The sequence below is a fragment of the Salmo trutta genome, chromosome 33 (genome assembly GCF_901001165.1).
Source record: "Salmo trutta chromosome 33, fSalTru1.1, whole genome shotgun sequence".
Lineage (NCBI taxonomy): Eukaryota > Metazoa > Chordata > Actinopteri > Salmoniformes > Salmonidae > Salmo > Salmo trutta.
The window spans coordinates 22,212,174-22,284,262 of record NC_042989.1 but is presented as its reverse complement, the minus strand read 5'-3'; the positions used below and the strand labels follow the sequence as shown (position 1 = coordinate 22,284,262).

At 42.9% G+C, this 72,089-nt stretch overlaps 1 protein-coding gene across 3 annotated transcripts; it reads left to right on the top strand.

Moving 5' to 3' along the window:
- Nucleotides 1-27,259: 27,259 nt before the first annotated feature.
- LOC115172657 (bcl-2-modifying factor-like) lies at nucleotides 27,260-50,492 on the top strand. 3 transcript variants are annotated; one of them, XM_029730318.1, is made up of 5 exons: nucleotides 27,260-27,376; nucleotides 28,335-28,400; nucleotides 36,479-36,675; nucleotides 37,061-37,260; nucleotides 49,623-50,492. In XM_029730318.1, the coding sequence occupies exons 3-5, from the start codon at nucleotides 36,504-36,506 to the stop codon at nucleotides 49,737-49,739; spliced, it is 489 nt and encodes a 162-aa protein (XP_029586178.1). In that variant the 5' UTR covers nucleotides 27,260-27,376; nucleotides 28,335-28,400; nucleotides 36,479-36,503; the 3' UTR covers nucleotides 49,740-50,492. The 3 variants fall into 3 exon arrangements, with proteins under 3 accessions (XP_029586178.1, XP_029586179.1, XP_029586176.1); XM_029730319.1 differs by lacking the exon at nucleotides 28,335-28,400 and having other exon boundaries at nucleotides 36,483-36,675; XM_029730316.1 differs by lacking the exon at nucleotides 28,335-28,400.
- Nucleotides 50,493-72,089: the final 21,597 nt, after the last annotated feature.

Below are 72,089 nucleotides of genomic sequence, written 5' to 3'. Positions count from 1 at the left end.
CACTCTTTTCTGCTTGATTATAGCATACATTGATATTAATAAGTTATGTTTTGAGAAGATAAATCGAAATACATAGATTTCAAAACTGAGCAGCACTACAGAAATCAAAACTATTAAACATAACTTTGTTGGCCACCTGACACAATGCAATCCAAGCATCAAAGGCAAAGCTGGTTGTCTATGGGGAAAGGTCTACAGTTCAGGTACACAGTGGGGGATCCATATCTACATCCACAGCTGTATGTGACAGATGTGGGGAGCATCCAGGGGTGCGCTTCACAGGTTCAACCCCAAGGCTACCATGAACGTAGGTTGTATGACGGTTATGTATATTGGCCTTTCCACAGAATTGGCCTAACACCCGAATATTCAAGGCACTTGTGGATGGATTTGTTCTCAAAGGATGTTACAGATCCTACAGTGCTTATTACATCTGCTGCTTACTGTATTAGGTTTGTCTGTAAAGTAATATAGAGCATATCACTACAATTTATGTGCACAAAAGATAAAATGTGCAACTGTGTCTATAGGAGATTAATTGTGTTGGTTCAATGTTCTCAACTAAATGTTGTCCTACTTTCTCTGAGAGGAGCGACTGTCCCTCTCTATTAATAATAGACATGTACTACTGATTCAACTCATCAGGCAGCACTATCATGCTTTGATGTTTTTTTTAACAACCTACCGGCACTATTGATCGTAGAGCACATAGAACTGTCATCAAAGGGATTCCTCTCAGGGCGGTCGACACCAGGTCACTTCATACACCAGGAATGTGGTAAAGCACTGGTCAAATATTCTCTTTCTATCTTATTTATCAATCTAGCTCTTCTGTCTTTGGTCCATCCTGTTTTACAATGCTGCTGGTATGGGTGAAAAGTTCAGAAGGATAAACAAAGAACCCACAGGCATGGAAATGGCATCACCTGACCTCCAGGCATAGGATGAGTTCAACAGCAAGGCATGCTGCTGAAGGGGATTCCGCTTTTCTAAAGTAAACATGGCATTTTCCCTGTTATGTGCATGATCACATACCCTAACTACACATGGCACTGGATGATGACTTCATTAAAACGCTCATTATGGCTCGCCTAGTTAAATAAAGGTTAAATAAAAATATGGTTCACTTTTTTTCCCGCAAACAAACAAAATATATCCATTGAGTAATGTTTTTCCTTCCTGGTAGTTGTTCATTTTATGTATGGCCTTGATCCATGTGTCAAACAATTATGGACATATATACAGTATACAGTATTAGTGCAGTAATGTACTTTGTCATCAAAGGATTATGCACAATACATACCATAACATCACAAACCTTCAATGATGCCCAGAGGTTATTGTATAGCCTTATAGCAGAGATCAACTAGATTTAGCTGCGGGCCGATTTTATCAAGAGCAGTGAATTTGTAGACTGCAAATTGGCCGCAAGAAGCCCGAACAGATATAATATTTGACTAAAACATAATTTCTAATCTTGATTACATTTGTATACAATCACGTGTCTCTATATTATGCGTGGGAATAGTTTGGAACAGATTTCCAAAAATAAAAAAACTTGGGGGGCCAAATAAAACTGCCAACGGGCCGCCAGTTGGGGAACCATGCTATACAGGTTACCATACACATGAGGAGTGGGAAATAGTTAAGGCTATTTCTATAATCCATATTGATATTGAAGACGTCACACACGTTCCATAACCAACGTGGAATAGACGTTGAATTGACTTCTGTGCACAGTGGGTCCATATATTAGTACATTCATCTCATGAAAATGTCATAAGTAGTTCTTGATTTGATTTTCAGGATTTTTCTTTAATTGTGATTCAGCAAAACTTCCAATTGATGAAAGCACTTGCAGTGTGTTGACAAGAATTACGATGTGCATATCCAATTATCTGAAGACATAATGGTATCTAAGTACCTGTGTAAAAACACACATGGCAATATACAGTGCATTTTCCTTCGACAACACTTAAAGTCACAATCATTACTGTAAAAGCCATGCATTTTTCCATTATCAATATCACATAAGTGCAGACTTGGGGCCATGTGCTCAGAGCCTGCCTGGCCAAGTGGAATTCTCCTGTGTTGCTGTTGCTGATGTCCAGTCCAGAATGATTGACAGCACTTTTGTTTTCCGTCTATTAGTGAATCTGACTTCATCATTATCCACGAGGGGGTTCACGTAACCCAGGTTAGAGGTTACTACACCCTCCCTCCCATCTACCATGCCAACAGTCTGCTGGGCGGGCCTCGAAACCCAGTGGACGGAGTGACCCCACCCCTGCAACCACACACACATACATACACACACACAGGCACGCGCAGAAACACACACACACACACACACACACACACACACACACACACACACACACACACACACACACACACACACACACACACACACACACACACACACACACACACACACACACACACACACACACACACACACACACAGCAGACCTAGTGTATGAGGTCAATGCACCCAGAGAACTGTACATCTCGGGGCTGTCTGGGGACCTAGGGGTGGTGGGGAGCTCTTCTTGGCATTGGTGTACATTTTTAATGGAATATACATTAAAAGCATTCATGGACTAATATATGATGTTGTCCACCAGCTAATATTTCAGTTGGCAGTGTATCAGATCAGGCTTGATTTTCTATCTCTGGTGCTCCTCTTCAATGAATAATTCAGCTTTAAACCTTGTGACACCTCAAGCGTATTCCATTACAGTATCTCACCATGTTTTCATCCCCGGCTCATTTAGATTTTGGCCACGATAATGATAACCATTATTTGAAACTGATAGAGATTAATAATGAAGAGGCTAAGATCACTTTGAAGATGACAAGGTATTTTCTATCATTGTGTGTATGTGCCTGCATGTGTGTCTGTGTGTGTGTTTATGAGATCTTGGTGAAGACTTTCTCTGTTGGTGTGACTGTTGCCTGTTTGTGGCGATGAGGAGAAATGGGAGCTGGCTGTGTCTGAGGTCACTCTCTGATTACCTGTCCCTACTCAGGGTCAAATTACTCTTAAATGTGTTGTTTACACTTCTACTGCTATGTTTGGGCTGATACCAACTTCAGATGACAGATCTTAATTTGACCAGTTTCTCACAGCAGGAAAATAATCCTGCAGCAACAGTAAATGTGAATTATAAATAATGGACATGTTTTTTTACATTTTTTACTTTTACCCCTTTTTCATGGTATCCAATTGGTAGTTACAGTCTTGTCTCATCGCTGAAACACCCGTACGGACTGGGGAGAGGCGAAGGTCGAGAGCCGTGCGTCCACACCGCACTGACATTTCCTGCAACAACAGGGTGATCAAATTAAGATCCTACACTTGTATGCTGAGCCTAAAAGATGACATAAAGCAGTGGACAACGACTACACAGATTTCATTATGTTTTATAATAGATGCACCAATGTGACCGGGACAACATTCAATGACTGGAAAAACTGGTAAAATTGGTAAAAGTGAAAACTGTATTAGGGCATTACCTCAAACAATATATATATATATTGTCTATGTGTTTTTCTATTAAACTATTTCAATTGACACACAGGAAATGATTGAAATATCCATGTCATATCCATGACATCATCCTTGTGCATTACAGGGGCTGAGTATGCCAGCCGTTTGGGTGATTGAAAATATAAGCCATTCTATGAATAGCTCAACAAGCATATTAAGATAATCCACTCTTATTCAATCAATTATTTCTCCTGCGCGAACTGATTTACCTCATAAACAGAGAAATCAGCCTAATAAGATCAGGTCTAATTGTTGAGTCACAGCTTGAAGAAAGGAGATATTGGAGTTTTTTGTTAATACTGTATCTCCTGCATCTTTCAGAAGTGGCTAAAGTTACTGCTGGCTGGAGTCCTAGAGCTGGAATGACAAGCGGAGGATAATTATCCAGGCCGGTGTAAGTACAAATTGCTGGGACCGGGGCTTGAAAGGGCCTGCTGAAGCATGTCACTGAGGTTTTGGCAGAGTACTGGAGCTCTCCAGGTGGCCCTCAGCTAACTCTCACTGATCACCCTGTATGTGTGCAACAACACTCACACACATTTATACAAAAGCCCACAAGAGTGCAGACGTGCACACACACATGCAGATGCTCTTATACACAAACAAGACCCATTTAATCATCCTATTGTTTTGTGATGGTAAAATAAGTCTCGCCAGCTTGTAGTCCTAAAAAACTGAAGATTAAATGGGATTTAAATCCTTTGCACTGGCATATTTTGCCAGATACTCTACTTATAATAGGGCCCATCAAGCCCAAGGTGGCCTGACCAAAATCATATTTTATGTCCAATATTAGACTACTTACCCTGAGAGTGAATGACATCATGCTGACTCTAACCTGTTAACCAACCAACAACAAAACCTGCCGCTGTTGTTGTGTGGATAAAAGATTAAGCAAGCTTATATTCTTCTGCTCTTTGAACCAGAAACTCTGAGGCCAGGGTATCTGGGATAAAACAACTAATTTGCTGAGAAAGCAAAAACTTTGTGGACTTCTACACATCAAAGGCTTGAGTCACTTTTGGCTGTACTTTTGAGTTTTCTGTCTGGTGGAATAGTAAAAAAGTGTGTATGTCTGTGTGTGTGTGTGTGTGTGTGTGTGTGTGTGTGTGTGTGTGTGTGTGTGTGTGTGTGTGTGTGTGTGTGTGTGTGTGTGTGTGTGTGTGTGTGTGTGTGTCTTTGTGCTATTTCTGTTGGCAGGGATGGTGTGATTTTCTTTTTCAGTGTGGGTGTTGACCATGTCTGGTGTCAGGTAAGGGTCTGTCTGCTTCCTACATTGTGTGAGATAATAAAGTGTGATTAAATATGAATCCTAGGTGTTTAGTAGCAGAAACTGGATCCACACAGCCCAGGCGGTAGAATTAGGAACTGATGACAGATGCCATCAACGATCCTTTTCCATACAGAGGCTCTTTACTTTACCTGGACCTCCACATGGGCCCACTTTCAGACAGACACAGGTAATTAACCTCCTATAAACAAACACTGATCTACTTACAGGACCATGGTGCTGGTCTGTCTCTGTCTCTACTGTAAATTCAAATGGACATATTTTGTATATAGTAGGTCTGTACTGCCCATTGACTGTCAAATCATATTTGAGATGTTTTGTTTGATCATTAACAGATTTTAGTAACTGCCTCTGGCAACTGATGTTATGAGTGAGATTTGTAAAAAAATAAAAATAAAAATAAAAAAAAGTTATAATAACAAAATAAAAAAAAAACTGGAGAGAAATATCAGCATATCTAAAGGTTCCTAAGAGCAGTATGATGCCTTATTATTGGTGGAGATGTGTGAGAGAACAGCCCTTTGTGTAAAAGTCTGTGGCTCAGTTTCTGTGGCTCAGTTGGTAGAGCATGGTGTTTGCAATGGTGTTTGCAACGCCAGGGTTGTGGGTTCGATTCCCACGGGGGGCCAGTATGGAATATGAAATGAATTGAAATGTATGCATTTGCTACTGTAAGTCGCTCTGGATAAGAGCATCTGCTAAATGACTAAAATGTAAAAATAAGTGCTTTGTTGGTTTGAGGGCTCTTTGTATTGTCATAAGCCTAGTGTCAGATTGACTCATTCACAGGGAGTGGTCTCCATGCTGTTCATCCTCTGTTCCATCCTCACAGCCACCACTGGGCTGTCTTCCCTCTACTCCCTCACTTCAGAGAGACAGTCATGTCCACAGCTGTTTGGACATGCCCGCCTTGTGGGGGAATTACTTTAATGTGTGCCTCACATCGGACAGGGTGTCTTTGTTAAGGCAGGGTGACAGGTCAACTCTCCCACAGTCATCCTCTATATGTGTGTGTGTGTGTGTGTGTGTGTGTGTGTGTGTGTGTGTGTGTGTGTGTGTGTGTGTGTGTGTGTGTGTGTGTGTGTGTGTGTGTGTGCGCGCGTGTGTGTGTGCAGACGCCAGATGACTATGTCTCAGATCTTCACAGGACTAAGCAGATCACAACAGCTCCCTACATCACTCAGGGTCTCACTAAGCCATTATTCAATCACTCTCCACACACTGGGTAACCAATGGCCCCAATATCCGAAATCTCTAGCAACTGTTTGGGAGATAGAGAAGGCATTCCAATTGATTCTGGCATCACCCGAGTTAGGAGAATCTTTGGATTTGACGTGGGTGGAACAGGGTCTAGCATTGACCCTTTAGGGGACAAGACTCAAACTGGGAAAGAATGACCTCCAAAACAGAACAAGGCCCTTTGTATAAAACAACTGCTGTGAAGAGCTAGGGATGGATGTATGTTTACCAGACAGAGTGAAAAGCTGTCCTATTTGTGTCTGGCCTCTCAGTTACCAGGCCAGATCATGTGTCATTGCTTCATAACCAGGCAGTCCGTCCTCCTCACCTTCATGATTTCTCTTTCGCTCTGTCTGAAGAGGCTGGGGTCAGACACACATTACCCCCTACCCCCCACTGCCTGTTACATTATTCAACCTGTCTTCACCTGAGAACACCTGCAAAGGGTTGCAGTGCAGACAGACAAGCACCTTGTCATTTCTGTCTCCAGCTAAAGAAAACCAACCTGGAAATAAATACCATGACTATAGGCTAACAATAGTTTTGCTGGGCTGTAACATTTGATATCCGGTTTCTGATACAGTATGTCTGATATGATGCCATGGGCCTAACTAAAAGCAGCAGTGAGTTGGAATAATAATAGTGGTGCATTACAAAGCAATATGATCTTTGAAAATCCTTATCACAGGTTTTTATTAAACCTTTGGCATGTGAAATCACAGTAACTGCAGTAAAGCTTTAGATGTTGCATTTAAATGTCTCCCTGTCATTCAACTCTCAACAAAAACAACAGATCACTTTGATGGTATGACCACAGAGTGATCCAGCAGAAGGCTTATTCAGAGCAGTGTGTGTGTGTGTGTGTGTGTGTGTGTGTGTGTGTGTGTGTGTGTGTGTGTGTGTGTGTGTGTGTGTGTGTGTGTGTGTGTGTGTGTGTGTGTGTGTGTTTGCTTGTGCATGTGCATGTGCTTTTGCACCATACTGCTCTATCTTGTTGTGTTATCCCTGATTCTGCTCCAGGTCCTTCAAGCTTGAGCCTCCGGTCCTTCACACCTGATCTTAAATTGTCGACATTGAGTGTTCTTGACCCTGTCACGCAGTCGCGAGACACCCCTCAGCACAAACCCTACCTGTTTTGATGAATTCTGGAGGAATCCTGAAATAAGGGGGATGTCAGAGTAAAAACGTGTGGTGTACACTTAGAGAAAGGACAGAGTGCTCTGGGTGTTTCCTAGAGCCAATGACACAAGGGCAAGTCACTGGGGGAACAGCCTCTGAGGACAAGTTTAAAGCCCCCTCGGTTACCGGGGCTTCTTGAATGTGATCTCTGCCATTGGGTCAGTTTACCTTACTTGCCTCTTCTAACTGGCTGGCCATGCAGATGCAGTTGCTATGGAACATGTCCAGTTTCTGGGCAGGATGCACATGCTGGAGATGTTTTGGTGAGCAACGGAGATAGATAGATAGATAGATAGATAGATAGATAGATAGATAGATAGATAGATAGATAGATAGATAGATAGATAGATAGATAGATAGATAGATAGATAGATAGATAGATAGATAGATAGATAGATAGATAGATAGATAGATAGATAGATAGATAGATAGATAGATAGATAGATAGATGATAGATAGATAGATAGGGGACGATGGGTTTTTGAAGTTGCTGAGGAAGTGGAGCATTTGATTGTGCAGCACACACAGTGTGTGTGTGTCTGCCTTTATGCAACATAGCTTGTATCAATAAACAGACAAAATATAGATTGTGAAGGAAATATGCCCATAAACAGGTGCCACTAGTGATTTAAAATGTTTTGTTGAACGCAATATTTATGCTCCTAGATAGCGTAGCCGGAGAGATGCAGCTCTATTAAAGCAAAATGCCTATATTTATGCCTGTTGGGAGTAGCTTGGTGACAAAATGAATCTCTGATGGCTCTTCATGTCTGATACATCACACTGAATGGCATACAACCCCTATTATCATTCATTACTACTTGTTTAATCATTCAACTTTTTATTTTATTTTTCTCCATTGAACTGGTTAACAGGGGACTTAAACCATGAGATTAACCATTAATGTGAAGGCAGATATTTATCCATCACCTCAGTGAGGAGATACGTATTGGTGGCTGCCTCGTGAGCCTGGTGATAGCTTGATGAATTGGCAGAGGGCCAGCAAACTCAGCATTAACTCTGGATGGAGTTGTCCCTGCCTCTGGGGTTCAAGACAGAGAGCACGACTTTGGGTTCAGCTCAGGCCTTCTGTGGACCATCATAATCATACATCAGCTTTAGAAAATAAATCAAATTAATCCCAGGCAAAAATATAAACACTTCATCTGGCAACAAAAGTATAAACACAGGCTATAAAATGTAATGGCAGACTAAGCCACACTGCTTCCTAAAATTACATGGTGTTGTAGACAAAAACAAGAGGCTATTTAAGGATCTAACAAAATACAGTACTGTTGTCAAAGCTGTCAAATAGTGTGCTGTTTGGTTTCCAGAGAACAAGACATTCAAAGAAATGAAATTAACCGTTTGTAAGGCATGACTCATTTCCCTCAAAGAGAGTTTGCTGACTCAATTAGAAAGGTGCCGGTATAAACACCTCTCATGACAGCTGCACTGTCAAAAGGTTACTTCTCAAATGACAACGGGCAGGCAAGAATAAAAAGACAGATTTAAACCCCTGTGTGTTTATGTTTTCTTATGGCACAATATTCTACTTCCACTGGTTTTGTCACGACTTCCACCAAAGTCGGTCCCTCTCCTTGTTCGGGCTGCGTTCGGCGGTCAACGTCACCGGTCTTCTAGCCATCGCCGATCCACCTTTCATTTTCCATTTGTTTTGTCTTGTCTTCCCACACACCTGGTTTCAATTCCATCATTACATGTTGTGTATTTAACCCTCTGTTCCCCCCATGTCCTTGTCCAGAATTGTTTATTGTAGTGCTTGTGCACGTTATGCTGGTGTGTGACGGGTTTTGTTACCCATTGATTTATTGTACTGTTAACAGTGGGTTTTTTTATTAAACTGCGCCATTGTTAATCAGTTTTTGATCTCCTGCGCCTGACTTCTCTGTCAGTACGCACCCCTTACAGGTTTGGCAGGGGCCAATGATGACCTATTATGTCATAATTACTACGTGTATGTACTAGATTTTTTTCTTTATGCTCTCCAACAAACTTGAAAGTGATTAATTGAAAGCTCCTGTTTTGTTTTGTTGATGCACAAAGCATGTTGCCATCATCAAAGCTTCATCGCCTCTCAGCTTTGTTAGTTTCAGTGGTCGCTCATGCAAGAGTGATCAAATTTTCCTTATAAACTGGGTGGTTTGAGCCCTGAATGCTGATTGGATGAAAGCCGTGGTGTATCAGACCGTATACCATGGGTATGACAAAACATTTATTTTTACTGCTCTAATTGCGTTGGTAACCAGTTTATAATAGCAATAAGGCACCTCAGGGGTTTGTGATATATGGCCAATATACCACAGCTAAGGGCTGTATCCAGGCACTCCACGTTGCGTTGTGTTTAAGAACAGTCCTTAGCCGTGGTGTATTGGCCATATACCACACCCTCCCAAGCCTTATTGCTTGAATATCACACTGGGAAAAAAGCCAACTTCTTTTCCACGGAACATCTCCACCTCCCTGAATACACTGCAGGTGGGACAAAGACCAGGCAGAAAGTCCAACTCATTCGAAGTGGACAGAGCGAACCGCAACTTCTCACACAGCCCCCTTCCTGGGACATCACAGTTGATAGAGTTGGGAGCTAGAGGAGTTGGGGGCAGGGTGATTGTCTTGTTCTGTGAGAGAATTCTGGGTCACGCTCTGCCCCAGCTGTCCAAGTGTTTATTGATCAGTGATACCCCTGAGGGGAGGAGGGGAAGCAGATCATAACAACCAGCACCTGCCCTGGTCAGCTCTGCCCTGGTCAGCTCTGCCCTGGTCAGCTCTGCCCTGGTCAGCTCTGCCCTGGTCAGCTCCTGGTCAGCTCTGCACTGGTCAGCTCTGCCCTGGTCAGCCCTGCCCTGGTCAGCCCTGCAAACTGAGCTGAGCCCAGGACTCAATGCTCACTGCATCCAAATTGGCCATAATAGTGGATGTCAAATAAAGGTAACATGACAGGCTGGGCTGATATGTTTTGTCAGGATCCCAGTCCCAGCGAGTTCTGTTAGAGAGATGAGGACTCTAAAATCATTGCCAAATTCAATGGCAGGCTTTTGGGTAAAATGATAATAGCAAACAACCATAGTTTATGTGTGAAACAAATTAAAGAAGACATTATTATCTCTATGCTGGTTTCATAAGGGATGGAGGCAGTGCCATCTCTGCCTATACGCAGAATGGTGCTGCATGTAGGGCCCTGGCCACTAAAGGCGTCCGCATGCTTCCCAGACGAAAACAATACGGAAGAGTTTCTGTATATAATATGACAGCATTTCTTTATGTTTTTGTTCGTTTTGGACTGTCCGGGCACACAATATTTTTTATGGAGGCAAGCCCGAAGTTGGTAGCTGAAGTCTACACCACTTCGCCAGTGATTGGTCAACAGTAGGGAGACTTCAATAAAGTCTTTGTTGTCATTCAACAAGAGACAACAAATTTTCATGCACATTTTTTCATTGAGAAATACTGCACCAAACATCTTAGCTAGATGTAAAATTGCTCAACTAAGATGTGCTCTGCAAAAACGTCAAAATTAATTATAGATTTTGTAATATTATTATATTTTTTACCCCTTTGTCATGATATCCAATTGGTAGTTACAGTCTTGTCCCATCACTGCGACTCCCGTACGGACTCAGGAAAGGTGAGGGTCGAGAGCCATGCATCCTCCGAAACATGACCCTGCCAAGCCACACTGCTTCTTGACACACTGCTCGCTTAACCCAGAAGCCAATGTGTCAGAGGAAACACCGTACAACTGGCGACCGAAGTCAGCGTGCATGTGCCCAGCCAGCCACAAGGAGTTGCTAGAGCGCGATGGAACAAGGACATCCCGGCCGGCCAAACTCTCCCCTAACCCGGACGACGCTGGGCCAGTTGTGTGCCGCCTCATTTTTCAAGCGATCTGCCAACTCTCACGCATTGGATGTGAGACATACGCATTTGACCCTCTTCTGACACTCTCACAGCACATCTCTTATATCTCACGCATTGAAAAGTACTGCTTTATTTTTCTAATTAGTCCATTGTATAGTCAGCACATTGACCTTTCAACTGTGCTCCAAATGATATTGAAATCGGAGCATCTGTGCCTTCAATTTAACATCATCACGAGCAGAACTTCTATCATTGTCCTGTCTTGACACAGCACTGTGAACTGCGCCGCATTGAAGAATATGATTGGTTTAGTTATATAAGGCATCAAGGGGACTAGACGCATGTTTTATAGAAACTCCCCTCAAGATTAGAGTAAAAAGAGCAGCATGGTAGCGCTGTTTTATGTACAATCTGGTCAACAAAATTAGGTTGCTGTTACTCCCGTCCCTATTGCAGAATGCAGCCTTTAGACAGCATGTACTGAAGTCGATTTGATCCACACTTGCATTAGTTCCCTCATTTGGTGATCGGAAATTAGGCTAAAAGCCAATTTATGCTTGATTCAAAATGTGTTCGGAGGCTCCGTATGGAGTGTGTGACACAATTGCGGAGCCTCCAAATTGAGCTCCATACAGCATTGCAATGCTCTTTCCAAATTTTGTAACACTGCAGATGGCTCCTTATACAGTGGCAAGAAAAAGTATGTGAACCCTTTGGAATTACCAGGATTTCTGCTTAAATTGATCAAGAAATGTGATCTGATCTTCCTCTAAGTCACAACAATATACAAACAGTGTGCTTAAACTAACAGCCCACATATTATTGTATTTTTCTTGTCTATATTGAATACATCATTTAAACATTCACAGTGCAGGTTGGAAAAAGTATGTGAACCCCTAGGCTAATGACTTCTCCAAAAGCTAATTGGAGTCAGGAGTCAGCTAACCTGGAGTCCAGTCAATGAGACGAGATTGGAGATGTTGTTTAGAGCTGCCCTGCAATATAATAAACACTCACAAAATTTGAGCTTGCTATTCACATGAAGCATTGCCAGATGTGAACCATGCCTCGAACAAAAGAGATCTTAGAAGACCCAAGATTAAGAATTGTTGACTTTCATAAAACTGGAAAGGGATACAAAAGTATCTCTAAAAGCCTTGACGTTCATCAGTCCATGGTAAGACAAATTGTCTATAAATGGAGAAAGTTCAGCACTGTTGCTACTCTCCCTAGGAGTGGCCGTCCTGCAAAGATGATTGCAAGAGCACAGTGCAGGAAGGCTCAATGAGGTTAAGAAGAATCCTAGAGTGTCAGCTAAAGGCTTACAGAAATCTCTGGAACATGCTAACATCTCTGTTGACAAGTCTAGGATACGTAAAACACTAAACAAGAATGGTGTTCATGGGAGGAAACCACGTAAGAAGTCACTGCTGTCCAACAAGAACTTGCACGTCTGAAGTTCGCAAAAGAGCACCTGGATGTTCCACAGCGCTACTGGCAAAATATTCTGTGGACAGATGAAACTAAAGTTGAGTTGTTTGGAAGGAACACACAACACTGTGTGGAGAAAAAAAGGCATAGCACACCAACATCAAAACCTCATCCCAACTGTAAAGTATGGTGGAGGAAGCATCATGGTTTAGGCTGCTTTCCTGCCTCAAGGCCTGGACAACTTGCTATCATCGACGAAAAAATGAATTCCCATGTTTATCAAGACATTTTGCTGGAGAATGTAAGGCTATCTGTCTGCCAATTGAAGCTCAACAGAAGTTGGGTGATGCAACAGGATAACAACCCAAAACACAGAAGTAAATCAACAACAGAATGGCTTCAACAGAAGAAAATACGCCTTCTGGAGTGGCTCAGTCAGAGTCCTGAGCTCAACCCGATTGAGATGCTGTGGCATGTCCTCGAGAGCGGTCACACCAGACATCCCAAGAATATTGTGGAACTGAAACAGTTTTGTAAAGAAGAATGGTCCAAAATTCCTCCTGACCATTGTGCAGGCCTGATCCGCAACTACAGAAAACGTTTGGCTGAGGTTATTGCTGCCAAAGGAGGGTCAACCAATTATTAAATACAAGGGTTCACATACTTTTCGCACCCTGCACTGTGAATGTTTACACGGTGTGTTCAATAAAGACAAAAACGTATACTTGTTTGTGTGTTATTAGATTAAGCAGACTGTGTTTGTCTATTGTTGTGACTTGAAGATCAGATCAAATTTGATGACCAATTTATGCAGAAATCCAGGTAATTCCAAAGGGTTCACATACTTTTTCTTGCCACCGTAGCTCAGTATAGCACCACATTAACATGATTGGTTGAAGGTAGGTGGGGGCCGGAGGTCCTGTATAAACACAAACTCACTTCCTTGACAACTTCCTTCACAAGAGCTCTGCTCAACAGCTCTGTATGAATGCCCTGATTTCTGCAGAGGCCGTATCACCATAAATGATGAACACAACCAATACAGACGGCAGATTGCCCATTCAGCACCTTTTAGGATGTGACAACGAAAAGGGAGCAGACAGACCTAAACAGTATGTTTTAGTAGGGAAGTTTTGTAGGGTGACCTCATTTGGAACTACGAAAATAATTTTCTCAAACAGACAAATCAGAATCTGATAGGACAATTTCTGTCTTTTGAAAATTAATTATATGAGGCTATGTATTATTGCAACCAATCATGTACAGTTTTTAATAAATCATACAAATTAGAGTATTGTGCACATGATGGTGGGGTTTAGGCAGAGATGGACTCACAACTCAAACGCATCATATTTTGTCTATGTAGAGTAAAATGATGGCAACGATCTTCAACTAGTAGTCACAAACCACCTGAATATTGATATTCATTATACAGTGCCTTCGGAAAGTATTCAGACCCCTTGACTTTTTCCACATTTTGTTACGTTACAGCCTTATTCTAAAATTGATTAAATGCATAAAAATCCTCAGCAATCTACACACAATACCCCATAATGACAAAGCGAAAACAGGTTTTTAGACATTTTTGCAAATGTATTACAAATAAAAAACAGAAATACCTTATTTACATAAGTATTCAGACCCTTTGCTATGAGACTTGATATTGAGCTCAGGTGCATCCGGTTTTCATTGATCATCCTTGAGATGTTTCTACAACTAGATTTAAGTCCACCTGTGACAAATTCAATTGTCAGAGCAAAAACCAAGCCATGAGGTCGAAGGAATTGTCTGTAGAACTCCGAGACAAGATTGTGTCGAGGCACAGATCTGGGGAGGGATAGCAAAAAATGTCTGCAGCATTGAAGGACCCCAAGAACATAGTGCCTCCATCACTCTTAAATGGAAGACTCTTCCTAGAGCTGACCGCCTGGCCAAACTGAGCAATCGGGGGAGAAGGGCCTTTGTCAGGGAGGACAACCATCTCTGCAGCACTCCACCAATCAGGCCATTAAGGTAGAGCGGCCAGATGGGAGCCACTCCTCAGTAAAAGGCACATGACATCCCGTTTGGAGTTTGCCAAAAGGCACCTAAAAGTCTCTCAGACCATAAGAAGCAAGATTCTTTGGTCTGATGAAACCAAGATTAAACTCTTTGGCCTGAATGCCAAGCGTCATGTCTGGAGGAAACCTAGCACCATCCCTACGGTGAAGCATGGTGGTGGTAGCATCATGTTGTGGGGATGTTTTTCAGTGGCAAGGACTGAGAGACTAGTCATGATCGAGGGAAAGATGAACGGAGCAAAGTACTGAGACATCCTTGATGAAAACCTGCTCCAGAGCACTCAGGACCTCAGACTGGGGCGAAGGTTCACCTTCCAATAGGACAACGACCCTAAGCATACACCCAAGACAAAGCAGGAGTGGCTTCGGGACAAGTCTCTGAATGTCATTTAATGGCCCAGCCAGAGCCCGGACTTGAACCCAATCCAACATCTCTGGAGAGACCTGAAAATAGCTGTGTAGCAACACTCCCCAGCCAACCTGACAGAGCTCGAGAGGATGTGCAGAGAAGAATGGGAGAAACTCCCCAAATACAGGTGTGCCAAGCTTGTAGCGTCATCCCATCGAAGACTCAAGGCTGTAATTGCTGCCAAAGGTTCTGAATACATATTTAAATGTGATATTTCTGTTTTTTATTTGTAATAATTTTGCTACATTTTCTAAAAACTTGTTTTTGCTTTGTCATGATGGTGTATTGTGTGTAGATTGATGAGGAAAATTTTAGAATAAGGCTGTAACCTAACGAAATGTGGAGAAATTCAAGGGGTCTGTGTACTTTCTAAAGGCACTTTATGTTTCTCGAAGGTTGGGTGATTGAGAAATTAATTGTTATAACAACATTTTCAAACACCCAGCACTTGGGAAACATAGACTATGGGTGGCCAACCCTCCTGGAGAGCATGCAGGATTTTCTTCTAGCCCTATTTTAAATGGAGTTCACCCAAATGACAAAATACAAAATGTTTGTGTCCTTACCTTGAAAGCAATCTACGGACAAGGAGACAGCATTCTATGATTTGGTTACCCACTGCAATCAACCATTAATATTAACATTACCTGTGCAGAGTCTTGGTGTAGTGGTAACACTTCAACGTTCCACCTGAGAACGGGTGTCATGGCTGTCTAGGACCAGTGGAGATGTGGAATCAGGAGCAGGAGACAGAGGGCCGGAGCAACAGTGTTTTAATAATAATAATTGCAAACGCAATAGCCGTAGGGCACAGGGCGCGTGGCGAAGTCCGCCAGGGGAAAAACACATTCCCAAAAAAAGCGCACTGGAAAAAAAGCGCACAGGGCGCAGCCCGGCAATATAATGGACAATGACAGCGAAAGAACAGCTTACACTCGCAACTGTCCTGAGTGGACAATAAACAATCCCGCACGAGAACCCCAACTGAAAATACACACTAAATAACCCCCCACTAATGACAAACACAAAACAGGTGCGGAACAGACAGACAAAACCAAAAGACACAGAAACAACGATCGGTGGCAGCTAATAGGCCGGCGACAACGACCACCGAGTGCCGCCCGACCGAGGAGGGGCGCCACCTTCGTTAGATACTGTGACAACGGGAGAGCAATCCCTTCTTCCAACCTTCCCACTATTTATCCCTAAGTAATTTTATTACTGTCTGAATAAAGTGTCAAACCACCTAAAAAATATGTTTCAAAAATAATATATTTATTTATTTATTATTTATTAAAAAAAACACAAGGAAGGGGTAACATTAAAGTATTAGAACATGAAGGACAAGCAATACAGCATCAAGACACTATCAAACATGTATCAGTCTTTCCACAACATAGCCATCCTTATGTGTGGGGGTGCGTGTGCGTGTGCATGATAGTGATATAAAATATATGTCATAGTTTCCTTTTTCATGATCACAATCTTGTGAAGCCCGAACCCTCCAAGATCCCCCCCCCACAGTTCCCCAATAGCTGTCCCTCAACCAGTCCCCCCCAACCCAGAAGAAAAAGAAAATACAATTAATTCCATTCCCCATCCTCAAGAACCCCCCAATGCACCAACAACCAAGAGAATGAACTAAAGAGAAAAAAAGAAGACAGAAGAAAACAGCAAACAAATATGCAAAATTTTTTTTTAAACATAATACATTTAAAACAAAGGACATCAAGGACAACTGAAATCATAACAGCAATGCCTACTTTATATGTTTGTGTGCATCACATTTTTTTTTACATTTTAGTCATTTAGCAGACGCTCTTATCCAGAGCGACTTACTGTAGTGAATGCATACATTTCATTTCATTTCATGCATTTTTTTTTGTACTGCATGTCTGGCACTATTACATGTGTTCTCGTATGTGTTTATTTGAATGAGAGTGTGTGTATATGCATGTCTACAAACACCTGCACGGTATCGGCATTAGTTGTAAAAACACTGCCACTTAGTGTCATTCAAATGTACTTTTATTATGTTTTATTTTTACTTTTTTTCCCTTTACCTTTTGACCATCATTCTCTCTCACACACAGCAACTCCACTCCCACTTGTCTCCAATTCCACATACCAACCCTCAGCTTCCATCAGCCTATCTCTATTGGCCACCCACTTCGTGTTTCTACGCAACACATATCTTTCAACTATGCTATGATGTTTAACGTACAATTTCAATCTATCTAATTGAATTGAATCTACAGATTGCGTGTTGAAGATAAATACTTTTACTAAGAGTGTTAATATATTAGTAATTGACTGACCCGGTCTCTCCAGATCTCCTAACAGTACTATTTCTAGGGTCCATTTTAGATCAATGCTATGCATTTTCAGCCATTCCTGAACCTGAGACCAGAAACAGGCTACCTGAGGGCAATACCAAAATAAATGGTCTATTGATTCTGTATCCTCACAACAAAATCTGCAGAGATTCGATGATTTTATGCCCCAAATATTCAACATTTTGTTGGTGGCAAGAATTCTATATAATAATTTTAGCTGAAAAGCACAAAGTCTTGAATCTTGCGTTGTTTTATATATCAACTCATACACCCTGTACCATGGAATCGGTACATCAAAAATCTCTTCCCAACTATTTTGCGATCTGTATGGCACAGTTGTCAACATCCTGGTCCTCAAAGGAAACTGGTATACTTTCCTATTTATGCTATTTTTATTCCTCCGCCAGTTTGATCCTTTATATTGGGCAGACAGACCAGTTCCCTACCTCCTCCTGTTGCCACCCGCCTCCTCCATTTTTGGGTAAATGCTGTAATCAATTGGTTGTACTCTTGGATTGAGCAGACCTTCCTGTACAATTCTGATAACTCCATGAAGGACATAATTCTACCATTACAATTTACAATATCATTTAAGAACCCCAAGAAAATACCCCTTTCAAACATCTTTCCCATGAATACAGGTATTTTATCAACCAGCACATTTGAGTTCAGCCATAATATTTGTTGTAATATTTGTTCTATCTTTTCAGGGGGATGAAATTGAAATTGTAGCCAGCTCTGCAATGCTTGTTTGAAAAAGGCAGATACATTGAAAAAAGTATAATTTTCAATTAATCGAAAATGAGACATGGCAATCTGCACAAAGGCAAAAAGGCAATTTTTAAACAATGGATGAGCTTTTCTTATTGATCTACTTGAGAACCATTTAGGGTTCAAATAAAACTTTTGAATGAGTGAAGCTTTTAGAGAGAGGTTTAGTGCTTTTATATTTAATAATCTCAACCCACTCAATACATATTCATTATATAGATAGGCTTGTTTTATTTTGTCTGGTTTCCCAAATAAAGCGAAATATTTTTTGCTCATATGATTTGAAAAAACGAATCATCAGGAGTCGGCAGCGCCATAAGTAAGTGACTAAACTGAGATATGACTAAGGAGCTAATCAGGGCAATTTTTCCATAAATAGACAGGTATTTACCTCTCCATGGTTGGAGGATCTTGTCTATTTTTACAGGTTTTCTATTGAAATTCAATGTGGAGAGCATATTTATATCTTTTGAGATATGAATACTGAGTATGTCTACTTCACCATCAGCCCATTTTATAGGTAAGCTGCAAGGTAATGTAAAAGATGTATTTTTTAAGGATCCAATACGTAATATTGTACACTTATCATAATTAGGTTTTAGTCCAGAGAGAATAGAAAAATTATCTAGATCTTTAATGAGACATTGCAGGGATCTAGCTTGCGGACTTAACATAAAACTTGAGTCATCGGCATACTTGGACATCTTTGTTTTTAAGCCTTGGATTTCTAATCCTCTAATGTTGTTATTGGATCTGATTTTAATCACTAGCATTTCGATGGACATAACGAATAGATATGGTGACAGCGGACACCCTTGTTTTACTCCTCTTGACAATTCAAAACTCTTTGAGAAGTAGCTGTTATTTACTATTTTACACCTGGGGTTGCTATACATTATTTTTACCCATTTTATAAGAGAATTACCGAAATTGAAAAAATCCAGGCATTTATATATAAAATCCTGTCTTACTTTATCAAATGCCTTTTCAAAATCCGCTATAAATACCATTCCTGGCTTCTTATATGTTTCATGATGTTCTATTATTTCTAGTAGTTGTCGTATATTATCTCCAATGTATTGTCCATGTAAAAAACTTGTCTGATCAGGATGAACAATACCTGGTAAAACCCTTTTAATTCTGAGCGCTATGCATTTTGCATCATAACATTGAAGTGTAAGGGGCCTCCAGTTTTTTAGATAGACCGGGTCTTTATATTTGCCATCTGGTTCTTGTTTTAATAATAGAGAAATCAGACCTTCCTGCTGAGTACCTGACAGACTACCATTTCTATAGGAGTAGTTAAAACAATCTAACAATGGAGCTTTTAGTATATCAAAAAATACTTGATATACCTCTACCGGTATGCCATCAAGCCCTGGGGTTTTTCCAGACTGAAAGGATTTAATAGCCTCAAAAAGTTCTTCCTCTGTAATTTCTCCTTCACACTGATCTTTCTGTACATTTGTTAATTTTCCATTTCTTATATTATTTGGAAAGAATTCCTTACCGTAATCGTCATTCAGTGGGAGAGGATGAGACAGAAAAGAGAACATCTGCCTAAAATAATTAGCTTCCTCTTTTAAAATATCATTCAGAGAATCATAGATGACTCCGTCTTCAGTAACGAGTTTCTGCAAATTCTTTTTATTAGCATTGGAGATTCAGGAAGAATATTGTGCATTTTTGTCCATATTCATCAAGTTTGCTTTATTTTTGTAATAGATTACATTAGATCGTTCTTGAATAAGTTCCTCAAGTTCTTTTTGTTTTTCCTCTAACTTATTTTGTATCTCTGTAGTATCGTTTTTATTGCTATCTACCTGTACTATTAGTTCATGGATTTCTTTTGTTAGTCTTGTTTCTTTAGCCAGAAACTGCTTTTTTATTATTGATGAAAATTGAATTGAATGACCCCTGAAGGTAAATTTAAAGGTATCCCAAACAATAGGGGGATTTGCTGAAACTATATTATACTGGAAAAATTCAGTTATAAATAATTTTGTCTTAGTTAAAAATAAGTTGTCCTCCACTAAACTTTGATAAAATTTCCAATATCCCCGTCCACGTGGAAAATATATAAGAGTTATGTGAATGCCAATTAGATGATGATCCGATTGCATTCTGTCTCCTATTAAAACTTTTTGGACCTTTGATGCATGAGAGAAAGAGACAAGAAAGTAGTCAAGATGACTAGCTTGATTAAGTCTCCTCCATGTATATCTCACTAGGTAGGGGTTTTTTAGTCTCCAAATATCCACTATTTCTAATGTGTCCATAATATTTGTGATTTCCTTAAGGGCACGGTGATGATAGTTTGTAGAGTGATTACCTTTACGGTCCATTGAGGTACTTAACACTGTGTTATAGTCTCCTACCATAATGATTAGATCATTTGTTGCCTGTAAGTTCAATAAATTGGTATAAATGTTTTCAAAGAAGTGTTGATCATCCTGATTTGGACCATATAGATTAATGAGCCAAATCTCTTTTTCGTCCACTTTCATATTCAAAAGGATCCAGCTTCCTTGCGAATCATTCCTGATTATTTGCGCCTTCAGATCGAAATTTTTGTTAATTAATATCATCACACCCTTTGAGTTCCTTTGTCCATGACAGAAAATAATTTCACCACCCCATTCCTTTTTCCACGCAACTTCATCTAAGGATGTAGAGTGAGTTTCCTGTAAACAGTATATGTTATATTCCTTTTCTTTTAGCCATGTAAAGACTGATCTTTTTTTATAATCTGCCAAACCGTTACAATTATAACTAGCTATACTTATTTCACCTCTTACCATAACTAGATACTATTCTCAGGCTAAATTGACCCTAATTAGTGCTTGTAAAGTTACTGCCATCAGAGGTATTATGAAGGTCAAAACTAGAGCTTTAAAATGTCTGATATTTAGAATTCGAGAAATAGGTTCTAGCAATATTTTTTTACTCCCTTGCCTGTTTGCCTGTTAGCCAATGCCACAGATGTAAGAAAATTGAGACAATGATGTGTGTAACAAATCTGAGTAAGTTGATGTGTATGATATTGGATATGATATAATGAGAGTGTGTATGATGTCTGTATAAGAGTAAGACTATAATGTGTGATGTCCAAATAAATAATAACTCTGCCAATTTGCATGTTTGAGTGTCTATGTGTGTAACATGTAGTGCGTATAGCCTTAATAGTCATAATTGTAATCCATATTGTATCACTATCATAGTTGCATCAAAATTACCTTTAACATAATTGAAAAACACATCCCAGCATTTCCATAGCAATTGACGTTTCACATGATCATGAAAGAGACCTTGCATTACTCTAGAGACGGCTTCACTACAGTACAGATGTATTCCGTACAATATGTTATTATTCCCCTATTTTGATATCTTCCCCTTGCTTGTTGTAAACATATAAAAACTTGTAGACAAATACATAAAAAAGATAGACAAACAATAAACACATTAAATTATAAAACAGTTCTCGACAATAGAGAGAGGGAGAGAAGAGAAAAGAGAGAGTGAGAGAAGAGAGCGAGATCGGGTGTGTGTGCGTATGTATAAGTCCGTATGTGTAAGCAAGCATGTAGTTGAGTACGTGTGTGTTCATATCCACTTCATAATGTTCAGATATTTTAAACAGTTCCCATACCTTCTTTTTTTCGTAACCTGAAGTCCCTGTAGAATTTAGTACAGCCACGGTGTTATGGAGCTGTCTCGGAATAGCTGTCCATCTATAAAGAGTTTGTCCATAATGATAAAGGCACGCCTACCATCCATCCTTTGTTGTCTTTGTACCGGATACAGTCTCTTACGACGTTCGTTTATCTCCTTTGGAAATTGGTCATTGAGACCGAATTTGGTCCCTTTAAGCTCCCTTCCTCTGCTTTTGATCAGCTACTTTTGTTGGTAGTGTTCAAATTTTGCGATGATCGGTCGGGGACCATTGGTCTTGTCGCTCCGAGGTCCAAGTCTGTGTACTCGGTGGAAAGCCACCTTGTTTACAGTCTCTATAGGAAGTTTTAATGCGGATTTCATGAATTCTCTGATGGCGCCCTCTGGATTATTGGATGCGTCCTCAGGAATACCAGAAAAAAAATTATTTTCACGCATACTACGACTTTGTATGTCTAGTAGCGTCTATCACCCTGTTTTCCCTGAGTAGACAATACATGTTGGAATCGTGTATTTTTACCTTGGCTGTGAGTGTCTTGTTTTCTCTTTGGAGCTTGAGAATTTCACTCTGGCTGAACTCCAAACTCCCCCTCAGCCCTGCTACCTCCTCACACAACTTTTCCATTGTTGCATGGATTCCAGCCAGAGCACTAGCCTCTACCTCAATGGTAAGTGAATCATCCGTGTCTGTAGATTAATCTGTTTTTCTTTTTTTTGTCAGGTTAAAGTTATTTTGTGAGGTGGTCGGATCTTTCCACGAAGGAGTATGTTGTTCCTCTATAGCGTAAAGCTGTTGGTACTCGTCGATTTCCCTCAGGATCTGCTTGGTATCCTGATTGGCTCTATACTGCAACCAGTTGTTTTACGAAAAGATAACAATGAGTCTTTCCCACGACGACGACAGGTGTCTGTAGTACAGCCAGCTAGCACTCACGGAATCCACGCAAAAAAAAGGAATAGAAACTTGCAGTCCCAGCCGTAAAGGCTAACCGCGTTGTGGAATCCTTAGGAACAAAACTTTAGTTCGGATTAAAATCGATTTAACCTCTCTGGGATTTCAGCCAGGGGCGGCAGGGTAACCAAGTGGTTAGAGCGTTGGCCTAGTAACCGAAAGGTTGCAAGTTCGAATCCCCGAGCTGACAAGGTACAAATCTGTCGTTCTACCCCTGAACAAGGAAATTAACCCACTGTTCCTAGGCCGTCATTGAAAATAAGAATTTGTTCTTAACTTCTCTGGGCTAGGTGGGAGGCTACCGTCCCACCTGCGGGACACTATTCAACAGCCAGTGAAATAGCATGGCACGAAATAAAAAACAGCAAAAATCTCATAATTTCATTTTCTCAAACAATCAACTATTTTACAGCATTTTAAAGATAAGACTCTCATTAATCTAACCACATTGTCCGATTTCAAAAAGGCTTTACGGCGAAAGCATAAAATTAGATTATTTTAGGACATAAACTTCACAAGAAAAACCACACAGCCATTTTCCAAGCAAGGACATGCATCACAAAAACCAAAAGTATAGCCAAAATATTCACTAACCTTTGATGATCTTCATCAGATGGCACTCATAGGACTTCATGTTATACAATACATGTATGTTTTGCTCGATAAAGTTCATATTTATATCCAAAAATAGCATTTTACATTAGCGCATGATGTTCAGAAAATGTATTCCCACCAAAACGTCCGGTGAATGTGCACATCAATTTACAAAAATACTCATCATAAACGTTGATAAAATTTACAACAGTTATTGAAAGAATTATAGATACACTACTCCTTGACGCAACCGCTTTGTCAGATTTCAAAATAACTTTACGGAGAAAGCACATTGTTCAATATTCTGAGTACATACAGTGGGGGGAAAAAGTATTTGATCCCCTGCTGAGTTTGTACGTTTGCCCACTTACAAAGAAATGATCAGTCTATCATTTTAATGGTAGGTTTATTTGAACAGTGAGAGACAGAATAACAACAACAAAAATCCAGAAAAACGCCTGTCAAAAATGTTATAAAATGATTAGCATTTTAATGAGGGAAATAAGTATTTGACCCCTCTGCAAAACATGACTTAGTACTTGGTGGCAAAACCCTTGCTGGCAATCACAGAGGTCAGACGTTTCTTGTAGTTGGCCACCAGGTTTGCACACAACTCAGGAGGGATTTTGTCCAACTCCTCTTTGCAGATCTTCTCCAAGTCATTAAGGTTTCGAGGCTGACGTTTGGCAACTCGAACCTTCAGCCCTCTCCACAGATTTTCTATGCGATTAAGGTCTGGAGACTGGCTAGGCCACTCCAGGACCTTAATGTGCTTCTTCTTGAGCCACTCCTTTGTTGCCTTGGCCGTGTGTTTTGGGTCATTGTCATGATGCGGTGACGTTGTCCTGTCCCCTTAGCAGAAAAACCCCCCCAAAGCATAACGTTTCCACCTCCATGTTTGACTGTGGAGATGGTGTTCTTGGGGTCATAGGCAGCATTCCTTCTCCTCCAAACACGGCGAGTTGAGTTGATGTCAAAGAGCTCCATTTTGGTCTCATCTGACCACAACACTTTCACCAGTTGTCCTCTGAATCATTCAGATGTTCATTGGCAAACTTTAGATGGGCATGTATATGTATTCTTGAGCAGGGGACCTTGCAGGCGCTGCAGGATATCAGTCCTTCACAGCGTAGTGTGTTACCAATTGTTTTCTTGGTGACTATGGTCCCAGCTGCCTTGAGATCATTGACAAGATCCTCCCGTGTAGTTCTGGGCTGATTCCTCACCATTCTCATGATCATTGCAACTCCACGAGGTGAGATCTTGCATGGAGCCCCAGGCCGAGGGATATTGACAGTTCTTTTGTGTTTCTTCCATTTGCGAATAATCGCACCAAATGTTGTCACCTTCTCACCAAGCTGCTTGGCGATGGTCTTGTAGCCCATTCCAGCCTTGTGTAGGTCTACAATCTTGTCCCTGACATCCTTGGTGAGCTCTTTGGTCTTGGCCATGGTGGAGAGTTTGGAATCTGATTGATTGATTGCTTCTGTGGACAGGTGTCTTTTTTACAGGTAACAAGCTGCGGTTAGGAGCACTCCCTATAAGAGTGTGCTCCTAATCTCAGCTCGTTACCTGTATAAAAGACACCTGGGAGCCAGAAATCTTTCTGATTGAGAGGGGGTCAAATACTTATTTCCCTCATTAAAATGCAAATCAATTCATAACATTTTTGACATGCGTTTTTCTGGATATTTTTGTTGTTATTCTGTCTCTCACTGTTCTGAGTCTGTAATACCTACATGTTTCAAGCAGACCACCATAGTCCCTGTGCCCAAGGAAGCGAAGGTAACCTGCCTAAATGATTACCACCCGTAGCGCTCATGTCTGTAGCCATGAAATGCTTTGAAAGGCTGGTTATGGCTAACATCAACAGCATCCTCCCGGATACCCTAGACCCACTCCAATTCGCATACTGCCCAACAGATCCACAGATGACACAATCTCAATCACACTCCACACTTCCCTTTCCCACCTAGACAACAGGAACACCTATGTGAGAATGCTGTTCATTGACTACAGCTCAGCGTTCAACACCATAGTGCCCACAAAGCTCACAAAGCTAAGGACCCTGGGACTAAACAGCTCCCTCTGCAACTGGATCCTGGACTTCCTGACGGGCCGCCCCCAGGTGGTAAGGGTAGGCAACAACACGTCTGCTGTGCTGATCCTCAACACTGGGGCCCCTCAGGGGTGTTTGCGTAGTCCCCTCTTGTACTCCCTGTTCACCCACGACTGCGTGACCAAACACGACTCCAACACCACCATTAAGTTTGCTGATGACACAACAGTGGTAAGCCTGTTCACCGACAACAATGAGACAGCCTATAGGGAGGAGGTCAGAGACCTGCTAGTGTGGTGTGAGGACAACAACTTTTCCCTCAATGTGAGCAAGATAAAGGAGCTGATCGAGGACTATAGGAAAAGGTAGGCCGAACAGGCCCCCATTAACATCGACAGGGCTGTAGTGGAGTGGGTCGAGAGTTTCTAGTTTTTTGGTGTCCACATCACCAACGAACTATCATGGTCCAAACACACCAAGACAGTCGTGAAGAGGGCACGACAACACCTTTTCCCCCTCAGGAGACGGAAAAGATTTGGCATGGGTCCCCAGATCCTCAAAAGGTTCTACAACTGCACCATCGAGAGCATCCTGACTGGTTGCATCACTGCCTGGTACGGTAACTGCTTGGCATCTGACTGTAAGGCGCTACTGAGGGTAGTGCGTACGGCCCAGTACATCACTGGGGCCAAGCTTCCTGCCATCCAGGACCTATATACTAGGCGGTGTCAGAGGAAAGCCCCAAAAATTGTCAGAGACTCCAATCCAATCTCTGCTATCGTTCAGCAAGCGGTACCGGAGCGCCACGTCTAGGACCAAAAGGCTCCTTAACAGCTTCTACCCCCAAGCCTTAAGACTGCTGAACAATCAATCAAATGGCCACTGGATTATTTACATTGACACCCCCTCCATTTGTTTTTTACACTTCTGCTACTCGCTGTTTATTATGTATTCATAGTCACTTCACCCCCACCTGCATGTAAAAATTACCTCGACTAACCTGTACCCCCGCACATTGATTTAGTACCGGTACCCCATGTATATAGCCTCGTTATTGTTATTTTATTGTGTTAGTTTTTATAGTTTTTTACTTTAGTTTATTTGATAAATATTTTCTTAACTCTTTCTTGAACTGCACTGTTGGTTAAGGGCTTGTAAGTAAGCATTTCAAGGTAAGGTCTACACATGTTGTATTCGGCGCAGGTGACAAATACAGTTTGATATGAAAACAGTAACATTTTCCTGGGGGAGGACAGCCAGTCCCAGTCTAAGGGTTGTGCCAGGGGGCAATGAAATTCACATAGAAAATATCACTCCAAGCTTTCAAAAGTTGGCTGGACTCTGGTCATTGCAAAAATATTGAGTGGGCATAGTGTAACGTATAACATTCAATGTTTTTTGTCACTCATAATACTACTGACATTACTCTTTTTATACAGATTATACAGTAATACAGTAGTAGTATATAAACCCTTTGTGCTCACTTGTTCTTACTTTCATTGATAGCAGCTCAATCAGCTAAGAATAATCAACAAACCGAAACTGTTTCGTGCACGAGGGAATTTCCCGTCCACGTGTCTGAATACACTATTTTGAAGGCGGGATCAAAACAAACACTCTGATTGGTTATGAGAACAAAATGCGAAAAAATATCTTAAAGGGCCATACACGAGTCACGTTATAAAACAATAAAAAATGGCCTAACATACCGCTGCTTCTTTAAGACCACTTCAATTTAGCCCATTTTTTTCTGTGTTCACGCCCTGTTGGTGAGGGCGGGGTTATTTTCTAGCTGACGTCTGTGAAATGAAATCAGCTTGTTGCTATTTGTCTCACACAGAATAAAAATTTGCGTGGAGTGATACTGAGTACGGACTAAATCCACTTGGGTTTACAGTGAAAATATACGCGTTTACATTTTTCTATACACTAAGGATTTTATCTTGTGGTGAGTTCCGAGTCTTAATGTATCAAATAAGATTGAACACTGTCATTAACCTGCTGTTTTTTACATTGTTGTTTTGCTAGTTTGCATAGTTTGAAAGACCTGCCTGTGCTGTAAAATCTTGGACATTGTGTGTCATCATTGATTCGCTACATCCCCGGTATAGCCGCTGGGATAAAGTAAATTTACCGACCAATTATGTGGCTATTTCTCACCGATATATGTCATTGGATGAATATTTTACTAACTTTTGTCTTGACAGTAGTTGTGGGGTGTTGTATTATGACAACAATCGTAGCAAACCGTGTAGGCTGTTTTATTTTGCGCGCTTCGGTCTCTGTAGAGCTACGTTCTGTCGGCACGGTGTCAGCATGTCCAGCTTCTGGTAGGTTTACTTAAACTCTAAACAAGCAAGCAATTTAACCAGGGACTCACATTGGAAAATAGCACATCTATATTGTCGACTATGTAATTCGTTCAACTTTGATTATTAACGTGCATGGTTTATAAACAAAGGAATACGCAAGTGTAATAAGACAGCTATTACAGGTTGTTCTGAAATAATCAGAGCGCGTTACGATAAAGAAGAGGATAAAGATTATCTGCGGCCGCACAATAAATTATGCAATAGCCTTGGCTTGACAGTTGAGAGAGACAGTTGTCATTGTCATATCTCACAGTTCAGTGTCTGAGGTAGTATGGCCCATATCATGTCAGTTGCCTGAATGGTTTTAGTGTATAATGCTCGACCCACCCGTCTTGACCACACTCCTTATCCATAACCTCACTTTCCCCAATAACTATATGCAGGGACACAGATAAAGAATTAGTTGCAACTGTCAGATTTCCAAATAGTGGGATGTAGTGTGATGGGGTAGATAATTATTACAGGGTGCTGCGTATGTGTCTCTGTGAGTGTGTATGTACACTGTAAGTGTAGTGGTTTTTTTTCTTGTTGCAGTGAGGGTCTTTGTGGTGTAGGGTCATCTTTGTGATGGAGAGTCTTCTTTGTGGCGTGTACATGACTGTGAGTATAAAGTTGAACTATGTGTTGTTTATGACATTAGTGCTGTACTCTAGAGGTGTATGGGTGTGAATGTTAAGCTGAGCTGATGTGAGTGTGTTGTCAGTATGTGTGAAGGTGATGTTTAGAGTTGTATTAAGTGATAGTAGACTATTTGTGAATCCATGAACCCAATGCAGTAGGGGGAGCCACTGGCTGACACACTCTTAAAAGAGCAGACTTTGGTCTGTGGCAGAGAACTGAATGGAAGTCGTAAGAAAAATAATCTAAGTATTCCGACACCTTCCCATTTTCCACATTTTGTTATGTTACAGCCTTGTTTTAAAATGTATAAAATAATTTTTTTCTCTCATCAATCTACACACAATACCCCATAATGACAAAGCAAAACAGGTTTTCATTTTTTTTGCAAATGTATTAGAAACAAAAAACAGAAATACCTTATTTACATAAGTATTCAGACCCTTTGCTATGAGAGACTCGAAATTGAGCTCAAGTGCATCCTGTTTCCATTGATCATCCTTGAGATGTTTCTACAACTTGATTGCGGTCCACCTGTGGTAAATTCAATTGACTGGACATGATTTGGAAAGGCACACACCTGTCTATATAAGGTCCCACAGTTGACAGTGCATGTCAGAACAAAAACCAAGCCATGAAGTCGAAGGAATTGTCCGTAGAACTCCGAGACAGGATTGTGTCGAGGCACAGATCTGGGGAGGGGTACCAAAAAATGTCTGCTGCATTGAAGGTCCCCAAGAACACAGTGGTCTCATCATTCTTAAATGGAAGAATTTTGGAACCACCAAGACTCTTCCTAGAGCTGGCTGCCCAGCCAAACTGAACAATTGGGGAGAAGGCCCTTGGTCAGGGAGGTGACCAAGAACCCGATGGTCACTCTGACAGAGCTCCAGAGTTCCTCTGTGGAGATGGGAGAACCTACCAGAAGGACAACCATCTCTGCAGCACTCCACCAATCAGGCCTTTATGGTAGAGTGGCCAGATGGAAGCCACTCCTCAGTAAAAGGCACATGACAGCCCGCTTGGAGTTTGCCAAAAGGCACCTGGAGGAATCTCAGACCATGAGAAACAAGATTCTCTGGTCTAATGAAACCAAGATGGAACTCTTTGGCCTGAATGCGTCTGGAGGAAACCTGGCACCATTCCTACGGTAAAGCATGGTGGTGGCAGAATCATGCTGTTGGGATGTTTTTCAACGGCAGGGACTGGGAGACTAGTCAGGATCGAGGGAAAGATGAACGGAGCAAAATACAGAGAGATCCTTGATGAAAACATGCTCCAAAATGCTTATGACCTCAGGCTAGCGAGAAGATTCACCTTCCAACAGGACAATGACCCTAAGCACACAGCCAAGACAAAGCAGAAGTGGCTTTGGGACAAGTCTCTGAATGTCCTTGAGTGGCCCAGCCAGAGCCCGGACTTGAACCTGATCAAACATCTCTGGAGAGACCTGAAAATAGCTGTGCAGCGACGCTCCCCATCCAACCTGATAGAGCTTGATAGCATCTGCAGAGAGAATGGGAGAAACTCCTCAAATACAGGTGTGCAAAGCTTGTAGCATCATACCCAATAAGACTCAAGGCTGTAATTGCTGCCAAATATACTTTAACAAAGTACTGAGTAAAGGGTCTGAATACTTATGTAAATGTGATATTTCAGTTGTTTGTTTTTTTAATACATTTTCAAAATTTCTGAAAACCTGTATTTGCTTTGTCATTATGGAGTATTGTGTGTAGATTGATGAAATGTGGAAAAAGTCAAGGGGTCTGAATACTTTCTGAATACATTGTATTTTCTTGCAACTTCCATGTTCTTGTCTTGTTTGTCAGAACAAAGCACTAAGTGGTTTTCCACATAGGGCTTATTGTAAATGCATACAGCGTGGCATAGCAAACCCCAGAATAATAGGCACTAAAGAGACTGAGGCAAATCTCTTTGGGTGAATAAATTAAAAAGTGTCCTCAGAAGCTGGCATGTTGACAAATCCAAGGAGAGAAGAGGAGAGTGGCTCTGTCTCTCTTCCTCCAAGGCTGTCATTACCCATTTGTTGCACTCTCATTTGGAAGTGGTGTGTTAGTAGCCTAACTCTGCATTAAAGGCTTGATGAAGAGTTCTGAAAGGGTTCACAAGGTTACTTACATTTCAGAAGTATTTTCATAACTCGTTTGACCCCCATATTGCTGAAGGTTGCGATGCTGTGAATTAACCAAGCAGGGAGATTGTTGTCTGCTAATCTCTTGTGGACAGACTACGTAAGCATAAATGGTACTGTAGAGCAGTCATGCGTGGAGCATATCAAATCAAATCCAATTTTATTGGCCACATACACATGGTTAGCAGATGTTAATGCAAGTGTAGTGAAATGCTTGTGCTTCTAGTTCCGGCTATGCAGTAAAATCTAACAAGTAGTCCAACAAATTCACAACAACTACCTTATACACACAAATGTAAAGGGATGAACAAGATTATGAACAGATAAATATATGGATGAGCGATGACGTGTGGCATATGCAAGATGCAGCAGATGGTGTAGAATACAGTACATACATATGAGATGAGTAATGTAGGATATGTAAACATTCTTAAAGTGGCGTTATTTAAAGTGACTAGTGATACTTTTATTAAGTCAGTTTATTTAAGTGGCCAGAGATTTGAGACTGTATGTTGGCAGCAGCCTCTCTATGTTAGTGATGGCTGTTTAACAGTCTGATGGCCTTGAGATAGAAGCTGTTTTTCAGTCTCTCGGTCCCAGCTTTGATGCACCTGTACTGACCTCGCCTTCTGGATGATAGTGGGGTGAACAGGCAGTGGCTCGGGTGGTTGTTGTCCTTGATGATCTTTTTGGCCTTCCTGTGACATCGGGTGCTGTTGGTGTCCTGGAGGGCAGGTAGTTTGCCCCCGGTGATGCGTCGTGCAGACCGCACCACCCTCTGGAGAGCCTTGCGGTTGAGGGCGGTGCAATTGCCGCTGTAGTGTCATCTGCAAACTTGATGATTGAGTTGAAAGCGTGCATGGCCACACAGTCATGGGTGAACAGGGAGTACAGGAGAGGGCTGAGAACTCACCCTTGTGGGGCCCCAGTGTTGACGATCAGCGGGGTGGAGATGTTGTTTCCTACCTTCATCACCTGGGGGCGGCCCGTCGGAAAGTCCAGGACCCAGTTGCACAGGGCGGGGTCGAGATCCAGGGTCTCAAGTTTAATGACGAGTTTGGAGGGTACTAGGGTGTTAATAACCTCTTACATCTAGACGTTCCGCTAGCGGAACACCTGCTCCAATAGCCAATGATGGGCGTGGCGCGAATTACAAATTCCTCAAAAATACAAAAACTTCAATTTTTCAAACATATGACTATTTTACACCATTTTAAAGACAAGACTCTCCTTTATCTAACCACACTGTCCGATTTCAAAAAGGCTTTACAACGAAAGCAAAACATTAGATTATGTCAGCAGAGTACCCAGCCAGAAATAATCAGACACCCATTTTTCAAGCTAGCATATAATGTCACATAAATCCAAACCACAGCTAAATGCAGCACTAACCTTTGATGATCTTCATCAGATGACACCCCTAAGACATTTTGTTATACAATACATGCATGTTTTGTTCAATCAAGTTCATATTTATATCAAAAACCAGCTTTTTACATTAGCATGTGACGTTCAGAACTAGCATACCCCCCGCAAACTTCCGGTGAATTTACTAAATTACTCACGATAAACGTTCACAAAAAACATAACAATTATTTTAAGAATTATAGATACAGAACTCCTCCATGCACTCGCTATGTCCGATTTTAAAATAGCTTTTCGGTGAAAGCACATTTTGCAATATTCTAAGTAGATAGCCCGGCATCACAGGGCTAGCTATTTACACACCCACCAAGTTTACCCTCACCAAAGTCAGATTTACTATAAGAAAAATGTTATTACCTTTGCTGTTCTTCGTCAGAATGCACTCCCAGGACTTCTACTTCAATAACAAATGTTGGTTTGGTCCCAAATAATCCATAGTTATATCCAAATAGCGGCGTTTTGTTCATGCGTTCAAGACACTATCCGAAAGGGTAAATAAGGGTTACGCGCCCGACGCATTTCGTGACAAAACATTTCTAAATATTCCATTACCGTACTTCGAAGCATGTCAACCGCTGTTTAAAATCAATTTTTATGCCATTTTTCTCGTAAAAAAGCGATAATATTCCGACCGGGAAAGCGTGTTTACGTTCAAAGAGAGAGAAAATAAAAACATGGGATCCCCTCGTGCACAAGCCTCAGTCTGATGGTCCCCTGATAGAGCACTTACCAAATGCGCTAATGTTTTTCAGCCAGCGGCTGGAATTACATCATTCAGCTTTCCCGGGTTCTGAGAGCCTATGGGAGCCGTAGGAAGTGTCACGTTACAGCAAAGATCCTAAGTTTTCAATAAACAGAGCCAAGAAGCTCAAGGAATGGTCAGAGAGGGTACTTCCTGTTTGGAATCTTCTCAGGTTTTTGCCTGCCATATGAGTTCTGTTATACTCACAGACACCATTCAAACAGTTTTAGAAACTTTAGGGTGTTTTCTATCCAAAGCCAATAATTATATGCATATTCTAGTTTCTGGGCAGGAGTAATAATCAGATTAAATCGTGTACGTTTTTTATCCGGCCGTGAAAATACTGCCCCCTAGCCATAACAGGTTAAATGCTGAGCTGTAGTCAATGAACAGCATTCTCACATAGGTATTCCTCTTGTCCAGATGGGATAGGGCAGTGTGCAGTGTGATGGCGATTGCATCGTCAGTGGACCTATTGGGGCGGTAAGCAAATTGGAGTTGGTCTAGGGTATCAGGTAGGGTGGAGGTGATATGGTCCTTGACTAGTCTCTCAAAGCACTTCAGGATGACAGAAGTGAGTGCTACGGGGCGATAGTCATTTAGTTCAGTTACCTTAGCTTTCTTGGGAACAGGAACAATGGTGGCCATTTTGAAGCATGGGGACAACAGACTGGGATAGGGATTGGTTGAATATGTCCATAAACACACCAGCCAGCTGGTCAGCGCATGCTCTGAGGACGCGGCTAGGGATGCCGTCTGGGCCAGCAGCCTTGCGAGGATTAACACTTGTAAATGTTTTACTCACGTTGGCCATGGAGAAGGAGAGCCCGTAGGCTTTGGTAGCGGGCCGTGTCAGTGGCACTGTATTGTCCTCAAAGCGAGCAAAGAAGCTATTTAATGTGTCTGAGAGACGTCGGTGTCCGCGACGGGGCTGGTTTTCTTTTTGTAATCCGTGATTGACTGTAGACCCTGCCTTTACGTCTCGTGTTTGAGCCGTTGAATTACGACTCTACTTTGTCTCAATACTGACGCTTTGCTTGTTTGATTAGCTTGCAGAGGGAATAGCTGCACGGTTTGTATTCAGTGGTGTTTTCGGTCACCTTGACATGATTAAAAGCAGTGGTTCGCGCTTTCAGTTTCGTATGAATGCTGCCATCAATCCACGGTTTCTGGTTAGGGAAGGTTTTAATGGTCACAGAATGAATGACATCTCCGATGCACTTGCTAATAAACTCGCTCATCAATGTTATTGTCTGAGGCTATCCGGAACCTATCCCAGTCCACGTGATCGAAGCAATCTTGAAGCCTGGAATCCGATTGGTCAGACCAGCGTTGTATTGACCTGAGCACGGGCGTTTCCTGTTTTAGTTACTGTCTATAGTCTGGGAGCAACAAAATGGAATCATGGTCAGATTTGCCGAAGGCAGAGCGGGGGAGGGCTTTGTATGCATCGCGGAAGTTCAAGTAGCAATGATCCAGAAAGCTACCAGCTCTTGGCGCGCATTCGATAGAATTTAGGAAGTATGGTTCTTAGGTTAGCTTTGTTAAAATCCCCAGCTACAATAAATGCAGCCTCAGGATGTACGGTTTCCAGTTTACATAGAGTCCAGTGAAGTTCTTTCAGGGACGATGAGGGATCTGCTTGGGGGGGATATACACGGCTGTGACTATAATCGAAGAGAATTCTCTTGGAAGATAATGCAGTCAGCATTTGATTGTAAGGAATTCTAGGTTGGGTGAACAAAAGGACTTGAGTTCCTGTATGTTGTTGTGATTACACCATGAGTCGTTAATCATAAGGCATACACCCCGCCCTTCTTCTTACCAGAGAGATGTTTGTTTCTGTCGGTGCAATGCGTGTAGAAACCTGGTGGCTGTACCGACTCTGACAACATATCCCAAGTGAGCCATGTTTCCGTGAAACAGAGAATGTTACAATCTCTGATGTCTCTCTGGAAGGCAACTCGTGCCCTAATTTCGTCCACCTTGTTATCTAGAGATTGGACAGTATTCGTTCCGGTGCTTTGGACAAATCACATTTTCGCAGGTGTTAGCATCTTTTGAATTTCGGAAGAGGAAGGGATATTTGGCCACTAGTCTAGTTTCCGATCTCTTCTCAACACATATGGACCCAGAACTTAATCGAGCATCTGACCGATTACACAAGACTTTAGCTCTGGGTTAACCAAGATTATTTTCTCTGCTAGCCTAGGGCCTGAAACACTGCGAGTACTGGGGGGATCCTTAAGTGTGATCTTGAAGCAATGTTGTAGAGAATTTTTAAACTTTTTTGTTGTTTTTTACAACTGTCATGAACTATTTATTATAAGCAAGTCTTTAGAGACCAAGCTTCAGTTTTTCCATATAAACCCATTAGTCAGATTTGCAAATAATTTGTTGTCTAGGCTACTCTGCATCTTGTAGTCTCAATCCTTTGGAATGTATGAGGGACCAAGCTAGCCACAAGTCTGCTGGGTTGAGATCGGAGAGAGATGGAGACTGCCTCTCGCTCAACCAAACCCCCGATTTAGGTACAATTAGCCAACAAGTCTCTTAGCCGCAGCCAATTGTGTGGTTTGATGACTGTGACGAGCTGAGCTTTTTGTTGAAATCAGCACTGTGCTTCACAACCATAGACTGAGCAGATCTCTGCTAGTTTTCTGTTCCACATAGATATCCTCCACTGACTTGGGTCTGCTCTGTCTGGATCAGCCAGACAGAGGGTTTTATTTATGGAAGGGTAGTTATTATGGATTAGAAAGTTGTCTTTAATGAAAATGAAATGGTAAATGTACTCTGTGGTCCTGCCTGAGGTCATCTCATTAGTACAGAGACAGACATGTTTAGAATCCACATTGATTTGCATATTCAACAACTTACAAAACAATTGAAGCTGAAACTGGGATTTTATTTTAGGAATAAGGCCTGTTTTTCGTTTGAAGCCAGAAGGAGGCTAGTATCAGCTACATTTATGCCTTTACTAGATTTTGGGGATATTTTATATATGAATGCTTCCACTCAGTGTTTGAGATCAATTGACATCCTTTAACATGGCACTTTGAGATTTATTTTAAACTGCAAAACCCTTACACACCACTGCACTTTGTATACTAGGGTTGGTTGGCCTTCTCTAGTCACTCATAGGCTCAGTCACTGGTATACTTTTATTTACAAAGCCATTTTGGGTTTACTACCTTTTTATTTGGGCATTTTTATTGTTCAGAAATGTGGTGGGTACTCTCTTCGTTCGCTGGACTTTATCCTGCTAACTCTTCCAAATGTCCGAACTGAATTTGGTAAAAGAGCTTTTATGTACTCTGCGCCATCGTCTTGGAACACCTTACAAAATCATTTTAAACTGGAAGAACTTGTCCCGATTGGTATTTTTAAATCACTGATGAATGATCTTGAGACTGATTCCCTGACCTGTCAATGTTTTTCATTTGCTGTTTTTGATTTTGTTATACTCTTGTGAATTCTATGGTTTTTACTAGATTACTTGTAGTTTTTCATGTTGTTTGTCTGTAATTTTTTGTAATGACTTGGTGCTGCCTATCTTGGCCAGGACGCTCTTGAAAAAGAGATTTTAAATCTCAATGAGCCCTTCCTGGTTAAATAAAGGTTAAATAAAATAAAATTTGAAGGTAAAGATCTCAATTTATCAAAACAGTAGTCAAAGGAAGTCTTAGCAGAGCAAGAGGCCCAACTCCCTCTCAATTTCTCTCTCTCTTCTCCCCCTAGGCAGATCTTGGCAGATCGCCGCCGTATGGACGATGAGGAGGATGATGTGTTTGAACCAGACTCCCACTGCTGGCGCACAGCCTTCAGGGAGATAAAGTACGAGGACAGGGGAACCCAGACACCCAGCCCTGTCCTGCCACTGCCCAATAATATGCTGCCCTGCGGGGTGGCCCAGGAGCCCAGACCACTCTTCTACGGTACGGCCACACACACTATGTTAACACACACCCACACAAACACAGTGTGAGGAATAGATAAGAGTGGAGCTCTGCTGTACTCCTCTCTTGGTGCCTGATAGTCCCAGCCACAGCAGCTTTTATGACCTGTTTGTAGTGTACCCAGCTGCTTTCCCATTCAGATGGCACCATTAGGTGATTTAGCCTGGCCCTGACGTGACAACAGGCCATACCTGTATAACTGACCCTTTACTAGAATACCAAGGATAGCCTTCTGTCAGTGATGCCCTCTCTGTCCTGTCACACTACAGATAGCACTGGTAATGGAAAAGATGCGGAGCATATGGCACTCTCAATGAACATTAAGATATTGACCTGACCAGTATCTATGGATTTTTTCCCACAGGCAACGCAGGCTTTCGATTGCACTTCCCAGCGCAGTTTGAGCGTGTTGGAGACCAGGGGCCTCTGGGAGAGCGAGGAGAGCGAGGGGGGATGGAGAGGCTCAATCAGCAGCCCCAGCAGCCAGCACGCAGCATAGAGATCTGCATTGGACAGAAACTCCAACTCATCGGAGACCAGTTCCACCAAGAACACGTTCAAGTGGTGAGAATACCCAACGTGACACAGCTAAAGCCCACTGAACAGGCCTACTGTACTCAGAGGTCTGCTGAGAGAGAGGCAGAGCAGCAGAAGTGGCTTCTTTACGGGCATCCATTGTGTTCATGTCTCAGTGTCCCTTGTTTGTTTTGGCTAGTCAGTGAGCATGCATTAGCCCAGTGTTCTGACCTCTCATTCTACCCCCCCAAGACGTAGCTTAACCAGGGCAGCCTTTTCCCACACTCACCCCTTCCCTCCCGGCCTCAGCTTCCTGTTTATTTCTCTCTGCCTCTCTCACCCCATTTCCTCCCTATGCTGCCATGGCGCCACAGGGGGCATGGAGGAGTCCACACCAAACACTATATACTATGGTCAGGGTGACACTGCTAGTTTCTGTACTGGCTGCTTTGAAGTAGTCAGACTGTTCTCTCTTGACATTCTATAAGTTAGGTTGTATTGGTGGTAGAACCGTGGATCATTGAGAGTTTCTTTCTGCAGAGCACCAATGGCACATTTAGAGGAAAAGGAAAAGACAGAGTCAAAGACACACACTCACACACACTCTAACACATATAAACACACTCAACACACTCTCATACAGAGACAAAGCTGAAGTGACCGGACTAGGTAAACTTGTTGCTACGATTATGATATGTGATTGTCTCACCCAGCTATCTTAAGATGAATGCACCAATTGTAAGTCGCTCTGGATAAGAGCGTCTGCTAAATAACTAAAATGCAAAAACTAATGTTGTACCCGAAGCTTGGTGCGTGAGCCCAGGTGAACAGCTGTGGTTAGGGAGTCTGACCAACTAAAGACAACCGTCTAGCATTTCCTTAAAATCTCTTTCATGAATTGCATGGACCTCTTGAGTCTTAAGCATGAAACACACAGAGAATTTCACTGCCGATAGACTGCTGACTAGGTACTTACCACAGTGGGAGGTCATTCCTTCACTTGCTAGAACAAAAGCGGTACCTGCTGCATTCTGCCCCAGAAGCGACGAACCTGCCGTTTCTATTTGTAGAATTACAATGCTCGTCAGTGGCCAACAACTCGACTTTGAGCCAATCAGAGAGCACAAACCCCCACGTGGGGGAGCCATCATGAGTGACAACAAAAAGGAAAAAATAAAGCATTTTCTCTGTACATTCATGGTTAAATGTCATGAGCCAGTCACACTTCATATGCAATGTAGGCTATGGGATGGTAACTAGCTAAGTACACAGACGCAATGCACACAACACTAAATACTTCCTCCAAGCTATCTATCACTGTAGTTAGTATTGACATAATTAAAGCTGCAATATGTAACTTTTTGGGGGACCCAACCAAATTCACATAGAAATGTAAGTTATAGATCTGTCATTTTTATTGAAAACAAGTCTAAGGGGTAGATCGGTTCTATGTGCACTGTGTCTATGCTTCCCTGTCTTGTACACCACCACAAGTTTTGTACACCAGCTTCAAACAGCTGAAAATACAACATTTTTGGTTATGGAAAATATATTTCACAGCGGTTTAGATGGCACAATGATCTCTACACTATACTTGCTTGTTTTGTCACATAACTGAAATTAGGTGAACTATTCAAATTTTAGCAACCAGGAAATGGCTGAGCGATTTCTCTGTAGTGCATCTAAATCACAATGGATTAGTGTCTGTCAAACAGCTGCCTGTGTTAGCTGCCGAGTTAGTGCAGTGTCCTTAGCTAGCTAGAAAGCTATGTTGTGCTAGCTAGCGAATATGCTAACATTAGGTAGCTAGCAAAAAAAAGGATTTCTCTGTACTTTGCTCCGTTCATCTTTCCCTCGATCTTGACTAGTCTCCCAGTCACTGCCGCTGAAAAACATCCCCACAGCATGATCCTGCCACCACCATGCTTCACCGTAGGGATGGTGCCAGGTTTCCTCCAGACATGGCGCTTCGCATTCAGGCCAAAGAGTTTAATCTTGGTTTCATCAGACCAGAGAATCTTGTGTCTCATCGTCTGAGAGTCTTTTAGATGCCTTTTGGCAAACTCCAAGTGGGCTGTCATGTGCCTTTTACTGAGGAGTGGCTTCCATCTGGCCACTCTACCATAAAGGCCTGATTGGTGGAGTGCTGCAGAGATGGTTGTCCTTCTGGAAGGTTCTCCCATCTCCACAGAGGAACGGTGGAGCTCTGTCAGAGTGAACATCGGCCAAGGCCCTTTTCCCCGGTTGCTCAGTTTGGCTGGGCGGCCAGCTCTAGGAAGAATCTTGGTGGTTCCAAAATGCTTCCATTTAAGAATGAAGAATGTCACTGTGTTCTTGGGGACCTTCAGTGCTGCAGGCATTTTTTGGTACCCTTCCCTAGATCTGTGCTGCGACACAATTCTGTCTCTGAGCTCTACGGCCAATTCCTTCTACCTCATGGCTTGGTTTGTGTTCTGACATGCACTGTCAACTGTGGGATTTTATATAGACAGGTGTGTGCCTTTCCAAATCATGTCCAAACAATTTGAATTTGACCACAGGTAGACTCCAATAAAGTTGTAGAAACATCTCAAGGATGATTCATGGAAACAGAATGCATTTTTTTCTCCCACACTCATGCTGAGATTTTATTAATACCACAGACTTCTGTCCTGCAGCCACAGTGCACTGTGACTCATCTGATATGACACAGGACATTGCAGGCAGGCAGGGGATAAGGGAAGAGTCTCTCTCTCTCTCGTTTCTCACTGGGTAAACACAACAAGTAACATCAGGACGAGTGAGAACATTGTGATGTCATATCCTGAAGCGACAGAGCGATAGGGCTCACACACTTACACGCTGTTAACCTCAGCAATTAACCTCTCTCGGGCAGGTGGGACGGTAGCGTCCCACCTGGCCAACATCCGGTGAAATTGCAGTGTGCCAAATTCAAAATACAAAATTGCTAATATTAAAAATTCATGAAAATACAAGTGTCATACATGATTCTTTAGCGTAGAATCTTGGTAATTGAACTGCGTGGTCCAATTTACAATAGGCTTTACGGCGAAAGCATAGCATTTGATTGTCTGAGGACAGCGCCTCACATACTTCCTGCATTAACATAGATTCATAACCTGCACAGGTGTCACAAAACTCAAAAATAGGGATAAAATAAATCACTTACCTTTGAAGATCTTCATCTTTTTGCAATCCAAAGGTCCCCAGTTACACAAGAATGGTTGTTTTTTTCGATAAAGTCTCTCTTTGTATCCCAAAAACTCTGTTTGGTTGGCGGGTTTTGTTCAGTAATCCACTGGCTCAAAGGCGGTCAAAACATGCAGACGAATACATCCTAATAGTACCGGTAAAGTTCGTCAAAAAATGTCAAACGATGTTTATAATTAATCTTCAGTTGGTCAATTATCTAAATAATCGATAATATTTCAACCGGACAATAGCGTATTCAATAGAAAGGAAAAACAACGAATGGCGCGCGCATGGTCACGCGCGCAAACCAGCCCTTCATGAAATCAGTGTCCACTAACCAAAAGGTCTTTTTCTTTGTCGTTTTTCAAAAAACAAGCCTGAAACCATGTCTAAAGACTGTTGACATCTAGTGGAAGCCATAAGAACTGCAACCTGGGTCCTAGTTATGAGACTTTCCCATAGAAAACCATAGGAAAGTCCAATGACCTCAACAAAAAATTCCTGGATGGATTGTCCTCTGGGTTTTGCCAGCAAAATCAGTTCCGTTATACCCACAGACAATATTTTAACAGTTTTAGAAACTGAGTGTTTTCTATCCAATACTACCAATTATATGCATATCCTAGCTTCTGGGCCTGAGTAACAGGCAGTTTACTTTGGGCACGTTTGTCATCCAAACTTCAAAATACTGCCCCCTGCCCCAGAGAGGCTAAGGAAAAAAATAACCGCGTGAGGAATTGTTTTTTAGATTTCCGATGCCCAGAGAATAGTGGATCTGGAATATTGACTTTGATTACCTACATAGTAACCAACAATTAGGTGTTATTTCAGTTCTTGATTTACTCTCTTGTCATTCGAGTGGGCAGAATTACTGTTATTGTGTGCAGAGCCCACTCAGCCCAGGGAGTTATACAGGCCTGAGTCTCTGAGAGTTTCTCTCTGCCTGTCTGGCTGCTGTTGAGTGATGCTTGGACAGACGAACCCCAAACAGATCAGTGTGGTTTGTATGCGTGATCTCAAGTTTAGCCCATGGCTGCTATTCCTGGCGCTGTGGTTTTGTTGTGTATTTAAGTCTTCAGCAGTGAGGTAGGTACACTCATTTCCATGCTGCATGTATGCACACACCCACATAAACTCAACAAAAAAATAAACATCCCTTTTTCAGCACCCTGTCTTTCAAAGATAATTCATAAAAATCCAAATAACTTCACAGATCTTCATTGTAAAGTGTTTAAACACTGTTTCCCATGCTTGTTCAATGAACCATAAACAATTAATGAACATGCACCTGTGGAACGGTCATTAAGACACTAACAGCTTACAGACGGTAGGCAATTAAGGTCACAGTTATGAAAACTTAGGACACTAAAGAGGTCTTTCTACTGACTCTGAAAAACACCAAAAGAAAGATGCCCAGGGTCCCTGCTCATCTGCGGGAACGTGCCTTAGGCATGCTGCAAGGAGGCATGAGGACTGCAGATGTGGCCAGGGCAATAAATTGCAATGTCCGTACTGTGAGACGCCTAAGACAGCGCTACATGGAGACAGGGTGGACAGCTGATTGTCCTCGCAGTGGCAGACCACGTGTAACAACACCTGCACAGGATCGGTACATCCAAACATCACACCTGCGGGACAGGTACAGGATGGCAACAACAACTGCCCGAGTTACACTAGGAACGCACAATCCCTCCATCAGTGCTCAGACTGTCCGCAATAGGCTGAGAGAGGCTGGACTGATGGCTTGTAGGCCTGTTGTAAGGCGGGTCCTCACCAGACATCACCGGCAACAACGTCACCTATGGACACAAACCCACCGTCTCTGGACCAGACAGGACTGGCAAAAAGTGCTCTTCACTGACGAGCCGCGGTTTTGTCTCACCAGGGGTGATGGTCGGATGTGCGTCTATCGTCTAAGGAATGAGCGTTACACCAAGGCCTGTACTCTGGAGTGGGATCGATTTGGAGGTGGAGGGTCCATCATGGTCTGGGGTGGTGTGTCACAGCATCATTGGACTGAGCTTGTTGTCATTGCAGGCAATCTCAACGCTGTGTGTTACAGGGAAGACATCCTTCTCCCTCATGTGGTACCCTTCCTGCAGGCTCATCCTGACATGACCCTCCAGCATGACAATGCCACCAGCCATACTGCTCGTTCTGGATCTAAATCCCATTGAGCACGTCTGGGACCTGTTGGATCGGAGGGTGAGGGCTAGGGCCATTCCCCCCCCCCCCCCAGAAATGTCCGGGAACTTGCAGGTGAATTGGTGGAAGAGTGCGGTAACATCTCACAGCAAGAACTGGCAAATCTGGTGCAGTCCATGAGGAGGAGATGCACTGCAGTACTTAATGCAGCTGGTGGCCACATACTGACTGTTATTTTTGATTTAGACCCCCCCTTTTGTTCAGGGACACATTATTCCATTTCTGTTAGTCGCATGTCTGTGGAACTTGTTCAGTTTATGTCTCAGTTGTTGAATCTTATGTTCATACAAATATTTACACATGTTACGTTTGCTGAAAATAAACACAGTTGACAGTGAGAGGACGCTGTGTGCGTGTGTGTGTGTGAGTGTGTGTCTTTCAGTCTCACTTGGACTGCCACTTTTCAATGTTGATATGTCTCTCTCTCTCTCGCCATCCCTCTATTTCTCCCTCTTGTTTGATTATTGCAATTATGTAGTGCATCAGCAGGCTTTCAAACACAGTTTGACATTCATCTCTTTGATTGACTCATAAATGAAGAGACATGGCATACTGTGTATTATGGCTCAACCCCCTCCAATTTCCATATCATCCTCCCATCATGGCAGGGGAAGGGCTTAAGGTGCTTAAGAGTATAAGAGGAGCATTGGTGCTGACAGATAAATTGCTCCTCAGTATGAGAAGGCTGGAGGGGACAGAGCAGAGGTCCCCAGAGCAGAGCAGGACTGACATGACAGTAATGACAGTCACAATGACAGGAAGACTGCCACAGTCTGCATGGGGGCGAGGAGCAGAGTTGAGTTACAATAGTGTGTTTTTCTAAAGACTCCTCCTGGTGCTTTCGATGAGAGTGTTGAAAGCGCAAGCATTGAATGTCCCTAGGGTGTGTGTGTGTGTGTGTGTGTGTGTGTGTGTGTGTGTGTGTGTGTGTGTGTGTGTGTGTGTGTGTGTGTGTGTGTGTGTGTGTTTCCTTTCCTTATCTTCTCACTGTTCTATAAGGGCACTCTATTTTCTTTACAGCACAGAGGAGGGGGTGGGGAATAATGCTTGTGGTTGTTGTTGAGATGTGCATGTCTATATTCCTGTCCACTCCTGCCTCTTGGCTGCACTCCTGTCCTAAGCTGTGAGTCTCTGGCCACTGGTCGCTGCCTGTCTGTCTGTGTAGCTGATAAGCCAATGCTTGTCTGAGCCATTGGGCTGACAGACAGACAGGTTGCCTGCATTATGAGGCTCTGACAAACACATCAGGCTTGTGTTAAAGTGATGATGCTCGGCACACGCATACTCAGACTGACTGGCTCTCGTTCAGGCAAATGAGAAATAAGAGCACTCAGGCTATCCGGAAGGCCAAAGTTAGTTACTTTAAGGAGCAGTTCTCTCACTGTGGGTCTAACCCCAAGAAGTTCTGGAAAATGGTTAAAGACCTGGAGAATAAACCCTCCTCCTCACAGCTGCCCATGTCCCTTAATGTTGATGATGTGGTTGTTACTGACAAGGAGCACATGGCTGAGCTCTTTAATCACCACTTCATTAAGTAAGGATTCCTATTTGACTCTGCCATGCCTCCTTGCCTGTCCAACATTTCCTCATCTCCCACCCCTTCTAATGCGACTAGCCCCGATGCTCCTCCCTCTTTTCCCCTGCCCCGCTACAAAGTTTCTCCCTGCTGAGTCCGAGGTGCTAAAGGAGCTCCTTAAACTTGACCCCAAAAACCATCTGGGTCAGATGGTTTAGACCCTTTCTTCTTTAAGGTTGCTGCCCCTATCATCGCCAAGCCTATCTCTAACCTTTTTAACCTGTCTCTCCTCTCTGGGGAAGTTCCCATTACTTGGAAGGCAACCACGGTGTGTCCTTTATTTAAAAGGGGATATCAAGCTGATCCTAACTGTTATAGGTCTATTTCTATGTTGCCCTGTTTATCAAAAGTGTTGGACAAACTGACTGGCTTTCTTGATGTCTATAGTAATCTCTCTGGTATGTGGTTTCCGCTCAGGTTATGGATGTGTCACTGCAACCTTAATGGTCCTCAATGATGTCACCATTGCCCTTGATTCTAAGCAATGTTGTGCTGCTATTTTTATTGACTTGGCCAAAGATTTTGATACGGCAGACCATTCCATTATTGTGGGCCGGCTAAGGAGTATTGGTGTCGCTGAGGGGTCTTTGGCCTAGTTTGCTAACTACCTCTCTCAAAGAGTGCAGTGTCTCAACCACTGCCTGTCACCAAGGGAGTACCCCAAGGCTCGATCCTAGGCCCCACGCTCTTCTCAATTTACATCAAAAACATAACTCAGGCAGTAGGAAGCTCTCTCATCCATTTATATGCAGATGATTCAGTCTTATACTCAGCTGGCCCCTCTCTGGATTTTGTGTTCAACACTCTACAACAAAGCTTTCTTAGTGTCCAACAAGCTTTCTTTGCCCCTAACCTTGTTCTGAACACCTCCAAAACAAAGGTCATGTGATTTGGTAAGAAGAATGCTCCTCTCCCCACAGGTGTGATTATTACCTCTGAGGGTTTAGAGCTTGAGGTAGTCACCTCATACAAGTAATTGGGAGTATGGCTAGATGGTACATTGTCCTTCTCTCAGCACAAGCTGCAGGCTAAGGTTAAATTTAGACTTGGTTTCCTCTATCGTAATCGCTCCTCTTTCACCCCAGCTGCCAAACTAAACCTGATTCAGATGACCATCCTACCCATGGTAGATTACGTAGACGTAATTTATAGTTTGGCAGGTAAGGGTGCTCTCCAGCGGCTGGATGTTCTTTACCATTCGGCTATCAGATTTGGCACCAATGCTCCTTATAGGACTCATCACTGCACTCAATACTCCTCTGTAAACTGGTCATCTCCGTATACCCGTCATAAGACCCACTGCTTGATGCTTATTTATAAAAACCCTCTTAGGCCTCACTCCCCCCTATCTGAGATACCTACTGCAGCCCTCATCCTCCACAAACAACACCCGTTCTGCCAGTCACATTCTGTTAAAGGTCCCCAAAGCACACAGATCCCTGGGTCGCTCCTCTTTTCAGTTCACTGTAGCTAGCGACTGGAATGAGCTGCAACAAACACTTAAACTGGACAGTTTTATCTCCATCTCTTCATTCAAAGACTCAATCATGGACATTTACTGACAGTTGTGTCTACTTCGCGTGATGTATTGTTGTCTCTACCTTCTTGCCCTTTGTGCTGTTGTCTGTGCCCAATAATGTTTGTACCATGTTTTGTGCTGCTACCATGTTGTGCTGCTGCCATGTTATGTTGCTACCATGCTGTGTTGTCATGTGTAGCTGCCATTCTATGTTGTTGTCTTAGGTCTCTCTTTATGTCGTTTTGTGGTGTCTCTCTTGTCGTGATGTGTGTTTTGTCCTATATTTTATTGTATTTTTAATCCCAGCCCCCGTCCCCGCAGGAGGCCTTTTGCCTTCTTGTAGGCCGTCATTGTAAAGAAGAATTTGTTCTTAACTGACTTGCCTAGTTAAATAAAGGTTAAAAAAATGTGTAAAGAAAAGTCTGGCAAGTGTCTGTTCTCTATCAATGGCTAAATTTAGACCCTGACTGAGTCATTTTAGACAGTTGGTAGTGTGACTTGTGACCAATGAGGGAGCTACAGGGCGGGCCCACACCTTGTCACCCTCTCTGTGCTGAACTGGGTGGAGGAACCAGAGGAGGAGACAAGGTCACTGCTGCTGTTTTTACAGGACATTATGGCTGTGAGAATGTACACATTGATGTTGTTGTGTGGCGTAAGCGGTGTTTGTTGATAAAATATATTGTGTTAACCTAGTCAATTGTACAACTGAATGCATCCAACTGAAATGTGTCTTCCTCATTTAACCCAACCCATCTGAATAAAAGATGACATGCACATCATCGGCGCCCAGGGAGCAGTTGTTGTTGGGGGTTAACTGCCTTGCTCAAGGGCAGAATGGCAGATTTCTCCACCTTTCCGGCTCGGGGATTCAAACCAGGCATACATACAGCATTACTGACTGTCACAATTACCTATAATAGGCTTCGCCCTCTGTCAGAGTTGGCCAGTTCAGGTGTAATCACAGACAGATTGATGGGCTTGGTTATGTGCTTCCTAGTTGTAATTAGATCTAAAGGCACAACTTTACTAAGTGCTGCTACCCTAGCTGTTGTTAGCGCTGTGTCTCTAGGTGAACTACACTGAACAACAATATAAATGCAACATGCAACAATTTTAAAGATTTTACTAAGTTAAAGTTCATATAAGGAAATCAGTCAATTGAAGTAAATTCATTAGGCCCTAATCAATGGATTGACGTGGGCGTCGGTGCTGAGGGGTGAGTCCGAGACCGAGGAGGAATTCTTGGATCGTTTGAGCAAGGAGTGGTTGGCAGTGGAGAGGTACGAAAGAGCTTGGAGGGGTTGGAGTCTGGAGCAAGACAGTCGCTTTGAGGAGCGTGTGACCCTTCAGGCACCATGTTTTGCAGAGATACGCAATGTGTCTCCAGTGCGCATCCACAGCCCGGTGCGTTCTGTGCCAGCTCTGTGCCAGCTGCCGTGCTAAAGTGAGCATCCAGTCAGGACGGGTTGTGCCGGCTCAGCGCTCCTGGTCTCCAGTACGCCTCCTTGGTCCAGGATATCCTGCGCCGGCTCTATGCACTGTGTCGCCAGTGAGCCTTCACAGCCCAGTGCGTCCTGTGCCAGCGTCCCGCACTTGCCGGGCTAAAGTGAGCATCCAGCCAGGACGGGTTGCGCCAGCTCTACGCTTCAGACCTCCAGTGCGCCTCCACGGCCCAGTATATCCTGTGCCAGCTCCGCGCACCCGGTCTTCAGTGTGTCTCCCCAGCCCGGTACGACCTGTGCCTGCTCCACGCACCCGGCCTCCAGTGCGTCTCTCCACCCTGGTACGCACTGTGCCTGTTCCACGCACCCGGCCTTCAGTGCGTCTCTCCAGCCTGGTACGACCTGTGCCTGCTCCACGCACCCGGCCTTCAGTGCGTCTCTCCACCCTGGTACGCACTGTGCCTGTTCCACGCACCCGGCCTTCAGTGCGTCTCTCCAGCCTGGTACGACCTGTGCCTGCTCCACGCACCCGGCCTCCAGTGCGTCTCTCCACCCTGGTACGCCCTGTGCTGGCTCCACGCACCAAGCCTCCAGTGGTGATCCATGGCCCGAAGCCTCCAGTGATGATCCATGGCCCGAAGCCTCCAGTGGTGATCCTTGGCCTGAAGCCTGCAGTGATGATCCATGGCACGAAGCCTCCAGTGATGATCCATGGCACGAAGCCTCCAGTGATGATCCATGGCACGAAGCCTCCAGTGATGATCCATGGCACGAAGCCTCCAGTGATGATCCATGGCCCGAAGCCTCCAGAGATGATCCATGGCACGAAGCCTGCAGCGAAGATCCATGGCCCGAAGCCTCCAGCGACGATCCATGGCCCGGAGCCTCCAGCGACGATCCATGGCCCGGAGCCTCCAGCGACGATCCATGGCCCGGAGCCTCCAGCGACGAGCCAAGGTCCGGAGCCTCCAGCGACGAGCCAAGGTCCGGAGCCTCCAGCGACGAGCCAAGGTCCGGAGCCTCCAGCGACGAGCCAAGGTCCGGAGTCTCCAGCGGGGGTTCCCAGTCCAGAGCCGCCTGCGAGGGTCCACAGTCCGGGGCCTCCAGCGACGGTCCCCGGTCTGGTCGTAACCGTGGATGGATTATCTTGTCAAAGAGAAACGCTCACTAACAGGGATGTAAACAAATTTGTGCACAGCATTTGAGAGAAATACGCTTTGTGTGCGTATGGAACATTTTAGGGATCTTTTACTTCAGCTCATGAAACATGGGACCAAGACTTTACATGTTACGTTTATAATTTTGTTCAATATAGTTCAATTTGTGCTTTGGATAATGTATATTTATGACGCAGACTTCATCGTTATTATGCAATTATCAAAATATCCCCAGGTTAACTTTTGATAAATGCTATATCACAAAACTAGTGCTATCGAGATTCCCAGTAGTACCTCAAATAGCCGATGGCTATACAATAATGTATTTCTTCCTTTTCTACCTTTTACAAAAACGTGTGTGTGTGGGTGTGGACAGTGCATGAGCCTGTTTGAAACTGGCACCAGCTTATGCAACGCTCTGCAAAGTTCATCTCACTGTATGGGGGCTAGTGAAAACCTGGGTCTTATCACATTGCAAAGTGCAGGCTAGTTGTAAACAGGTTGATTTCTGGGCTTGCACACAGATGCTGCCTCAGCTGTCATGTTAAGAAACAAGTCAACTCGGCAGTCACGCTTTGGTGGAATTGGTTTACAACGGGAGAATGTTGTCTGACACTGGCAATGTGCTAAAAGTGTATTGTCAAAGCTTTTTATCAAGCCTATTGTTGCTCTTTGTTAATGTGTGACGTGTATCTGAAATAGCTGTGGTGTTATCAGGTCCGGTAGTGTCTGTGTTTCGTCTGTGGACCTAAGCTCAGCTCTCATACTGAGATGTGTTCCTGTGGATCCACGCCCCTCCTCAAGTGCTCTCTAGTCCTATATAGTGCAATTATCTTATCTCCTCCTCTATGGCAGAGATAGCATTATCCTCCTAATCACACAGCATCCAGTTGGCTCTCCAGCCAGAGAGGGAGAGGGAGGCTGCTCCTGATGTGCTGTTGGATTCTGTTTCCATAGACTTGCTGTGCAATGAATGTGTCTGTGGCATGGGGTGATAGTTAGTGTTACATTGGCTGTATAGGGTTTTCAATCCTGCACACAAAGAAACTGCATTAATAAGTAGTGCTGGACACACACACAGACTGTTGTGAGAATATCAGAGCCGTTCCGGTGTCTGGTTATGACCTATCCCTCCTCAATTCACCATGTTGATCCCTCTCAATCACTATCACCACCCATCACACACCAACACGCACCCACAGCTCCAACTGAAAACCCTGGTAAAGGAATGATGACATATTCTTTCATTGACTATGCCAGTTCCCTGTCCACATGCTGCTCTGAATCACTTGTTTTTCTCCCTTGTTTTGTTGCAGTATCACCGAAACCAAAGGAACATGAGGCCCTTGTGGAGGCGCCTGGCCTCGGCTCTGCTCACCCTGCTGTTTGAGCAGGAGGCCATCGCTGGAGGGGAGAGAGCAGGGTGGAGGTGATGGAGAGGACCAGCCCAGCCCAGACTACCCCTCTCCCACAAGGACTGGACTCCTAATGGCACTGTCAAATCCAACACGGGTCTGTTGGGGAAAAATAACAAAAGAGAAAAGGTCCCCGCGGGACGGAGACAACCATTTTTTACGAGGTCGTTTTTTCCCAAGAAGATGCCATGTTGTTTCACGAGATTCCTCTACTGGACGATGTCCTTATTTTGGTAATTGTTTGATGTAGTATTTTGTACAGTACATTATTCCTGTTGAATTTGTTTGCACTTCCGTATGTGTACATCTTGAATGGCCTCCATGGTCCCGGGAATGCCTTGTCAATGTCTTCTACCACAACCCAATGACTGTTGACAAGAACCAAGCAGAAGAAAGAAAGAGATGGAGGTATCTGAAGAAGGGAAAGAAGAGTGGTTCATGGGGTTTTCTTTTCTAAGGTTTCCAGGAAATAATTGGTCAAATTTGATAACTTACTAATTTCCAAAGATGCAGTCTCTCAGAACAAAGCATTTTTCACCTCAACCTTCTCCTCAATGGGGTTGTGTATACTGTTATATTACATGTTGATTATTCTTTGCTCTTCCAGTCACTTTTATTGTTTTGATTTCAATAATTGTTGTTTTTCCCATTGTCACCAAAAATAATGAAACATCCAGTGGCTTCTGATGTGGTAAATCCCACTTTGTGGTGTGAATGTAGATACAGTACATAGCCGTGGGAAATAGCTGCAGCACCTCCTGATTAAAAAAATTATATATAATAAAAATATATAAAAAACATTTTCTCATATAATTTGTGAACTAGGCCTTTATTACTGCTATATTAGCAGAGAAAAATACTCCTTAGGACCCCCACCCCACCCCCCATCAACAGCACTCCCAACCCAAAACATCTACCCGCAGCCATGATACATGATACAACTTCCAAAAGGAAGTGGATCCCACGAGTTACTCAGAGAGAACACCAGATTTTCAATCATAGTTTATTTCAGATTTATCTTTTACTTATTTCATAAATCTCCAAACTGGACCCCAGTCATTGTAAGAGAGAGTGTGCTGATAATTTTTGTGTCTTAAGACTACCAGGCCCTTCAAGTGGAGCTATGTATCCACACTGTTTGCACTATAGTACATCAGTCAGGACTAGATTAGGTTACAAAGCCAACCTCTGTCATTTAATGAAGGTTTTTAACTGTATCTGACTTGTCATGGTAACATTACAATGTTTTCATTCACATGACCAAGACATATCATCCCAGGAAGTGACTGAATATGGCCTGTTATTATTAGAAAAAACATCTGAGGTACAAGTGATGCTGGTTAACTGAATGCCTCATTGAAATTAAAATGTTTTTTAGCCCTCCAATCAATGTGCTCTCTAACCCACTGTCAGAGATGCACTTGTATTCTGGACACCAAAACAAACATGTGAAACAACAACATCTCTCCTCTCAGGATTCTTGCATGGGCTTTTATATATTATTTTTTTTTACCTGTGGAGTGATCTTGTATTAGTTGTTTGTCCTCAGATCCTGTGGTGTAACTTTTTAATAGAAATCACCACTGCTAATCCAATTGACAAGAGAACGTGTCTGAGATTAGAAATTAACTGTTAGTATGCAAGACTGTAATTACTATTGAAATATGAATCTTTTTGAAGACGCTGATGTATTCTTGAATATGCTGTTTGTTGTACATTTTATTGCCTTTTTACTTCACTTTTTGTCCATTTTGAAGTAGCAGTATATATCATGAGGCTGTAATTTTAGACACAACTCCTGTTAATACGGTTATGTTTGGTTTTACAGTACTTTACTTTTTGTCCATTTTGAAGGAGCAGTATACATCATGAGGCTGTAATTTCAGACACAACTCTTTGTAATTTAGTCCTACAGTCATCTTCTGTGTTATCTTCTGTCTGTATAATCAGTGCTTTCTTTCAACCCTTAATTTAGAATGCTGGAGAAACAGGTAACTGCCAAAATCAAGGAAACACCCATATAAAGTGTCTTCATAGGGTGGCGTTGGGCCACCACGAGCCAGAACAGCTTCAATGCACCTTGGCATAGATTCTACAAGTGCTTGGAATAATTTGGTGTTTCGTTGATGGTGGTGGAAAAAGGCTGTCTCAGGCTCCGCTCCAGAATCTCCCATAAGTGTTCGATTGAGTTGAGAATTGGTGACTGAGACGGCCATGGCATATGGTTTACAGCGTTTTCATGCTCATCAAACCATTCAGTGACCACTCGTGTCCTGTGGATGGGGACATTGTCATCCTATGGGGGCATAGCCATGGTAGCCAAAATAATGGCCTGCCCAACATTTTTAAACATGACCCTAAGCATGATGGAATGTTAATTCCTTTATTAACTCAGGAACCACACCTGTGTGGAAATACCTGCTTTAAATATACTTTGCATCCCTCATTTACTCAAGTGTTTCCATTAGTTTGTCAGTTACCTGTATGTTTCAGGGCCAGGGAAAATACTAATAACAGTTTCCCATGTAGAGTAGGACGACAAAGGAATGGAGTGGTTCAGTCCCATTCTGTTGTCTGCATCAGTTGAAATATATTAGATACATAACCATAGATATAAAGGTATACTTTAGACAGACTGGTCAGATGATGACGCTTGCTCTGTCTCTGTTGAGGCAGGGACTAATTTAGAACCATATGGGGCAGTGAGAGATGAGCTGAACATCGCTGTTGTTGTTGTTTGTTGTTGTTTCCTGCAGATCCTGAATGCTGAGCCAGTCACTGTAGCTTCCTGTCTCACTGTAGCCCTTAAACCGTCCATAAACTCGCTTCTCTCGCTCTACTGTAGCCTACATCTATGTTTACTGCTCATCTATTTCCTTTAGGACTTTTAGCGTTGTTTTCCGTTTTTTATTTATTTTATTTTTTATTTATTTTTTGTATATTCGCCCTTTCCTACTGTATAGATTTTGTGTGCAATTTCTCTTCCTTTTGGGGCTTTTAAATGTGTATATAATTAATTTGTTTGACTGTATAGAGCGATGGTTATCTGCGCTGTGTCTGGTTTTCCCTGAGGGTAATAATCTCCAGAAATGGGCCCAATCGGTTAAGGCATTTATCTGAATCAGCCACGTCACGTCATCCATTCAGCAAATAGCAGTAGAATCTGTGTTCGTTCTGGAAAAATCACAGGTCAGTTTAGCTACAGTTGAAGTCGGAGGTTTACATGCACATAGGTTGGAGTCATTGAAACTCATTTTTCAACCACTCCACAAATGTCTTGCTAACAAACTGTAGTTTTGGCAAGTCGGTTAGGACATCTACTTTGTGCATGACACAAGTAATTTTTCCAACAATTGTTTACAGACAGATTATTTCACTTATAATTTACTGTATCACAATTTCAGTGGGTCAGAAGTTTACATATGCTACGTTGACTGTGCCTTTAAACAGAAATGTAATGCTGTAGAAGCTTCTGATAGGCTAATAGACAGCATTTGAGTCAATTTCAGGTGTACCTGTGGATGTATTTCAAGGCCTACCTTCATACTTAGTGCCTCTTTGCTTGTCAGCATGGGAAAATCAAAAGAAATCAGCCAAGACCTCAGAAAATTTTTGTAGACCTCCACAAGTCTGGTTCATCCTTGGGAGCAATTTCCAAATGCCTGAAGGTAATACGTTCATCTGTACAAACAATATTAAATGTATTTGGCTAAGGTGTATGTAAACTTCCGACTTCAACTGTACATAACTACAGTATGACCATTTTCTGGTCAATGGTTTGGAGCTGGATCAGTACCCTGCAGATAATTTGCCACATTTTCTTTAGTCACTGGGCATTGGTAATGGGTTCAATCCTTTTTGTCTACTTTAGCATTCTTTTGTAAACAACATGCACTGGAAAGTACTTTGTGTCTGTAGATCTGATGCATCCCTGAGCAATCCCTGTGATATTGTACAGTATACTCTGGTTCGTTCTTTCAAATCTGTCGTGTGCAGAACTAGCTGTGTGTCTGTAGTATAGCAGACCATTGACGATGCGATAACCTGCATAGAACAGTCTTTGATTTCTTTGAAAGAGAAACAAGCCACCATGGTGCCCAGAAATTATTTTTCAGAGGGGGTTCTGAAGCTGTGTACTGGAGATAGACATATATTTGCCATATCTCAGCACTGTACAAAGCTACAGGAACTCGATACCGTGAGTTTTGTATATTATGGAAAAACCGTCAGTGTCTTGATTTTTTTTGTCCGTTTCCTTTAATGTACTTTTTTATGAGACCATTTCTTACTCATTGTCTTTCCTAACTTTTTTAATGTCTTTTCATATGAAGGGTCAGTTTTTATAGGGACAGTTTTGAGGCTTTTAAATCATTTTTAATACCTGATCTTTTTAACAAGTCCAATGAGATCAAGGGCTTTTTTTGTATAAAAATGAGCTTAAAACATTTCTTTTGTGACTGGTTCTGGTGTAAACATGTTTTCAATGATACCGTCAAAACTGAAACATTTATTTCAATGTTGTGCTCCATATGATCTCTGAGGTTAAATCATCACCAAGAAACATTGTCCTTTTTTAGGAACCAATGAACTGTACATGTATTACTGACACCTGGAAAATGCCTTTAACTGCTCAGTTTCAACTAAGTCTTGATTATCACACACTCTCTGTACTCCCAAGAAAAGAGACCCAGCGAAAATGTAGCATTTTTGTGAACATTGACTGTGTGTTTTCAAGACTGTACTGTGCACTCATTTATTTTTTTGTGTTTTATTTTCGTTGATACATTATGGAAGTAAGGACAATTTGTTATGTAGTGCAATATGCTGTACATATAAGAGCTTTGCTCAACAAATCTTTTTCTGAATTACTTGTTTTGTTTTATTGGTACTTCTTTTTCAATAAAATTATATTGAAAGTGTAAAAGGTTTCATTTGTTTTCTCCCAAAAAAGGTCCCCTGGTAAAAGTACATGTTACAGTTGAAGTCGGAAGTTTACATACACTTACAGTTGAAGTCGGAAGTTTACATACACTTACAGTTGAAGTCGGAAGTTTACATACACCTTAGCCAAATACATTTAAACTCAGTTTTTCACAATTCCTGACATTTAATCCTAGTAAAAATTCCCTGTCTTAGGTCAGTTAGGATCACCACTTTATTTAAAAAATGTGAAATGTCAGAATAATAGTAGAGAGAATGATTTATTTCAGCTTTTATTTCTCTAATCACATTCCCAGTGGGTCAAAAGTTTACATACACTCAATTAGTATTTGGTAGCATTGCCTTTAAATTGTTTAACTTGGGTCAAACATTTCGGGTAGCCTTCCACAAGCTTCCCACAATAAGTTGGATGAATTTTGGCCCATTCCGCCTGACAGAGCTGGTGTAACTGAGTCAGGTTTGTAGGCCTCCTTGCTCGCACACACTTTTTTCATTTCTGCCCACAAATTGTCTATGGGATTGAGGTCAGGGCTTTGTGATGGCCACTCCAATACCTTGACTTTGTTGTCCTTAGGCCATTTTGCCACAACTTTGTAAGTATGCATGGGGTCATTGTTCATTTGGAAGACCCATTTGCGACCAAGCTTTAACTTCCTGACTGATGTCTTGAGATGTTGCTTCAATATATCCACATAATTTTCCTCTTCATGATGCCATCTATTTTGTGAAGTCCACCAGTCCCTCCTGCAGCAAAGGACCCCCACAACATGATGCTGCCACCCCCGTGCTTCATGTTGGGATGGTGTTCTTCAGCTTGCAAGCCTCCCCAAGTCGGTTAGGACATCTACTTTGTGCATGACACAAGTCATTTTTCCAACAATTGCTCACAGACACATAATTTCACTTATAATTCACTGCATCACAATTCCATGGGTCAGAAGTTTACATACAGTGTGTGCAAATGATGTAGGATAAGAGAGGTAAGGCAATAAATAGGCCATGGCGACAAAGTAATTACAATATAGGAATTAAACACTGGAATGGTAGGATGTGCAGAAGATGAATGTGCAAGAAGAGATACTGGGGTGCAAAGGAGCAAGATAAAAAATAAGTACAGTATGGGGATGAATTAGTTGGATGGGCAATTTACAGATGGGCTATGTACAGGTGCAGTGATCTGTGAGCTGCTCTGACAGCTGGTGCTTAAAGCTAGTGAGGGAGATATGAGTCTCCAGCTTCAGTCATTTTTGCAGTTCGTTCCAGTCATTGGCAGCAGAGAACTGGAAGGAAAGGCGGCCAAAATAAGAATTGGCTTTGGGGGTGACCAGTGAGATATGTATTTGGCTAAGGTGTATGTGAACTTCTGACTTCAACTGTACATAACTACAGTATGACCATGTGCTGGCCAATGGTTTAGAGCTGGATCAGTACCCTGCAGATAATTTGCCCCAAAAATGTTTGTCACTGGGCATTGGTTATGGGTTCAATCCTTTTTGTCTACTTTAGCATTCTTTTGTAATCAACATGCACTGGAAAGTATTTTGTGTCTGTAGATCTGATGCATCCCTGAGCAATCCCTGTGATATTGTACAGTATACTCTGGTTCGTTCTTTCAAATCTGTCGTGTGCAGAACTAGCTGTGTGTCTGTAGTATAGCAGACCATTGACGGTGCGATAACCTGCATAGAACAGTCTTTGATTACTTTGAAAGAGAAACAAGACACCTTGGTGCCCAGAAATTATTTTTTAAAGTGGTGATCCTATCTGACCTAAGACAGGGAATTTTTACTTCGATTAAATGTCAGGAATTGTGAAAAACTGAGTTAAAATGTATTTGGCTAAGGTGTTTGTAAACTTCCGACTTCAGCTATATGGTTACTTGATAAATTCTTTGCTTCGATGCAAGTACTGTAGTGCTAAGGTGGAAGTCATTATTCTCTTCCCTCCAACATCCAACATCAAGTTGTCCATTTGTTATAAGCCTCATTGTGAAATGAAGCCACTTAAAACTAGCCAAGCATCTGAGGATAGCCAGCCAGCCATTAGAAGTTAGCCAGGTGTTTGGCAGTGGGAGTGCCCGTCACATCCCTCCTGCTGAGTGCTCATTAATTTAGTGGGAGTGATGGGGCCTTCAGCCTACACTCATATGACTGCCTAACTAGCAGTACTGTATACACACACACTCACACACACACACACACACACACACACACACACACACACACACACACACACACACACACACACACACACACACACACACACACACACACACACACACACACACACACACACACACACAGGCCTGTCTAGCAGGGCAACGGTAACACTGAAGATGAGTAGCTACTACAGACGACCTGTGCCCTGGTCTCCAGCAGAGCCTTGGTTAGGAGGATGTGTCCATGAAGTCCCCTCACTCTGCATTACTGTCACTTCTACAAAGGTCAGAGCCATGGCTGCTGTGCCTGCAGATGACTTACAGTACTACTGGGACTCTCAGACCAGGGGGCTTGATATACTGCTGATGACAAATATACGCATGAATGTCCCTCATGCATAAAAGTGGTGGAATATCAGTGTGTGGTTCCTAACATGGTGTTTATAATGACTATATAATCACTTGTGAATGTTCTTGTGAGATAAAGTTGTTGTTTTTGTAGATACATGACCTACACAAGTACCACAACATAATATAAACCTCACATTCAATATTACCTCCTAGTTTATGTCATTTTCTTTGCACCATATCTTACAAGGGATCATCATTACAACAAATTGCAGTAAAACCCAGTGTTATTTTGCTCTTCAGCTCAGGCTGAGTTGAATAGACTAGTCAACTCTGTGTGCTGTGTGTAAAGTCACCTCCCCCAAGGCTGACGTGTGGCAATCCTATTGTCATGGCTGCCAGGTGAGATTTCACACCTCACTGACACCTGGCTCACCTGTTTGGCCACTTCCAGCAGGAGATCTCCCTGGCCTGTGTGCATCAGAGGATGTTATGGCTTCTCACTTCTAGCTGTTATAGGTTTGTCATTTAAAGTATCTCTTCAAATCCTCCAAAAAGCAACAAGAGACTAAGAAAAGATAAAAGTGATAAAAGATGTGTGACCAAAACAAGTGAAGCAGCCAGACCAGGTGTTATCAGTGCAATGATTGCTTTGTTAGCATGGCTCTGCTCTGAGGGGGTAGGTGGCAATCCTCTCCTGGGTTAACTCTCCCTCGGGGAGTAGAAGGCTGAGGCTCTGCCTTGCAGCAGGAGGAGGAGGAAGGGCCCATAGTTCCCTGGCTCTCTAGCCTGCTCCTCTTGGCTCAGCACTTTTGTGGGCTTGAGTCTTGGCTGTTCCTGGCACAAACAATGGCTTCTCTGTTCCCTGGACCGCCCGCTGAAAGAGACACCCATTAGAGGGAGCGTCTATCTCTGGGGTCAGGCCCAGGGGTCACTTGCAAGTGCAGCTCTTGTTTATGTCTGCAAAGCCAATCGATGCAGTGCAGCCTCCGTGACTGGAGCCTTTGGCTGAGTGGGGCGGCTCACAAGAGAACTGAGAAAAGAAGACTGATTGTGCTCAGCTGATGAACACAACAAAACCAGCACAGAGTCATTCTCTACCTTTCATTCGGTCTGGCCTCTGTTTAGTACTGTTAAGTTCTGTTTTCTCTCAGTAGAGGCTGACTTTTGTGCTAAAGGCATCAGATAGGCACGGTATCATTAAGTGAATAAAGTAGCTGTGAGCTGGCGAATAACAGCAAATTAGCGCTGACAGGCACCTCATCACCCCCTGTGTCCCACCCAGCCACAGAATCCCCCCAGGACTGTACTCTCACCCAACACCATCTCATCTCACACCATCTCACCCAAACACAAAGGTAATTACTAAATTATCACCTATGAGCAGCACACTCATTTCATGAACCTATAATTTCAGACAGACATTTACTGGGGGAGCAACTAGTGACTACAGCTCATTTTAATGTGTCTACTATGACATGAATTACTCCTTGACAATAGTAATTTTACCCTATTATCAGGGACAAAGCAGACCATACAGAGCTGGATAGGCTACATGGATAGGTCGGTTTGTTAGTACATCAATTGTTTGTATTCTCTGCTAGGAACTGAGGCACCCTGTCTGGCTGTTGTGAGTCATTTCCACAAGTCAATAACAAATAATGATCTCTGTAGCTCTAGTAAAAAAAGGCCAGTTTTCTGTAAATGTATATGTTCCACGTTTATGTGTAACATTTTCCAGTTTTTCTTTGTTCTGTTTGTTGATATTGTGCTTCTGTAAAGACATCCCTACTGGTCTGAAAGGCTCTGCAAAGTGGGCTGTAAAGAGGGGGGCTAGGATGAGTACAAGGGGGGGTTGGGAGGCACCTCCTGATTGAGTGACAGCACCAAAACAACTCTGTGGCTCTCCTGATTGCATGCCAGATGAAGTTGATGGCAGGGGACTGGTGCTGTCTGGGAAGACATATTAAAATGGAGATAAACTAACCTCATGATTACAGCACTTTTCTCTTTTGTTTAAGATTGTTCTTTAGATAGCATTGTGTATTTTGCCATTGTTTGTTTTTGCCTTTAATTGTCTTGTCTGTGCTTTGGCTAAAATAATACTGGAGGTGCCCATGGCTTCTGACTCACTACCTGAAGTACTGTTGTGTTGTTTGTTGTTTGAGTAAGGCAGTGATCCAACAAATTAACATGATTACTAAGAGTTTATAATAGTCCATTGACAGTGAATAATAACACCATCCTGTCTTACTTGACACCGTATGCCAGAGTTATTTCCATGCTACTTCTGCAGAGAGGCAATAGTCTACATATCAAATAACAACCTCAGCCATGTCATAGCGAACACAAACACTGAAGTATCCTCACTTTCTCTACTCTTCTCTGTGCACATCTGGCTCCAGGAAAGTCTACAGTTGTCATGGGAACACCGGCTAAGTCAACAAAGCCAGAGTGCATAGGCTGAGCTAATTTGGACTGTGCATGCTGGGGGCAACGGAGCCTCCTCCAACACAGCTAACCTCCCAGTCGGCACAGACTCATTGCTGGGCGATATGGACAAAAATCCATATCACGATAAATGTAATGAATTATCACAAAATGATAAATAGAACAATATGTTTATTTAAGTGATAATGCCTGAAAATCCATGCCAGTATATCCTCAAAACACCGGCTTCGAGGGCATTATCACTTTTACACAACGGGTGACGAACATATTCAAATAATGACTTACATACAGTGCCTTGCAAAAGTATTCATCCCCCTTGGCGTTTTTCCTATTTTGTTGCATTACAAACTGTAATTTAAATTGATTTTTATTACGATTTCATGTGATGGACATACAAAAAAATAGTCCAAATTGGTGAAGTGAAATGAAAAAAATAACTTGTTTAAATTATTATTTTTTTTAAACGGAAAAGTGGTGCGTGCATATGTTTTCACCCCTTTGCTATGAAGCCCCTAAATAAGATCTGGTGCAACCAATTACCTTCAGAAGTCACATAATTAGTTAAATAAAGATCACCTGTGTGCAATCTAAGTGTCACATGATCTGTCACATGATCCCAGTATATATACACCTGTTCCGATAGGCCCCAGAGTCTGCAAGCAAGTGGCACCGTGAAGACCAAGGGGCTCTCCAAACAGGTCAGGGACAAAGTTGTGGAGAAGTACAGATCAGGGTTGGGTTATAAAAAAATACCCAAAACTTTGAACATCCCATTGAGCACCATTAAATCCATTATTAAAAAATGGAAAGAATATGGCACCACAACAAACCTGCCAAGAAAGGGCCGCCCACCAAAACTCATGGACCAGGCAAGGAGGGCATTAATCAGAGAGTCAACAAAGAGACCAAAGATAATCCTGAAGGAGCTGCAAAGCTCCACAGCGGAGATTGGAGTATCTGTCCATAGGACCACTTTAAGCCGTACACTCCACAGAGCTGGGCTTTACGGAAGAGTGGCCAGAAAAAAGCCATTGCTTAAAGAAAAAAATAAGAAACACGTTTGGTGTTCGCCAAAAGGCATGTGGGAGACTCCCCAAACATATGGAAGAAGGTACTCTGGTCAGATGAGACTAAAATTGAGCTTTTTGGCCATCAAGGAAAACGCTATGTCTGGCACAAACCCAACACCTCTCATCACCCCGAGAAAACCATCTCCACAGTGAAGCATGGTGGTGGCAGCATCATGCTGTAATGGTTGTTTGTCATCGGCAGCGAAACTGGCCAGAATTGAAGGAATGATGGATGGCGCTAAATACAGGGAAATTCTTGAGGGAAGCCTGTTTCAGTCTTCCAGAGATTTGAGATTGGGACAGAGGTTCACCTTCCAGCAGGACAATGACCCTAAGCATACTGCTAAAGCATCACATGAGCGGTTTAAGGGGAAACAGTTAAATGTCTTGGAATGGCCTAATCAGAGCCCAGACCTCAATCCAATTGAGAATCTGTGGTATGACTTAAAGATTGCTGTACACCAGTGGAACCCATCTGACTTGAAGAAGCTGGAGCAGTTTTGCCTTGAAGAATGGGCAAAAATCCCAGTGGCTAGATGTACCAAGCTTATAGAGACATGCCCCATGAGACTTGCAGCTGTAATTGCTGCCAAAGGTGGCTCTACAAAGTATTGACTTTGGGGGGGTGAATAGTTATGCACGCTCAAGTTTTCAGTTTTTGTGTGTTATTTCTTGTTTGTTTCACAAGAAAAAATATTTTGCATCTTCAAAGTGGTAGGCATGTTGTGTAAATCAAATGAAACAAGCCCCCAAAAATCTATTTTAATTCCAGGTTGTAAGGCAACAAAATAAGAAACATGTCAAGGGGGTGAATACATTTGCAAGTCACTGTATTTTCATAAAAAATATATTTGTATTAATTTATTCATACTATTTCATCCTTCCACAATAAATAGTCCGGACACAAATCAAGGGTTGCTTCCCAAGCCGGCTGGTCATTCGTTCTATCGGTTCGGTTGCCAGAGACGCGACCCAGTTGTTCAGTCCTTTGGTTCTGTATCTTTGGACCCAGTGGTTCTTTCTAAATGTTCGATTGCCATACTGGATGGTAACTTTCTTGTCCCTTGCTTGCTATCTAGCCAACTACGGCTAAATTACAGTAACGTCAAACAGTGCAGCCAGAATAACAGCAAAGTAGCTGCATTTAGTTTAGTTTTTGCTGTTTTGTAGTGACTATTTGGATACATCCATAACAATTACCTAATAATGCACAATTTCACCTGGTGTAGAAAATGTGTCCCTGAACAATGTGGGGGTCAAAATCAAAAGTAACAGTCAGTATCTGGTGTGGCCACCAGCTGCATTAGGTACTGCAGTGCATCTCCTCCTCATGGACTGCACCAGATTTGCCAGTTCTTGCTGTGAGATGTTACCCCACTCTTCCACCAAGGCACCTGCAAGTTCCTGGACATTTCTGGGGGAATGGCCCTAGCCCTCACCCTCCAATCCAACAGGTCCCAGACATGCTCAATGGGATTGAGATCCGAGCTCTTCGCTGGCCTCTTCGCTGGCCACACTGACATTCCTGTCTTGCAGGAAATCATGCACAGAACGAGCAGTATGGCTGGTGGCATTGTCATGCTGGAGGGTCATGTCAGGATGAGCCTGCAGGAAGGGTACCACATGAGGGAGGAGAATGTCTTCCCTGTAACGCACAGTGTTGAGATTGCCTGCAATGACAACAAGCTCAGTCTGATGATGCTGTGACACACTGCCCCAGACCATGACAGACCCTCCCCGTCCAAAACAATCCCGCTCCAGAGTACAGGCCTCGGTGTAACACTCATTCCTTAGACGATAAACGCGAATCCGACCATCACCCCTGGTGAGACAAAACCACGACTCGTCAGCACTTTTTACCAGTCCTGTGTGGTCCAGTGACGGTGGGTTTGTGTCCATAGGTGACGTTGTTGCCGGTGATGTCTGGTGAGGACCCGTCTTACAACAGGCCTACAAGCCCTCAGTCCAATAGAGCCTCTCTCAGCCTATTGCGGACAGTCTGAGCACTGATGGAGGGATTGTGCGTTCCTGGTGTAACTCGGGCAGTTGTTGTTGCAATCCTGTACCTGTCCCGCAGGTGTGATGTTTGAATGTACTGATACTGTGCAGGTGTTGTTACACGTGGTCTGCCACTGCGTGGATGATCAGCTGTCCGTCCTGTCTCCCTGTAGCGCTGTCTAAAGCGTCTCACAGTACGGACATTGCAATTTATTGCAGGTTTCATGCCTCCTTGCAGCATGCCTAAGGCACGTTCACGCAGATGAGCATGGACTCTGGGCATCTTTCTTTTGGTGTTTTTCAGTCAGTAGAAAGGCCTCTTTAGTGTCCTAAGTTTTCATCACCGTGACCTTAATTGCCTACCATCTATAAGCTGTTAGGGTCTTAACGACCATTCCACAGATGCATGTTCATTAATTGTTTATGGTTCTTTGAACAAGCATGGAAACAGTGTTTGAACACTTTACAATGAAGATCTGTGAAGTTATTTGGATATTTACAAACTATCTTTGAAAGAGAGGGTCCTGAAAAGGGCCGTTACTTTTTTTTCTGAGTTTACATGAAGGTAGAGCTATTAAAGTGACTATGCATAGATGATAACAACAGAGAGTATCAGCGGTGTAAGGGGGGGCAACGCAAATAGTCTGGGAAGCCATTTGATTAGGTGTTCAGGAGTCTTATGGCTTGGGGGTAGAAGCTGTTTAGAAGCCTCTTGGACCTAGACTTGGTGCTCGGGTACCGCTTGCCATGCGGTAGAAGAGAGAACAGTCTTTGACTAGGGTGGCTGGAGTCGTTGACAATTTTTAGGGCCTTCCCCTGCCACCGCCTGGTATAGAGGTCCTGGATGGCATGAAGCTTGGCCCCAGTGATGTACTGGGCTGTTTGCAATACCCTCTGTAGTGCCTTGCGGTCGGAGGCCGAGCAGTTGCCATACCAGGCAGTGATGCAACCAGTCAGGATGCTCTCGATGGTCCAGCTGTAGAACTTTCTTGAGGATCTGAGGACCCATCACAAAACTTTTCAGTTTCCTGAGGGAGAATAGGTTTTGTCATGCCCTCTTCACGACGGTCTTGGTGTCCTTGACCATGTTAGTTTGTTGGTGATGTGGACGCCAAGGAACTTGAAGCTCTCAGTCTGCTCCACTACAGCCCCATAGATGGGAATGGGTGCCTGCTCGGTCCTCCTTTTCCTCTAGTCCACAATCATCTCCTTTGTCTTGATCACGTTGAGGGAGAGGTTGTTGTCCTGGTACCACACGGCCAGGTTTCTGACCTCCTCCCTATAGGCTGTCTCATCGTTGTCGGTGATCAGGCCTACCACGTTTGTGTCATCGGCAAAGTTATTGATGGTGTTGGAGTCGTGCCTGGCCATGCAGTCATGAGTGAACAGGGAGTACAGGAGGGGACTGAGCACACACCCCTGAGGGGCCCCTGTGTTGAGGATCAGTGTGGCGGATGTGTTGTTACCTATCCTTACCACCTGGGGCGGCCAGTCAGGAAGTCCACGATCCAGTTGCAGAGGGAGGTGTTTAGTTCCAGGGTCCTTAGATTATTGATGAGCTTTGAGGGCACTATGGTGTTGAACGCTGAGCTGTCGTCAATGAATAGCATTCTCACATAGGTGTTCCTTTTTTACACATGGGAAAGGGCAGTGTGGAGTGCAATAGAGATTGCATGATCTGTGGATCTGTTGGGACGGTATGCTAATTGGAGTGGGTCCAAGGTTTCTGGGATAATGGTGTTGATGTGAGCCATGACCAGCCTTTCAAAGCATTTCATGGCTACAGACGTGAGTGCTACGGGTCAGTAGTCATTTAGGCAGGTTACCTTCGTGTTCTTGGGCACAGGCACTATTTTGTATTACAGACTCGGACAGGGAGAGGTTGAAATGTCAGTGAAGACACTTGCCAGTTGGTCAGCGCATGCTCACAGTACACGTCCTGGTAATCCGACCTGTTTAAAGGTCTTACTCACATCAGCTGCAGGGAGCGTGATCACATGGTCATCCAGAACACCTGGTGCTCTCATGCATGTTTCAGTGTTATTTTCCTCGAAGCGAGCATAGAGTTAGTTTAGCTCGTGTCACTGGGCAACTCTTGGCTGTGCTTCCCTTTGTAGTCTGTAATTGTTTGCAAGCCCTGCCACATCTGATGAGCGTCAGAGCCGGTGTAGTACGATTCGATCTTAGTCCTGTATTGATGCTTTGCCTGTTTGATGGTTCGTCGGAGGGCATAGCGGGATTTCTTATTAGCTTCCAGGTTAGGGTCCCGCTCCTTGAAAGTGGCAGCTCTAGCCTTTAGCTCAGTGTGGATGTTGCCTGTAATCCATGGCTTCTGGTTGGGGTATGTACGTATGGTCACTGTGTGGACGACGTCATCGATGCACTTTTTGATGAAGCCAATGACTGATGTCGTTATCAGTCATTGCATTCAAGATTAGGCCCACCCGTTGTATAAAACATGAATTTACCTCAGTAATTTTTTATGTTACCCTAAAGGCTACTGTTATTACTTTAAATGTTGTAGTTATCAGTTGTCCCATTAACCATCACCCATATTAGCAGACTTATTTATTTCAGACTTCACATTTCTCCAGTATAAGCTATATCTACTTACCGTAATGAATGATATCAACAACATTTTTACGAAAAGTGGTCAGAAAGGTCGGTGTTGATCATTTTCAGTTTATTGTCCAGCTCTAGCACAGACTCACCAGCCCTCTAGTCCCCAAGCCCTCCAGCATCCAGTCCCCATTCCCATCCATTTTTATGTTTCAGTCATTTAGCAGATGCTCTTATCCAGTGCAATTAGGGTTAACCTTTCTGGGAATGGGGTTCCGCTAGGGGAACACCTGGCCTACAGCTAGTGAAATTGCAGGGCGCCAAATTCAAACAACAGAAATCTCATAATTAAAATTCCTCAAACATACAAGTATTATACACCATTTTAAAGATAAACTTCTCGTTAATCCAACCACAGTGTCCGATCTCAAAAAGGCTTTACGGTGAAAGCACACCATGCGATTATGTTAGGTCAGCGCCTAGCCACTAAAACCTACAGCCATTTTCCAAAGAAGGAGAGGTGTCACAAAAGTCAGAAATAGCATTAAAATGAATCACTAACCTTTGATCTTCATCTGGTGGCTCTCCCAGGACTCCATGTTAGACAATAAATGTTTGTTTTGTTCGATAAAGTTAATCTTTTTGTCCAAAAACCTCATTTGAAATTGCCGTGTTATGTTCAGAAATGCATTGTCTCAAACAAACATCCGCTGAAAATGCAAAGAGCCACATCAAATTACAGAAATACTCATCATAAACATTGATATAAGATACAAGTGTTATACATATGATTAAAGATACACTTCTTGTTAATCCAGCCGCTGTGTCCGATTTCAAAAAGGCTTTACGGTGAAAGCACACCATGCGATTATGTTAGGTCAGCACCTAGCCACAAAAACCATACAGCCATTTTCCAACCAAGGAGAGGTGTCACAAAAGTCAGAAATAGCATTAAAATTAATCACTTACCTTTGATGATCTTCATCTGATGGCACTCCCAGGTCTCCATGATAGACAATAAATGTTTGTTTTGTTCGATAAAGTTAATCTTTATGTCCAAATACCTCCTTTTTGTTCGCGTGTTTAGTCCAGTAATCCAAATGCACAAAGCGCGGGCACAAAGTCTAGACGAAAAGTCAAAAAAGTTCCATTTGAGTTCATAGAAACATGTCAAACGATGTTTCTAATCAATCCTTAGGGTGTTTTTATCATAAATATTCAATACTGTTTCAACTGGACAATAGTGTTTTCATTAGAAAGTAAAGGGAACGAAGCTCGTGCTCACGGCCACGCGCGTGACTAAACTAAAGGCTTTCACCTGGGCCATCTGCTTAGAGTGCTCTTATTCGCTCCCCTTTCACAATAGAAGCTTGAAACAACTTCTAAAGACTGTTGACATCTAGTGGAAGCCTGACCCCACTGACATTGGATATTCGATAGGCATTCACTTGAAAACTACAAACCTCAGAATTCCCACTTCCTGGTTGGATTTGTCTCAGGTTTTCACCTGCCATATGAGTTCTGTTATACTCACAGACATTATTTTAACCTGTTAGGGCTAGGGGGCAGTATTTACACGGCCGGATAAAAAACATACCCGATTTAATCTGGTTATTACTACTGCCCAGAAACTAGAATATGCATATAATTATTGGCTTTGGATAGAAAACACCCTAAAGTTTCTAAAACTGTTTGAATGGTGTCTGTGAGTATAACAGAACTCATATGGCAGGCAAAAACCTGAGAAGATTCCAAACAGGAAGTACCCTCTCTGACCATTCCTTGGGCTTCTTGGCTCTGTTTAAAGAAAATGTAGGATCTTTGCTGTAACGTGACACTTCCTACGGCTCCCATAGGCTGAATGATGTAATTCCAGCCGCTGGCTGAAAAACATTAGCGCCTTTGGATGGTGGTCGATCAGAGGGCCATCAGACTGAGGCTCGTGCACGAGGGGATCCCATGTTTTTATTTTCTCTCTCTTTGAACATAAACACGCTTTCCCGGTCGGAATATTATCGCTTTTTTATGAGAAAAATTGCATAAAAATTGATTTTAAACAGCGGTTGACATGCTTCGAAGTACGGTAATGGAATATTTAGAATTTTTTTGTCACGAAACGCGTCGGGCACGTAACCCTTATTTACCCTTTCGGATAGTGTCTTGAACGCACGAACAAAACGCCGCTATTTGGATATAACTCTGGATTATTTGGGACCAAACCAACATTTGTTATTGAAGTAGAAGTCCTGGGAGTGCATTCTGACGAAGAACAGCAAAGGTAATAACATTTTTCTTATAGTAAATCTGACTTTGGTCAGGGCTAAACTTGGTGGGTGTGTAAATAGCTAGCCGTGATGGCTGGGCTATCTACTTAGAATATTGCAAAATGTGCTTTCACCGAAAAGCTATTTTAAAATCGGACATAGCGAGTGCATAGAGGAGTTCTGTATCTATAATTCTTTAAATAATTGTTATGTTTTTTGTGAACGTTTATCGTGAGTAATTTAGTAAATTCACCGGAAGTTTGCGGGGGGTATGCTAGTTCTGAATGTCACATGCTAATGTAAAAAGCTGTTTTTTGATATAAATATGAACTTGATTGAACAAAACATGCATGTATTGTATAACATAATGTCCTAGGGGTGTCATCTGATGAAGATCATCAAAGGTTAGTGCTGCATTTATCTGTGGTTTTGTTTTTTGTGACATTATATGCTAGCTTGAAAAATGGGTGTCTGATTATTTCTGTCTGGGTACTCTGCTGACATAATCTAATGTTTTGCTTTCGTTGAAAAGCCTTTTTGAAATCGGACAGTGTGGTTAGATTAACGAGAGTCTTGTCTTTAAAATGGTGTAAAATAGTCATATGTTTGAGAAATTGAAGTAATAGCATTTCTAAGGTATTTGAATAACGCGCCACAGGATTCCACTGGCTGTTACGTAGGTGGGACGATTTCGTCCCACATATCCTAGAGAGGTTAACAGTTTTGGAAACTGTAGAGTGTTTTCTATCCAAATCTACTAATTATATGCATATTCTAGCTTCTGGGCCTGAGTAACAGGCAGTTTACTCTGGGCACGCTTTTCATCCAAACTTCCCAATGCTGCCCCCTATCCCTAATGAGTTTTAAGTTCCTTGCTCAACGGCACTTCAACCAATTTTTTACCTAGTCAGTTCGGGAATTAGAACCAGCGACCTTTTGCTTACTGGCCCAACACGCTTAACCGCTTAACCGCTAAGCTACCTGCCGCCATCCCAAACCCCAACTCAAGCCTCCCAGCCTTTCTAGCCCTCAGCCCTGCTCTACTATCAAATCACAGCTGGGATGAATGACACAGCACACAACTATCTGCAGATGGATCTGTTGACTCAAGGTCAATATTTTCTGCAATTGAAGACAATGTGTGTGTGGGATTTTAATACAGTGTGGAATTTTAATATCTATGCATGAAACATTAAGTCACTTCAGTTCAACCCCTTCCCAATTAGTATGCAAGGCTATGAAAGTGATGTAACTATTGTGGTATAAGTAAGGCAAAGATGCATTTAGTTCATGCTTAGAGACTGAGGCTTAAGACACTGGCATGCATAAGGCATTGAGAAGGGGGCTGCAAGTGTTGTTAAATTCATGTGATTTGGGACAGTGAGAGTTAATCTCTTTGACTCTCTCCATATTCTGTGTTGTGTTTCTCCTTTGATTCTTATTTTCTTCTGCAGCCGTCTGTACATTTTCTTTAGAAAATAAGTTGTGCAATCAGTGTGCAGCACTGTGAGTTCTCTTCTGTTAACCAAGAGAAACCCAGCAGAGCCCAGTCCTTAGCACAGCGCCAGTCACTCCAAGCCGCACAGCTGTGAAGCACACGCAAGCAGAAGGACAAGCACACACATACATATGCACGCACACTCACACACTCTTGGCACACATACACACACAGATAAAAGCACACATGCACACACACACATGCAGACACATGCACACGCACACACCCACACATGTTTGTTTAACTATCCTTGTGGGGACCAAACAATTGATTCCCATTCAGAATTCTATTTTCTCCAAACCCTAACCTTAACCCTGACCTTATCCCCCAAAACCCTATGTCCTAACCCTAACTCTAACTTAACCCTAACCCTAACTCCAACCGTAATTCTAAACATAAAGAGATATTTCAGGATTTTGGCAATGAGGCCCTTTACTTCCCCAGAGCATGATTAACTTGTGGATACCAATTTTATATCTCTGCATGCAGTTTGAAGGAAGTTGCTTACTAGCGCTAGTGCAATTGCTAACTAGCGTTAGCGCAATGACTGGAAGTCTATGGTACCTGATAGCATGCTAGCAGATACTGTACCATAGACTTTGAGTCATTGAGCTAATGCTAGTTAGCATTAGCACAAGAAAATGTCTCTAACTTCCTTCATACTGGACGCAGAGACATAACAAAGGGTATCCACAAGTTCGTCTGACTCTGGGGAAGTAGTTAAAGAGCTATTGCCAAAATCCCAAATTATCCCTTCAACTCTAGTTGTAACCCTAACCCTAACCCTAACCCCTAAGCCTAAAATAGCCTATTTCCTTCTGTCACCACTTGTCAGAATTGTCCTTGTTCTAGCCCCAACAAGGATAGTTACACCCAAAACACACACACACACAATCTCTGACTCACAAACACTAGCAGTATCCTGCGGTCAAGGGGAGGGATTTAAAATCCTCCAAGTAAAGCACGTAAACCTAGTGAACTTGCCATTTTTGTCTCCTGCTGCCTATTGTTTTGTGGGCTACTTTTTACATTTGATCTTTTTATGCTTATTTTATTACATTTAAAACCTAATTAAAGGATTCAAACTGTTAACCTTCCCACCGCAGGCAACTGTTGTTTCATGTGTCTGATAATCCATGATTTGGAACATCACTTGAGGAGGCTCAAGCAATATACAATATACAGGACATAAACAAGGTGGAGTATTGTTGAGAACTAATTGGCAGGAAAAGGCTCCTTTCAGAATAAAATAAGGCAGTCAACGTGGTTTCCTGAGGACACACCAGTCTCAACCCTCTGTGTTCACTCTGCATGAGGTGTTCAGTAATGAGAGCAGCATTTGCTCATGCCCAGTTTCCAGACAGCCTCTTGCTGAGAGACAGCGAGGCAGGGAGGCTGCAGATAAAGAGCTGATAGAGCCTCCTGGCAGAAGCCGGTCCGGTTCAGTGGGTGGAGACAGTTTTTCTGGAGACAGTTGGCTGGGCGGCAGGCCAGAGACGTCAGGCTGCCTTGTTAGTGTGTGTGTGCCTCACCTTGATAACATAAGTGTGGCGAGGGATGGGGCAGGGACAGAGAAAAACAAGCACACCAGGGGTGGGTATGAGGCTCTACATGTACGTGTGTACGGTTCTGTGCCTGTGTGTGTTGGCTCACACAATGGATCCCTCCTAACAGTAACAACTGCAAAAACATTTTGGGAAAGTGTTAAAATCAGAGACATTTTTCCCAGCTCAGGTTTCACAAAAACAGACCAAGCCCTCGATCTCTCTTGCCTTCCCTCCCCCACTCATACTTTTCCACACATTTTTTTCATGCTCCCCCTCCCTTCTCTCCTCCTCCCCCTCCTCTCTGTGCTGGCTGATGTTGACTGACGGACAGTGCTGATGTACTCCAGGCTTGGATGGCTGCCATCTCATCTAAAAAAATTGCACGAGTTGCAGGGCCAGCAGAGCCAAGTTCTGATGGCAACAAGGTAGTAGATTGGCTCTTTGCCTCGCTCAGAGCTGCTAAACCCCAGCAGGCCTGATGTGTCCAGCAGCTGTGAACAGAACCCATCTTCAACGTCTGTGCAATGGACTTATTTAGACATCATAGCATAAGAATGGCGCCGGAGGAGATTGGCTGCCATTTTATGGCCACCTAACCAATTGTGCTCACAGCTGCCCAGTGACACAAGCCTACCAGACAAGCTAAATTACTTCTATGCTCGCTTTGAGGCAAGCAACACTGAAACATGCATGAGAGCTTCAACTGTTCCGGACGACTGTATGATCACGCACTCCGTAGCCGATGTGAGTAAGACCTTTAAACAAGTCAACATTCACAAGGCCGCAGGGCCAGACGGATTACCAGGACGTGTACTCCGAGCATGCTCTGACCAACTGGCAAGGGTATTCGCTGACATTTTCAACCTCTCCCTGACTGAATCTGTAATACCAACATGTTTCAAGCAGACCACCATAGTCTCTGTGCCCAAGAACATGAAGGTAACCTGCCTAAATGACTACCGACCCGTAGTACTCACGTCTGTAGCCATGAAGTGCTTTGATAGGCTGGTCTTGCCTCACATCAACACCATTATCCCAGAAACCCTAGACCCACTCCAATTTGCATTCCGCCCCAACAGATCCACAGATGATGCAATCTTTATTGCACTCCACACTGCCCTTTCCCACGTGGACAAAAGGAACACCTATGTGAGAATGCTATTCATTGACTACAGCTTAGCATTCAACACCATAGTGCCCTCAAAGCTTATCACTAAGCTAAGGGCCCTGGGACTAAACACCTCCCTCAGCAACTGGATCATGGACTTCCTGACTGGCTGGTGGTAAGGTTAGGTAACAACACATCTGCCACACTGATCCTCAACACTGGAGCCCCTCAGGGGTGCATGCTCAGTCCAGTCCTGTACTCCTTGTTCACTCATGACTGCATGGCCAGGTATGACTCCAACACCATCATTAAGTTTGCCGATGACACAACAGTGGTAGGCCTGATCGCTGACAATGATGAGACGGAGAGGAGATGATTGTGGACTAGAGGAAAAGGAGGACCGAGCACACCCCCATTCTCATCAAC

Bases quoted from the DNA above. Each gene is read 5' to 3' on its own strand.
- LOC115172657 (XM_029730319.1), top strand. From the start codon at position 36,504: ATGGACGATGAGGAGGATGATGTGTTTGAACCAGACTCCCACTGCTGG. The intron at 36,676-37,060 runs GTACGGCCACAC...TTTTTCCCACAG, and splicing joins GCCCAGACCACTCTTCTACG to GCAACGCAGGCTTTCGATTG. The intron at 37,261-49,622 runs GTGAGAATACCC...GTTTTGTTGCAG, and splicing joins ACCAAGAACACGTTCAAGTG to TATCACCGAAACCAAAGGAA.